At 45.8% G+C, this 72,089-nt stretch overlaps 1 protein-coding gene across 1 annotated transcript; it reads left to right on the top strand.

The window, feature by feature from the left end:
- Positions 1 to 22,170: 22,170 nt before the first annotated feature.
- On the top strand, positions 22,171 to 39,453 carry KIAA2013 (KIAA2013 ortholog). The gene is made up of 4 exons (XM_069241257.1): positions 22,171 to 22,280; positions 22,813 to 23,879; positions 35,984 to 36,834; positions 38,745 to 39,453. Exons 2-4 carry the CDS (start codon positions 22,931 to 22,933, stop codon positions 38,760 to 38,762), a joined length of 1,818 nt encoding a protein of 605 aa, XP_069097358.1. The 5' UTR covers positions 22,171 to 22,280; positions 22,813 to 22,930; the 3' UTR covers positions 38,763 to 39,453.
- The last annotated feature ends 32,636 nt before the right edge of the window (positions 39,454 to 72,089 follow it).

Below are 72,089 nucleotides of genomic sequence, written 5' to 3'. Positions count from 1 at the left end.
ATTCTGACCGCGGCGGTTCGGCCGCGGTCAGAAGTGGAAAACCGGCAGTCTCCCGCCGGTTTTCCACTGCCCAAATGAATCCTCCATGGCGGCGCAGCCATGGAGGATTCTGACACCCCATACCGCCATCCTGTTCCTGGCGGTTCTCCCGCCAGGAACAGGATGGCGGTATGGGGTGTCGTGGGGCCCCTGGGGGCCCCTGCAGTGCCCATGCCAATGTCATGGGCACTGCAGGGGCCCCGTAAGAGGGCCCCAAAAAGAATTTCAGTGTCTGCTTTGCAGACACTGAAATTCGCGACGGGTGCAACTGCACCCGTCGCACCTTCCCACTCCGCCGGCTCAATTCTGAGCCGGCGTCCTCGTGGGAAGGGTGTTTTGCACCGGGCTGGCGGGCGGCCTTTTGGCAGTCGCCCGCCAGCCCAGTGCAAAACCCAAAATACCCTCAGCGGTCTTTCGACCGCGGAGCGGTATTTTGGAGGGGGGAACTCTGCCGCCCGCCAGGGTGAGAATCACCCCCAATATGTCTATGGCGATTTATTTTAACATTTTCGCTCAAAAACATTTCTAATAGGATCTTTGTTAAAAAAGACAGACATTTTTAAATTAAAACTTTATTAAAAATGTGTATTATAATCACAGTTGTTAAATAGTACACTGTGTGAATTACTCCCTGTTTTACTATGTTCTTGGTTGTGCCACTGCAAAAATGGGGTCATGACTAGTCTGTGTGCCCCTATGTGTTTGTCTGTTCCTGCATAAAGGAAGGTGTGTACTATGGGTTAGTCACTGTGAAGAGCTGCTCAGGCTTCCTTGTTTACAGACCAGGGTAAATAGGACAGTTGTGTGAGCTTCTGAAACCTCACCCTGCCCTGGGCAGCAAAGGTCAGTGCAGTCACACTCTTCTGGGGAGCTGCAACAGTAGATCGATGGTCGACTTCAAAGGATGGTCACACCACTGGCAGCTTGAAGACAGGATGAAGGACATTTGCTAGGGTGAGGAAGTGGGGCAGAGGGGCTGTCAGACAAATGTCTAAGCCGTCTCCACTGGGATAACTGGACCTGTACAAGGACAGGCTTAGGACATTAAGTTAAATCACTACAGAGAGGCTTCAACGAATAGCCACAAAGTTCACTCCAAATTCATCCATGATAGTCGAAAGATTCTAGAAAGAAAGCTCCCGATGCAGTAGTTCATATAAACATATTATTTATTTATATATTCAGAAAATAAATTACAGCAAACATGTCTCACTCTTACCAAGAGGAGAGGTTCCCCAGGGCTGTGAATCAGAAGATATTACAAACCATTAGATACTCATCTAAAAACATCTATAATGTTTTACAAAAAAGAAATGTTAAAAACGTGAACACAACTGAAGTGCTCTTAAGCACCACCATCTGGGTACTCAATAATGGGTATCACAGTATAAACATACCACAGGTGTGCCAGCAAAGTTCGTAGTCATAGTTATCAAACCATAACATCAACTTCTGAGTCTAACTGCATAGGCTGTCGCTTAAAAAAGATTCCCAACATTGTTCTTTGGATACATCCCTTCTGGAGACCCCGCACCATTTTAATTCCAGTTAAAGCACTACATGTAGTGAATGTCTCTCTTATTTGACTCCATCGAGTTTGGACAGGCCTCCAGTACCATGTTCATTTCTGTAAACCTCCGCCTTTCTCTTGTCCCCTACCCTCTCCCCGCCTATTTTTTTCAAAACACTCAAAGGGTTGAAAACGACCAAACAAAGGAACATCCTGGCATTTTAAGAGAATTAAACAGACATAAATTGGGTGCATATAAATTCATGGGACACCGCCCATTTGAGACAAACCAATTGGACCCAGATTTATTGGAAGAGTGGAGGACACAGACATCTGAATGCTCCTTTAAACTCATGGGCACTCTTATTTCACAAGCAAAACGACGTATGGAAGAACAAATTAAGATTATAGAGGACTTGATGAAAGAACTGGAAAAAGTATCCAATCAGGAAGAAGTGCAAGAGTTATTAAGTAAGATGGAAGAACGAATTACAAAACAGGAGGAGGAGATTAAAACACGAAAGGCACATAAATTCAATAGAGATATATTGGATTATGAGCATGGTAGAATTTATAAATGTTCACTTAAATATGATACTCAGAGGATCAAAAAAAGAGGAACACCGGTGGAGAGATTGCTGTAAATTTAGCAATACGGATGTGAGCTTGGATCTGGGATCATCAGCAGATGAGGCACCACATGCGTCTCATGCAAACGGCTACGTCACAATCTGGCATAAGCAAAGGACGAGGTCGGGGAAGTACAAGAGGAGGCGGGGGAAGGGGAAGAGACACAAAACACAAAGATTAGATATATGTTCCAACTTACGGACTAATTCATTGAACATCAATAAAATTGTGAATACTTCTCAGAGTACACTGACACTGAATCAAGAAAGAATTTTGAATTTAGGTCTCAGCTTTTGTCCAACTATTGACTGGGAATATGCAAAAACACAAATTGAGATGTATACATTTGTGCAGAAATTATGACTTATCAAATATCATGCAGGAAAAATCCCAGCCTTGAGACCAGTAAAAGAACCACAGAATGTACAATGTTCAACGATCTAGTGGATGAGAACATAGCAGAGAATCCAATCACAGATATCAGTGATTATACAGATGCAACAAAAGTAGAGATGATGGACTTCACAACTGATCTATCCTTATCCAGCTTCCTCAAAATTATCAAGCAAATTTAATCCTTAGCTGCCCATTGGGAACTTAGTTGACACTTTCCATGAATTGGTATTAGGAGACATTGATAAATTACGTATGAAACCACAGATAAAAAATATAAGATCAAGAAATTTCACTCCCAAAGATTGGAAAGATCTGAATCAACTTAACAGTTACACCCCCCAAGCCCCCCGGAAGAATGCAAAGACAAAAGGAAATGATTGTAACCATTGTAATCTATTAAAATCCAGTACTCAAAAATATATATACACTATAAACAAATATATGCACCAATAATACAAGTCCAGGTATTGCACCATTTAAAGTCCGTGGACCACTGGGCCCAAAATGCATGGGCGAGGTCCACACGCGATACCAGATCAAAACAGAGAGAACACTGCAGGGGCATCAGATAGAAATACAACAGGCACCTCAGGGGGAAGGGAAGGGGGGGCACCTCAGCCGGATGAGTGCACGACGCCAGATCCACGAGGGGGCTCAATGCCCATTGTTCAATCCTGGGGAGTGCAAAGCCACAGTCTCTCAAGTCTCTACAGTGGGTGGTTTGCCCACTCTTCAATCCTGGGGAGTGCAAAGCCACAGTCTCTCAAGTCTCTACAGTGGGTGGTTTGCCCACTCTTCAATCCTGGGGAGTGCAAAGCCACAGTCTCTCAAGTGGATAACAGTCTCCACTGGTTCTGGAGGGGGACTGGTGCCCAGAGTGCTTCATCCTGTGAAGGACAGAGGTAGTGGATGGATCTCTCCACTGGTTCTGGAGGGGGACTGGTGCCCAGAGTGCTTCATCCTGTGAAGGACAGAGGTAGTGGATGGATGTCTCCACTGGTTCTGGAGGGGGACTGGTGCCCAGAGTGCTTCATCCTGTGAAGGACAGAGGTAGTGGATGGATGTCTCCACTGGTTCCGGAGGGGGACTGGTGCCCAGAGTGCTTCATCCTGTGAAGGACAGAGGTAGTGGATGGATGTCTCCACTGGTTCCGGAGGGGGACTGGTGCCCAGAGTGCTTCATCCTGTGAAGGACAGAGGTAGTGGAAGGATGTCTCCATTGGTTCTGGAGGGGGACTGGCGCCCAGAGTGCTTCATCCTGTGAAGGACAGAGGTAGTGGATGGCTCTCTCCACTGTTTCTGGAGAGGGACTGGCGCACAGAGTGCTTCATCCTGTGAAGGACAGCAGTAGTGGATGGATCTCTCCACTGGTTCTGGAGGGGGACTGATGCCCAGAGTGCATCACTCACCCAGTGACGGACCCAGTTGCGTCAGTGCCCCTGCCGCTCATGGGCTAGCGGTGCTTGATTTGGCGGTGCCCTGTTCAGCAGTGCTTGAGTTGGTGGTGCCCTGTTCAGCGGTGCTTGAGTTGGCGGTGCCCTGTTCAGCGGTGCTTGATTTGGCGGTGCCCTGTTCAGCGGTGCTTGATTTGGCGGTGCCCTGTTCAGCGGTGCTTGAGTTGGCAGTGCCCTGTTCAGCGGTGCTTGATTTGGCAGTGCCCTGTTCAGCGGTGCTTGAGCTGGCGGTGCCCTGTTCTGCGGTGCTTGTGCTGGCGGTCCTTCATGGCCCAGCGGGGCTTGTGCTGGCGGTCCTTCATGTCCCAGCAGGGCTTGTGCTGGCTGTCCTTCATGGCCCAGCGGGGCTTGTGCTGGCGGTCCTTGGCCCAGCGGGGCTTGTGCTGGCGGTCCATCATGGCCCAGCGGGGCTTGTGCTGGCGGTGGCCTCCTGGGCAGCTGGGCTGGGGCTGGCGGTGTCCTCCTGGGCAGCTGGGCAGGGTCTGGGGGGCCCTCCTGGGCAGCTGGGCTGGGGCTGGCGGTGGCCTCCTGGGCAGCTGGGATGGGGCTGGCGGTGGCCTTCTGGGCAGCTGGGATGGGATGGGCCTGGCGGTATCCTCCTGGGCAGCTGGGCTGGGGCTGGCAGTGGCCTTCTGGGCAGCTGGGATGGGGCTGGCGGTGTCCTCCTGGGCAGCTGGGATGGGGCTGGCGGTGTCCGCCTGGGCAGCGGGGATGATGGTGGTCTTCTCCGCCGTGCTGCTCTTCCCAAACGTGCCGGGTTTCTTGTGGCCCTTCCCAACCTTGGGAGGTGTAACAGCTCACTCTACACTCCCATCGGGACCCCTGGGAGCGGCTTTGGTGGCTGGAGTCTTCCCCCTCTCCCGCCGGGCACTGGCCAACTTCTGATGCTTCATGGGGGGAGCTGGCTGTGCTGTGGCTCCGCGCCACACTGGCTGTCCTGGTGGCCGGTGCACTCCACATACCTGTGACTACAGGCACCACTGGTCCCGGAGATGTTGTGGCTGAGGTCCTACTTCGGGACCTATGAGATGGACAGGGTGGGGGAGGTGTGGGAAAAAGGTCAAGGCTGGACAGGAAAAGTCTTTTGGACATACTGGGACGGGTAGCTGGAGGGGGTTTGGGAGTGGAGGAAGAGGTGGTGGTTGTAGGAGGTGTACGTTTGGTGACTTTGGGTGAAGGTGCATGCGCTGGAGGCTGTTGTGAGGTGGATGGCTGTTGGGTGGGTGTGTGCCTACGTTTGTGTATCTTCGGAGGGGGCGTCACAGACACACTGGGAGAGGACACAGGGGACGTGTGAATAGTAGTGGGTGTGGTGACTGCACGTGAGCGGGGTGTGCTGGTGGGTGTGCTGGTGAGGGACGTAGTGGCTGTAGAGGTAGTGCATGCAGGTGTGTGTGTAGACGAGACTGGGAGGGAGGAGGGAGACGACGAGGAGGGGGACACAGTGGAGGCAGTGGATGTTGGTGTGTCTGCATGTGTGTGATGCTTGCGTGAGTGCCTGTGGGATGTGTGGTGCTTATGTTTGCCTGAGCTTCCCTTGTGTGTTGAGGTGTGTGCAGGCTGGTCTGATGGTGTGCTTGGGATAGGCAGAGGTACAGGGGATTGGGTTAGGGTGGAGGAAGTTGGAGGGGGGAGGCCAGACACAGGGACAATGGCTGCCATCAGTGCTGAGGCCAGAGTTTGAAAAGCTTGGTGAAGGGCCGCCTGACCAGAATGAATGCCCTCCAGGAATGCATTAGTTTGTTGCAACTGCCTTTCTACACCCTGGATGGCATTCAAAATGGTAGACTGCCCAACAGTGAGGGACCTGAGGAGGTCAATGGCCTCCTCACTGAGGGCAGCAGGGGTGACTGGGGCAGGGCCTGAGGTGCCTCGGGCGAGGGTAATGCCCACCCTTCTGGGTGAGCGGGCACGGGGTGAAGGCTGAGGGGCTGCTGGGAGGGCGGTGTTGGTGGGGGGGTGGCGGCTGTACCTGTAGATGCGGGGGGCACAGATGTTGCTGCCACCACAAGGGAGTTCCCATCAGAGGACGAGTCCGTGTCGCTGGTCTCAGCTCCTGTCCCCGCCGTGGAGCTCCCCTCGCCCTCCGTCCCACTGGTGAATTCAGAGTCCGTAGTGTGGCCCTCCAGGGCCATGTGGGATGCAGCTCACTCGTGCTCCGGTGCCACTGCTCCTCCGTCTGATTATGCTAATGCACACAAGAATAGGAAGACCACAAAAAGTGGGGGGAGACAGAATAAAGACATGTTGAGTGTATGGATTACCGCTACCGTTGGCAGACAAGACAGACACAGAAGCCCCCTGCACTACGCCGCGCTCTTGGGCTCTACAGTGCAATTCCTGGGAAATGGCCTACAAGGCTATGGACGACATCTGCACATATAGATGACACAGGGGCATGAATAGCTGTACTTGGCACTCTACAGAGGTGGGGTGGGGCGGCCACAGGGCCATGCCTTATGGAGGGGCATAGCCTACGGAACTCGCCCTGGCCTAGGGAAACCCACAGCCCTCCTACCCCACCCAGACACCTCCACTGCGCGCAAAGTCAGCTGAATGAGAGTGTACTCACCCCCTTGTGTCTGCTGTGATGCCCTCAAGCGCCCATCCAACTCTGGGTAGGCCACCGCCAGGATCCTGAACGTCAGGGGGGTCATGGTTCGACGGGCACCCCTCCCACGTTGGGAGGCCATCCCCAGCTGAGACTCCGCCGTTTTCTTGCTCCAGCGGCGAATGTCCTCCCATCTTTTCCGGCAGTGGGTGCTCCGTCTGTGGTAGACCCCCAGGGTCCGGATGTCCTTGGCGATGGCACAACAAATATTTTTCTTCTGTTGGGCGCTGACCTACATGAAATGTACAGGAGAAGAAGAGAAGTCATTACCAACTGCACTGTCAAAGTGAGTGGCCCCCCACCCACCGTCTTTCATGCACGCAGCACTCTGCCCCCTTCCTTCTTACATCCAGCCCTCTCCACACAGGCATAGCCCATACAACATGCTCCCTGTGTACTTACCTGTTTGTCTGGAGGACCGTAGAGTAGCGTGTACTGGGGGAGGACCCCATCAACGGGCTTCTCCAACTCCTCCGATGTGAAGGCAGGGGCCCTTTCCCCAGACGCACGAGCCATTGTCTCTTCCAGACTGAGGTCACAGCAGCACTTGCAGTGTAGGTCCTCTCCTGTCAAAGATCAGGTATCGAGTGATTGAACAGATAGAAAATGGCGGTCACGTCCGCGGCGGTGCGTACCATCACCGCTGGCGTACATCGTCATTGGCTCCTGGGACCCATAGGGTCCAATGTTAACCAATGCAGCATTGCGCTGTGGTCTCCGACCGCCTACCGCGACGGTGTACAACGCCAGCGCAGTTACCTCACATCCCATTGTCCCACTTTAGAGGTCAGGCAGCCGCCATTTCTAGGGCCCATATGGCCTCATTTTATACTGCATCACACATACCTAGGCCTAGTCTCAACACAAATACAGGCCACCTTTTGTGTATGATTGGTGTTCTGTGTAAACTGTGGGTACGTACCTCTGAGTTGTTTGACTCTGTGGTCGCTGTTGTCCTTCATAGGCACCGTCCTCTGGGACATGTGAGGAGATGGCGGCATCCTCTGGTGTACCGACCGTTGGTGGACCTGTCGACAATGGAGGAGCGACATTTGATAATCACCTACAGGTTTGACCGTGCCACAATCCAGGAACTGTGTACCCAGTTGGAGCCATCCCACAGGAATCCCCCCTCAAGTGCAGGTGCTGTCAATGCTCCATTTCCTTGCAAGTGGGTCTTTTCAAACAACTGTGGCCATGGCATCAGGGATGTCCCATTCTATGTTTTCCAATGTATTGTCCAGAGTGTTGTCTGCCCTTCTGAAACAAATGCGGAGCTACATCATTTTCCCTCAGGTGGAGGATTTGCCTACAGTGAAAGGTGATTTCTATGCCCTGGGACATATCCCCAACATCATAGGTGCCATTGATGGGACACATGTGGCTTTGGTACCCCCCCACAGGAGAGAACAGGTGTACAGAAACCGGAAGAGTTATCATTCGATGAATGTACAGATGGTATGTTTGGCAGACCAGTACATCTCCCATGTGAATTCCATGTTCCCTGGCTCAGTGCATGATGCCTACATCCTGCTGAATAGCAGCATCCCTTATGTGATGGGTCAACTCCAGAGGCACCGTGTGTGGCTATTAGGTGAGCCCCTGGAAGCAAGACAGTGGGAATGGTTGTCTAGAGTTATCCCTACAGGTTAGTGTGTGTCTAACAGTTGTCCATCGCCATTTGCAGGTGACTCTGGTTACCCCAACCTGTCATGGCTACTGACCCCAGTGAGGAATCCCAGGACCAGGGCAGAGGAATGCTACAATGAGGCCCATGGGCGAACTAAGAGGGTGATCGAGCGGACCTTCGGCCTCCTGAAGGCCAGGTGCCTGCATATGACAGGTGGATCCCTATTCTACTCACCAAAGAAGGTGTGCCAGATCATCGTGGCCTGCTGTATGCTTCACAACTTGGCTTTGCGACAACAGGTGCCTTTTCTGCAGGAGGATGGTCCAGATGCGGTGTTGTGGCAGCTGTGGAGCCTGTGGACAGTGATGAGGATGAAGCAGAGGAAGAAGACATGCAGAACAGGGACTCAGTGATCCAGCAATATTTCCAGTGAAACACAGGTGAGAATACATTCCTGCCTACTACATGTACTTTGACACTACTACCTCTATCCTGTCTGTCATTTTAACCCAGTGTATGGTCACTGAGTTGTCACTTTCCCTTACGGTTTCACAGATGTGGGTCCCAACGTGTGTCATCTGCTTACATTCCTCATGGACTAGAGCTGTGTGACATAGGTATGTTGACATTACTATTTTAAGAACATTGTGTCTCTGTAATTGCAAATACACTATTTCGAAATCACAGACAGACTCCAGATAATTTTGTGCTTTAGGTGTGCTTATTTAAATGCAAATTCTTGGAGGGGGAAGTTAAATGTTGAGGGGTGATGGCGGAGGAGTGTGCATGGCAGAGTCCTGTCTATTAGTCTCACAGGTGCATTGCCCATATGGGCATAGGACGTGGAGCTGGGGCAGTTTAATTATGGACAGGGTGACAAAGTGGGACAGTGGGATGACAATCAGGGTGGTCTCATTTCTTGGCGGGGGTCTTGGCATCGTGCTCTGTCTTGTTCCTGGATCTCAGGGACCGTTTGCGGGGTGGTTTTCCCTTTGCAGGGGGTGGGGTGCTGGTGTGGTGGTCCTGTGGCAGGGCGTCCTGTCCACTAGCGCCGGCGGAGGTGGTGGGCAGTTCATCGTCTATGCTAGTGTCAGGGGCCCCTTGGAGTGCCACAGTGTCCCTCCTGGTGTTGAGTACTTCCTTCAGCACCCCTACGATGGTGCCCAGGGTGGAGCTGATGTTCTGAGTTCCTCCCTGAAGCCCATATACTGTTCCTCCTGCATGCGCTGGGTCTCCTGAAACTTGGCCAGTACCGTTGCCATCGTCTCCTGGGAGTGGTGGTATGCTCCCATGATGGAGGAGAGGGCCTCGTGGAGAGTGGGTTCCCTTGGCCTGTCCGCCCCCTGTCGCACGGCAGCCCTCACAGTTCCCCTGTGTTCCTGGGCCTCCGTTCCCTGGACCGTGTGCCCACTGCCACTGCCCCCAGGTCCCTGTTGTTGGGGTTGTGGGTTATCCTGGGTTTCCTGTAGTGGTGGACACACAGCTGATTGACGTGTCCTGGGGACGTAGGTATAGGCCTGCTGGGTGGGTGCTGTGCTGGTGTTTCCAGAGGGGGGAAGGTCTGTTGTGGCCTGTGTGAGGGGGAACCGACTGTCCCAAGGCACCCGATGGGCCGGGCTGGTCATCTAGATCCAGTTGGACAGAGGTGCTGTCATCACTGTGGGCCTCTTCTGTGGGTGGAGTGGACATGTCTGGACCCTCCTGTCTGGTGACGTTGGGTAGGGGTCCTGCAGGGGTGGAAAGGCATGATTATTGCATCTGTGTGTGGCATGGTGTGCAATGGGTGGGTGACCGTGTACCCCAGTGCTGGCATTCCTGTGTGGGACCTTGTGTGATGATGGTTTAGGGGGGTGTATGGCTATGTGCAGTGTGCATGCTTTGGTGATGGGTGTCCATGCTTTATAGTTGCATGCAGGGCTTGGTGTTGGGATGTGTGGTTTGTGATATTGGGACATTTGTGAGGAGTTGGAGTGATAGGGGTGAGGGCGAGGGTGGGGGTATGTGATAGCATGCAGGTAGGGTGGGGGATGTAATAGTTAAGATGTGACTTACTAGAGTCCATTCCTCCAGCTACTCCTGCGAGGCCCTTAGGATGCAGAATCGCCAAGACCTGCTCCTCCCATGTTGTTAGTTATGGGGGAGGAGGTGGGGGTCCGCCGCCAGTCCGCTGAACCGCCAGGTGGTGTCTTGAGACCACGGAACGCACCTTCCCCCGTAGGTCGTTCCACCTTTTCCTGATGTCCTCCCAATTTCTTGGGTGCTGTCCCACTGCGTTGACCCTGTCCACTATTCTTCGCCATAGCTCCATCTTCCTTGCAATTGAGGTGTGCTGCACCTGTGATCCAAATAGCTGTGGCTCTACCCGGACGATTTCCTCCACCATGACCCTGAGCTCCTCCTCCGAGAACCTGGGGTGTCTTTGCCGTGCCATGGGGTGGTGTAGGTGATGTGTGGGGTGGTGTGTGTGGTGATAAGTGTGGTGAAATGTAGTGGTGTGTTGTGTGAGGTGCGTGGAAGTTGTGTGGATGACGGTGTTATGTGCATGTGGATGCTGTTGTACTTGCTGGTGGTGTCTCTCTCTGTGCTTCGTTCTCAATTGTTGTCGTAGGGGTTTGTGGGTGATGTGGGTGTGTGTTTTATATTGTAATGGGTGTGTGGGAGTGGTGTGTGTATGTGTCTCAGGTGTGTGTATTTCGAATTGTCCAATGTGGTTGTGTTTTGTAAATGTGTGTGTATTTTGAGCGCAGCTGTGTGTACCGCCAATGGAATACCGCGGTTGAAAGACCGCCGCGTGGATTCGTGTGTCGTGATAGTGTGGGCGTATTTCTGTTGGCGTGATGGTGGAGGTTTTGTTTTCGCCAGTTTATCACTGACCTTTGGTGTGGCGGACTTGTGTGGGTGTCTGAATTTTGGCGGGTTCCGAGATGTGGGTCATAATAGCTGTGGTGGAATTCCGCAGCCGCGGCGGTGTGTTGGCAGTCTTCTGTACGGCGGTAAGCGGCTTTTACCGCCAATGTTGTAATGGCCCCCTGAGTGTCCAAGAACTCCATGCATTTATTTCTTACCTAAAATCCATAAAAACCAATGCCATCCCCCTGGGAGACCCTCTGTGAGTATGATCAACTCTCTTTTAGAGAACACTTCAAGGTATTTGGATTTATTTCTGTGTCCTTATGTAACAAAGTTCACATCTTATTTACGTGACACTACAGACTTTTTATCTAAAATACATAACATTCCTTTGAATAACAAATATCTTATGGTTACAATGAATGTATCCTCTTTATATACATCAATCAAACATCATTATGGTATAGAAGCATGTAGATATTTCTTACAGACACGGCCTATAGAATTTTTTCAACATACTGAAATGCTAATGGCAATGCTGTCATTTTTTTCTTACACACAATGCTTTTATTTTTAACAATGAACACTATCTTCAGAAACAAGGTACAGCAATGGGGGCATCTTTTGCTCCCACCTATGCTTGGTGGGAAAAAGAAGTAGCATGGTCTGATGCCCTCAGTGCCCACATGGAAAAAGCTTTACTGTGGGTGCGATACATTGACGATCTCTTTCTCATATGGGATGGTCATGAAGACATCCTATGGGATATAACAATATACTCAATACCAACAAATTGAATATCCAACTCGAGACAACATGGATTAGAAACAAAATTGAATTTTTGGATGTTCTGCTAGAGGTTAAGAATGACAGATTACAGACTTCAGTGTATCGAAAACCTACTGCATGCAATTCTATATTACGAATAGTAGGCACCCAAAAGCATTAAAATGGAGCATACTGTACAGTCAATTCCTGCGGGCTTGCAGGATAAACTCGAATGATGCCAGCTTTGAAAAGGAAATTATGGCCATTATACAAAGATGTTTGGAGAGGGGCTATCCATAAACTTTTTTGACTGATACACGGAATAGGGTGAAGTGTAAAACAAGAGAGGAACTGCTTTTTAAGAATCTATTGCTTAATGATAATCCTACACATAAATCCCGTCCAAGACTCTTTCTGGAGTATAGTCATCAACATTTAGCACTTAAAAACATTGTGCAAAGCAATTGGCATGTCCTACAAAAAGATCAACACATAAAAGGGGAAACTGGCCAACATCCACAAATTACTTATCGAAAGACTTTCTCGCTAGGTGATCATCTGACTAAGAGCCTCTTTGTCAAGGATGAGAACAAAAACAGTACATCATAGTTGACCCAAAAGAGTATGGGTTTTTGGAAATGTGGTCACTGTAAAGCCTGCAAATATGCTGTAAATATGCAGAGTTTTAAGACCTTTGAAGGAAGAAATTGTATTATTAGAGATCGAATCACAAGTGAAACTGAATATGTTAGCTATGTTATTGAATGTGGTTGCCAGAAGAAATATGTAGGAAGCACCATTCATAAATTAAAAATCAGGTTCTTGCAACATCTTAGAGCCATTAAAAATCAAGACAGATCTTATCCTCTAGGCAAACATTTCTGGGATATACATCAAGGGGATTGCACTTTAACATTCAATGGGATTAGATCAATCAAATTAGGTCCCAGGCTGGGCAATAGGACACTTGAACTCAGACAAATGGAATCAAATATGATTTTGTTGCTTGGTTCAGAGAACCCTTGCGGACACAACTTGGATGCTGAATTATATGTCCATTTGCATAATTATGTTGGGGGATTTAAAGGTTGATACCTACATCTTTAGGATATTCAAGGTTGAGATGTTGAGAGTAGGAATTAGAATTGCTGAAACTTGTCATTAGGTTTTTTTAAAAATATTTTTATATTTCGATTCACTTCTATTCACTCTAGGCACTTAAGTGGGTATGGTTTAGTTTTTTGGATATAAATATAACTTTATATTAAATTATGAATTAGTTTATTGGTGGAGATTACTGAAATCATGGGGGAAGTTAAACAATGCCAACTTATAATTTCATGAGTAAACAGAGACTATGTTCACCAAACCCTTGGCATAATATTACCTGGTATAATGAGAAACTATAGTTGTAAAGTTTGGGACACATAGAAATTTGGACTGCACTTGTGAAGATATATTGAAATAGATTACTATATACTATCTCTAGCATGAGACTAGCTTCATGTTATGGCAGGTATGATGTCACCTTAAAATGAGATGATATATACCGAGGTTATTTTCAAATTATTTTATATATATTGAAATAGATACTTCATATGAGCATGGTATGTCATAGGTCGCGCAATTGATTAGCGAATAGTGTAATGCCGCGTTCTGACGCGGCGTCTCTTTCTGTCCTCGCGGGTGGAACGCGCTACCGATATTCGGAGCGCCGTTCCCCGCGTTTTTTTACTATGCTTTCTGGGAAGCATATATTTCGCTCCCGGTCACGCTACACTTACTTGTAGCCTTTTTTCTTATTTTGTTGTTGGTGGTGGGTTTTCGTTGGTCCTTTTGCCTGTCTCTATCCATGTTGTGTCCATCTTGTCTTCTTCGTGTTTTTGTCCCAGCATGCTCCGTTTCTCTGTTATACTACTTTATTTTTCCTATACTGGTCTATGGGCTTTTCCCAATCCAAGATGGTGTTACTTCCCTTTCCTGTGATGTCACTTCCCTTTTCTCAGTATATAAGTCAGTCAGTCTTGTTCCTCCTTGCGTTGCAAACACTTCCTTCTGGTTGTGCTGTTCGCTCCTGTTCTTTGTTCCTACTTTTTGCCTTGGAAGATTTTTGCCTGTTCTTTGTTCCTGCTTTTGCCATGGGAGATTTTTGCGTGTTCTTTGTTCCTGCTTTTGCCTTGGGATATTTTTGCCTGTTCCTTTTTTCCTGCCTTTTACCCTGGATATTGCCTATTTTTGTTTCCTGTTGTCAAGTCCTGTTTTTTCTTGTTTTCCTTCAGGAGTTCCTGTTAGAGGTTTTTTCCCCAGTGTCGGGGTTTTTTCCCTCTGGGACTCCTTCTGGAGGGTACGGTCTGCTTTGGCGTAGCCTGTCAAGCGGCACCGTGGCTACTAGAAGGGGTCGCCCTTATCTGGGAGTATCCAGGACCTGTAGAAGACTTGGTGTATTCGCCAAACTGAAATCCAGAGGTGAGAAGTCCAGCTCAGTACGTGACAAATAGTCATTGAACTCATAAAAATACATTATGCACTTGTCACTTTATTACTTTGACCAATATGGTTTTTCATATATAAATTGAGTGTTTGTTCAGTATAAATTCACTTAAGTTAGTAGATTGCAGACTGAAGTGATCGCGAACACAATTTAGCAACTGTATAGTATAAATCTATGTATATATGCAGGTGTTCATGTATTTTACAACTTTATATTATTTTAATACATATATTGAAATATTGAAATAGACATTTCATATGAATATGGTATGTCACAAGTTGCGCAATTGATTAGTGAATAGTCATTGAATTATCAAAAAAACATATCATGCACTTGTTACTTTAGATCAATATGGTATTTTATGTACAAAATGAACATTTGCTTAGTTTATATATGTGCACGTTAACAGGTTGCAGATTGAAGTGACCCCAAACACAATTTAGCAACTGTATAGTATAAATCTATTTATATATGCAGGTGTTCATGTATTTTAGAATTCTGTACTATTTTAACAACAATAATGATTATGACAAGGTTAATGTTTTTATCATATGTATCATTATGTGCTTATGGGTAAAGCTGATATATATGTTATAAGATGGCCACCCCATTGTTCTGCACCTTATGGGAGTGAAAATAGATGAGGGACTAACAAGATATTTGAGGAAGTTGAGATGGTGATTGGAATGTCCGGTAGAAGGCGTTAGCCAAAACGCGCTGACATTTCTTTTGTATTTGGAAGAAGCTCGATTTGTTGCACTTTATTTGAAATAAATGAACAAGCATCAACGCATGGAAGATTGTCTTGTCTATGTGACGGCAGCAGTGAAGTTTGTCTATGATGCAGCCTTATAAAGAATGAAAACTCAACTTTTTGGAAGATATATATATATATATATATATATACTTAGGTATCTATATCTTTGCATGTGCATATTTGCTGTTTATAGACTGAAAATTCTTACATGTTTTCATTTTATTGTTGAGCACATTTTGAACGTGCACTTTCCATTCGCCTGGCCTTCCTTTACGAACCTTGCGAAGTGATTTATTAAATGTCTTCTTAAGATTAAGAGGTATATTCCAGAGATTATTTTTGACTCTTTTCAGTGTGTGTGTATTTTGGCTCAGTCAGCAGTACAGCAAAACATACCCAAAGATTATTTTTAATTATATGCAGTGGGAACACTGTACGACTTCTCCAGTGTGGAGTTCCAAAACGTATACTGAAAAGTTTGCATACTTTTCTGGGCACAATGTTAAAAATGCTGAGTCGTATTATTTTAAATTGCCAGTAATGGAAAGTCTACACACAAATTATATTTTTTTATGAAACTGTTCAACAGACAAGTTGTTTAGGCTTGGCAAAAATTAAGGATTTGAATGCACTCAGTGGTCCTGCCCCTGCAAATTTTTTCATATGGCAAAAGTACATTAATGCAACTGAAGAGCAGCTCGATGAGTGTGTCCGGAATGGTACATTTAACACATCACTTTCACGTCCTGGTGGGTGGTTATTGTGGCCAGTAGTCACCAATGGGTGCCATACATGTTTTGTAAACTCCACTGGGGTTTTAGAACAAATCGGCCAGACCCTTGCTATGTGTCAGCAGAATACTTGGGTAGAGTGACAACAAATAATGTATGGAAATTATGCCAGCAATGGTTGAAAAGTTCCTCACTTGATGCTGTAAAAGAACACCTTAGTCTCCTGGCTAACGATACAGATTTGCAGGGTTTCCTGATAGGCCCCAGAAGACAACGCAGAAAGTGCTTCTTATATGAAGTATATAATGAAATGAGGAAACTTTCCCAACAAGAAGCTGCTGCCCCGGTTAAGACAAATGGATCAGGAAAATTTACAGAAAGCATTAGCCGTTGTAGATGATAGGATTAACACCGTGTCCGACCGGATATACACTTTAAACAACATTCTCTTCTGTAATAGACATAGTACAGAGTGACATGTCACCTTTAACCTATGGACAGAGTCAACTAAGGTCCATTATGCAGTTAGGTTGGACACTACAAACATTGAAAGCAGGTCACGTTCCCTGACAACACGTTAGCGCAAGGGACATATTTTCAACATTTTATTTAACATGGCAACAACAAATGATGGCTAAGAAGGAAGCGACTTATGGAATGCTAATCATTGAGAAATTCGAAAAGTTGCCTTTTACTGTGGCTGAAATACCAACTGCTTAATGGTTAATACACTGGGTTATTAATCTGCCTATTTCAACACTTCAATTCACAACCTGCTTGAGACACATTCAAGTAGGCAGATATGAAAGGTTGGGAGATAGTTATATACACAAGGTGTGGGAGCTTCCCTTTTCATATAAATGTTTCAATGGCATGAAAGAGGCCTTTCTTAGCATCAGTGAATGCAAGACTTCTGTGCGCCATTCAATGGTTTGGAAGCAGCTGTCTTTGCACGGGCGTGTAATGCCTCGCAAGTGAACTTGGCTTGCTATCTGAAGAGAGTTCCAGTGCCTTGGATTAGACCTGTGTTCTGGGTGCTCTCAAATGGAAGCTATGTGCTCCTTAACAGTTAGAGTTGTTGTGGAATGTGCGCCGAAGTAGCTTATGTCATTTCAGTCTCCCAAATTGTCACCTTTTACTGTAATCTCCTTTTTTCTAATACACAACAAAGGGAAGTAGCAGAGATTTGGCCTCATATTGCTACTTCAGATGTGAATTTTGACAAGTGACCAGACCTAAGGCTTTATTGTTTCAGAAACATGTGGCGCTTACATCTGCGCGCGAGACCTATGTGCTTCAAGTTGCGAGATCATCTGCAGAGACGCAGAAGGTCATTCTGACCCCCGACGGCGGCGGAAGCCGCCGGCCTGGCGGGAACCGCCAGAAGACCGTACCGCGGTCAAAAGACTGCGGCGGTCATTCTGACTTTCCCGCTGGGCTGGCGGGCGACCGCCAAAAGGCCGCCCGCCCGCCCAGCGGGAAAGCACCAGCAACGAGGATGCCGGCTCCGAATGGAGCCGGCGGAGTTGCTGGTGTGCGACGGGTGCAGTTGCACCCGTCGCGATTTTCAGTGTCTGCCAAGCAGACACTGAAAATCTCAATGGGGCCCTGTTAGGGGGCCCCACGACACCCGTTCCCGCCATCCTGTTTCTGGCAGTGAAAACCGCCAGAAACAGGATGGCGAGAAGGGGGTCGGAATCCCCATGGCGGCGCTGCTTGCAGCGCCGCCGTGGAGGATTCCCTGGGGCAGCGGGAAGCCAGCGGGAAGCCAGCGGGAAGCCAGCGGGAAGCCGCCGGCTTCCCTTTTCTGACCGCGGCTTTACCGCCGCGGTCAGAATGCCCCCGGAAGCACCGCCAGCCTGTTGGCGGTGCTTCCGCGGTCGTTGGCCCTGGCGGTCCATGACCGCCAGGCTCAGAATGACCCCCTCAGTCCCTTTTAAGTACAAACTTTCTGAGACACTTTGGTGAACTTGTGGTACGAATATTTAATGTGTCCAGTACTACTGGAGTTGTGCATTTCTTTAAGGCTGTTGTTTCTGGTTTCGTTCACACCTTTTCCTCTGTATTTGGCTTTCCTTCAGCCATGCACTCAATATCTTCGAGTGTTTTCGAGGGATTTCCGATTATTTTGGCTATAAGTGGCACTCTGCTGTTGTTATTTTTTCTGCGCAATGGCTGTCCCTTCACAAGGGGGACTGACAGAGCTCCCACCAGTGCAGCTGTGTCGTGATGCAGTATTTCGGAGCACCACTCCTGGAAGAACTGGAGTGTGACTGGTCTCTACCATTTAAACCGGTTTTGAAATTTCGATGCCTTTTCGAATGTGCACTGAAACTTTCTTTTTCTACACGGCCCTTATTTTCATTTGGTGCTGATCTGTTGATGTTCTCGCTGAGGGCTCATGACCAGACTTGCGTGTTGGGGGTGCATTTGCTATGGGAGTCTGTCTGAGTTGCCATTCGTGGATTATGCAGCTCTTAACTCAACATTGGGCACAACATGGAATACTGCTGCCTCAGCTGGAGCTCAGGCTTTGGAACATGAGTGCTCCTTGGTTTTCCTTTGAAACGATCCGGCAGTTTTACCACCTGCCGAAGTGGAACATTTCCTGACTTCAATTGTCCTATATACAATTGGCAATTTTAAAAATGACATTTACTTTTGAATTCTGTTTTATTTGGCACCACTGCTGATGTTTTAAATTGCCCCTTTAACCCCATGCTCAAGTGTCTTTTTAACTTGTCATTATTGACATTCATGTTTATATGCTTTTATGAATAGGTTTTAGTAGCTTTTCTATTTTGTTTAGGCTTTTAACCACCTTTGAACCAGCAAGGGGGGGGTGTTGTATAACTATTTTAGCCATGTTTTAGACATGTTATTTTAGCAAACTAGGCTTGCCGTTGTGCACTTTATACCAGTTACATTTTATTCAGCATTGCTTTGTTTTTCTAGCATTAGCCACATTTATGGTGTTGTTTTATTTTTTTTCTATCTGGTTGTTCTTTTACTTAGGAAAGCATTACGTTCTTAGCACAGCATTCATTTCACTTCGGGCTTTGCTCAAGGCTGCAGTCAGATAGGGTTGCTGGCAAAAGTGGTACGCTGTGTCTCTGACATTCACAAAAACATAATATCCTTACATGGGGACCTTTTCTTAGAACATCAACTGTTTTATTATAAAAACACTTCTCTGTCCCATACATGTTAGAGGGAGATTCCAGACAGATGACCACGACTGCATGCTGACCGCTGAACGTCTTTACTACAGTTTCTTGCTTAGACTGCTGAATCCCTGGCGTATATGGGGACGGTGTCTTCTTAGGCAACGGGCTTCCTTGCTCATGTATGGGGGATGATGTCTTGCCAGGGGGGGGGGGGCGTGAAGGGCAGATTAGGGCTTATCACGCTGTGCTCTAACATAGCTTAGGTAGGAAATGTAGTTATAATATTCCTAATGACAGTATGGTTGGACTGATTTTGTGTTTCACTCTTCTAGTCACAATTTTGCTTCTGGCGTGTTTTATCATCCTAATTATTGCCATATATGCCATTTTATCTAAGATGCAGTTACTTCAATAAACCTTATTGAACCATACTCTGCTACTGTTTATCTTTGCCTGTGTGGGACTAATGTAACTGAGAGAAACGGATGAGATCTGATCGATCACGATTCCCCTGCGGAGTACTCTCTGTCATGAGCCCGGTTGCAACAATCATCCCCGCTCTCGGCTGGAGATGAGGCACTTCTAGTTGATTGGAAAACCCGGATTGGGCCAACAGGTGTCACATGGTGTGGCATTGTACTCAGTACCCCACAATTCAGGTGATTCTGCCGCCCAAATCCAGTAGTCTCATCAGGATAATGAGAACTTATGCGACAATCTCTTTTCACTACTACCTTTCCCCATCTTGCACTCACTGGTTGGGTGGGAAGTCCCACAACTACTACATGCATATCTAAATTTGCAGGCATGTAGTATTTGTGGGAGTTCCCACCCAGTCAGTGAATGTAAGATGGGGAAAGGTAGCAGTGAAAAGATGGCTGACACCAAGAAATAGCGATGAAGCGCACCCACAGGGAGCGGTCTGTTAAGGTAGTGAAGGAAATAGTACCCATCCCCTACAATCAGGCACCTTATAAAGTTGCTGAACTGCTATTACAAACAAGACGATGCACGACTGCTGGCAAAAGATTTTCCTACTACATACGATGAGCCCCAGGTGAGATGCCTCAGCAGGAATCTCAAATCGGTGTCTGATAATATTGTGGTCACAAGGTGTAAAGTGGCCAAGGAACTTACGCTGAGCCATGTGGCAGGACAATTTCAGGTTCCGCCATTGGAAAGCATTGTAGTCTCCACGCTAGTAGTTCCCAAGAAAAAGCCGAGCCAGTTTAAGGTTATTCACCCCCTCCCATACCCCGCTAGGGAGGGTCAGTGAACAATGGGCTGGATGAGGACCAATGTTCAGTACCATATGCCATGATGCATGAAGCAGTGGGTATGTTGAGGGCTGCAGGAAAAGGAGCCTTGATGGCAGAGGCTGACATTGACTCTGCCTTCAGTCTCATTCCACTGCACCCTAATAGTTATCACTTGTTAGGTTTTCAGCTGGACACTCTCTTAATACGATAGATGCTTCCCCACAGGCTCCACAAGTCTGCGCAACCTTCGAGGAATTTAGTACTTTTTTTGGAGTGGACACTAGGATAGAGATATCTAGAAGGAAGAATGTTACACTACCTCAACAATGTCCTATTTATTGGGGACCCAGGTTCACCAAAATGCAAAGCCCTACTGGGCTAATTCATCACCCTTGCAAGTCATTAGCACATGACAAAACGGAAGGCCCATCAACACAGCTGATATTTCTAGGCATAGAATTAGACTTGTCAAAGGTGTGTGTAGATTACCAGCCCCAAAGATTGTGAATCTAAAGCAAAATATTGAAGGACTAATAAACAAAAATAAAGCAACCCTAGGGAAGATACAACAGCTATTGGACAAAGTCCACTTTGTAGAAGGGTCACCCTGCATGGAGAACATTTATTAAGCGAATGGCATGGCTGACAAGGGGCTTCAGCAAAAACAACCAAAGGTCAGGCTGGAAGGAAGGGTCAAACGGGATTTTCAGCATTGGGGAGCTTTCCTCAGCAACTTCAACATGACCCTGGTGTGGCATGAACCTTGGGTGGCAGCAGAACAGTTTGAGTTTTTACTGATGCTGTAAGACGCGAGGGCTTCAGGGCTATTCTGGGCTCTGTTTGGTGCACAGCTCAGAGGTCTTCAGTAAGTGGCACGAGACAGGTTTTTAAAAAAATGGCACTGTTGAAGCTATTAGGAGGCACAAGAGAGGTTTGAAAAATAAATTGGCACTGCTGGAGCTATTCCACGTTGTGGTAGAATTCTTGATGTGGAAAGAGCAGCTAGCTAACAAGCAAGTGCGCTTTGGTAAGACAACCAAGCAGTGAAGCAACTACTGAACCTGGGCACAGCAAAGTGCCCTAAGGTGTTGAGTTTGTTTCTGCACTTAGGTGGCTGCCAGCTGAGCGCAACAATAGCACTAAAGGCCAGGCATGTGTTGAGATGTAGATGCTCTCTCGGTTGGGATGTAGATGCTCTCTCTCGGTTTTCTGTGGCTGAGTGTGTTTAACATTTTTTTTGCAGTTTGTAAATAGAGTGAACTCGACCTGAAGGGATTGGACCGCTTTAAGTGACCACCAGTTGCTTAACACAAGGACACCTTCACTTTTGGCAGACACGCGAAGATTGAATGATTCGCCCAGAATAACGGGATGTTGAGCCAACGCCGTGACTCGAAGTTGGGTTTCTAGCTCCCAGGTCGGCAGCTCTGGTCATTACGGCACATCATCTCCTCTTGGATAGAGCACGTCCACCTGGACACAGGTAGCACAACAACCCACACTACCTTAGAGGCATGGCTTTGCTTGGGTTCGATCATGTTTCACTATCACCAGGCGGGATAATTCCCTTTTCTCCGACGAATCCAGAACAGGGTGTTCGCTGCAGGCTTACCGCCTACCTCAAGCGGCTTAGAAAAGATAATTACCGCCGGCAGGAGACTGACTCGTTTTTCGACTTCAGTCAGACATAGCCACCTCGAAACGCACCACCCATTGCCTCAAAACTTCACGGTTAAATATTTATACAAGGTAGGGACACGTGCAGACTTCACAGCAAATGATCCCTGCGGACTTTTGTGCGGTGAGATAGGACTGGCCGGCAATGTTCCAATCGTAGGTCCTCTTACACATTACAAGTCCCGCCCACTCTCTGACGACTCCCAGTCTGTTGTTCAGCTGTCATGCGACCCGGAAGTACTGGAGTTATCACACATTCGTCCATCAAGAGATCAATAACGGATATTAGGCTAAATTTGCGAACGGTCTATGTAAGTCGCGGACAAGTTGGTAGGGTTAGGGACCGGTAGGTAAAGGGCTTTAGGTGCGCAAATAGTAACATGGGGGCGGAGTGGCTAGGAACAAGGACGGAACATAGAGGTAAAGGGTAGTAACGACACGTCGCGGAAAGGACACACTGCTGTAGCTGAGGCAGGGAAGGCGATATGCGAGGGTGGGGAAGCAAAACCAGGAGTAATAATGTGGATAATAAAGAGGGAGAGAAGCGAGCAGTAAGGTTAGAATTTGGAGTGCAAGTGGGTAGAGTAATAGAAACAATGAACAAAATAGGTCGAAGTGTGGCAATATAAGACCTCGCTTTTTAGAGGCTGTGGTTTGAAGAGTGATGATTAGAAGGGTGGGGGTTAAGCAGGAGAGTACGGAGGGCAAGGAATTGATATACATTATGTGATTGTGGGGTAATAATACGAGGGAGTTGTACTGAACGGGTAGTTGGAGTTCAGTGGGAGTGTTGGGTCTGAGCGGTGTACTGATCTGGGATGGTCGTTTATATTCTCTTTACAGGACAATTGCCAGGAAAATGTGGACTTCGTGGCAAAGAGAGAAATGCCCCTGATGCAGTGAAAAATACGTGGGAGTAGGTGAATACATTCATTCCTTCTTGGAGGTCCTCGGAGGAGGCATGTGGCTGCAGCAGAGGCTGAAGAGTTTTCCTGGGCTACTGTCCAGCAGTTGGGCCCGGCGGCTCTTAGCCTTGCTGGGCTTCCTGCTGATCCTTTACTGGTATTTAAGCTCGGGCGCCATTGTCCGTTTCCTGTGGCATCCTGGGCAACCCCGTGGTGTAACTGGGACTTGTCTGCAGACTGAGTCTAAACAATGGAAAGTGCTGTCAGACAGAGGGGATGCTGTGGTTCAACCAATAGAAGACGGCAAAAGGCAGAAGCCCATGGTTGTGGGCAATGGAAATATTCTCATAGATGTTGCATCAAATCGGCTCTGGCTGTTCTCTTCATCCCTGTCTGCTCGTGTTTCAGAATATCCTCCCCTGGTCCTCCTTCAACCGTCTGTCTTTGTCTCTGAAGCCCAGTCCACAGCAATCCTTTTTCGAGATGGTCTAGTTAGGAAAATTCGCTGCATTCAGGGGGCAGCATCGCATTCTCCTCGTGAATGTGTGACTGTCCGTGAAGACATTTGTGCCCATCGCAGCCGGCCGCACCTGTACTTGCAGAGAATTCGCATCTTCAACCCAAGTGATAGAGTCACCACGTTTGAAATCAGCCCTCAAACACCTCCATTAGGAGCCAAATTCTCCACCAGTACGGAAAAGGCAGAGGACAGGCAGTTTCTGCTATCCACAGGACGATTTCAGGTGGAAGGCGGAAAAGTTGTGCTTGTGGTAATTGCCACTAAGAAGTTGGTGAACAGAATTCAAGTGAGCCCCAAGTCAGAGTTTGTTGAAACAGCGCTGTCTGTAGTTTATACCTCACAACCAATGGAGTCTACTAAGTTGGAGGATGTGCTAAATAAACTTAAAGACTCTGCAAAGAAGGAAATGGCTGAAGTGATGCGGATGGGGGTTGAAGATCTGTTACACGAACATGAGCAAACATGGTCAGACCTGTTCATCTCAGGTATTAATGATACTTTACTCTTTCCACCTTTTCCTGAATCCCTTTTTAACGTTTGGAAATCTTCAAACCATATGTGGATTATAAATGCCTCCTGTATAAACACTTATTTGCCATAGCTTTAAACTGTTTTTGTGTAGTGCCTGGGGCAAGGAAGAAGTGACTTGGTAAGCAGGTAACATAAAAAATGTCCCGAGGAAATAGTCAAGGAGCCACCTCATCCGATAGCAATAATAAAATGACAGCCAAAGTGCATTATTCCTTTTAATGACAGACCTCCTTCAGGGCAACATAACGTTCATATTCTTCACATTTTTCACTGCTGTTTCTATGTGACTGACATCATGTTTGATGTGCTGTACATGCGGATTCATTATCATGTGATCGCATTGATAAACTGATACGAAGGTTGAATTACAGTACTAGTAGTTGATTCTGCCATGAAGAAAATGAATGTTCTCTTGTCCTGAAGAAATTCTGTAATGAAAAGGAACGTAACGCTTGGGCTGTCGTGTTGCTTTTCTAATCAAGAATAAAGACATACCGTTTCGATGCTATTAGATTACATTTGAAGGTGTGCTCTTGCCCATTTTATGATTTTATGATTATTACAGTGATACTCGTGGCAGCTGGGTACCAGGAGAATGAGAACCCGAAATTCAGACTGATATAAGGGATTTAACCGGGGTGTGCTCGACTTTCCCTTCATTTTCTTTATTTATTTTTTCTCATAAATCTGTTTATTGGTATTTTATCATTACATTGCTTCATGTTTTGACACTTGTTTCATTTTGACATAGTATGGTGTGCATTGTTTACACCGTTAAGTATTGGTTGATATATAAGTAACACATTGCTACAGCATATTGTACAGCATATACTCGTAGTTATTCAACTATTCATCTTGTTCACTGTGTTACCTGCGGTTGTCTTACAGTGTTGTTTTTATTTGGTATGTTTTACCATTGTCAGCCCGTTGCGTGGTTACAGTTTGAGAAGTCAGTAGTGTATCTAGCGTCCATCAGCCAGCGCGTCGCTTGACAGCGTTCGCCGGTGTAAAGTTGTTTCCATCACAAACGTTCAACTGGGGCGATTTTGTTAAGAAGGCGGAGATTATGAACGTTGTATATACTAACCTTTAAATAAAAGAAAAAAGAAGAACAACAGTAACATTTGCCGGTAATGGACACTTGTACAAGTTTTTCGCTTGTAAATATTTCCCTGTCAGGGTGGGGATCACATCACTACGAGTCGGTTTTCTGATGGAGGGGGGGAGCCAGGTGTCAAGTCAAGTGAATGCTATCCCTCCGCTTCCCAGTGTAAAGTGTATCTCGCCAACTTTCACATTCAGCCCCCCCCTGCAGTGCATTTTCCCGTCAGCAGATACTCGCCTGTGCTAGTCCAATCCCTCCTCTACCGGGCACACTCCCATGTTACGCAGTCGCAGTGGCAGCAACAATCCCTCCCAGTTGGCGGACAGCAGAAACTGTTGCAACCCCAAGACCTCTTCCTGCGCCAGCGCCGTGCCCTATGCCCCGCCCATACCTCGAGAGAGCGCCTCCAGGCCTGTACCAGTGGTGGATCTGGTGATTTCCACCTGCGGGTCACTAATCGCTTTGCCCACAATGAGTCCTAAGTCCGTAAAGCGTACCTCCACTCTGAGCTGCTTGCTTCCGGGGCATAGTCCTAGAATGCATGCCTCCCATGTGAAGGGTATTGGTTGTGATATACAGTCAGGCAAATGTGTCAGTTACCACCCTCCAGTAGGAGCCCAAGCTAGGACAGGACCACAGCATGTGTAACAAGTCTGCTCCGATCTTGCAGCATTGGGGACAGGCCGCATCTCCGCGAGCGAAGTATCTGTTCACGCGGGCTGGCATAAGGTAGGCTCTGTGCACTATGTAGTATTGGATTAAGCGAAATCGAGAATTGCGAGGCACGTTAAGGTGGCCTGAAAGAGCAGACCTCCATCGCGCTATCGCAATCGAATCGCCAGTGTCTGTTTCCCATGCCGCACGTAATGTTTTCGTTCTCAAGGGTGGTTTGGACTCTTAGGGCATCTGCCAGCCAGCTAATCAAATGGTGCCCCGACCCACCATTTGTAAATACTGAATTAGTAAGTGAGTAGTAGGGGCCACTGAGATGTCTCCCCACCGGATCCCAGTACCCTCACCAAGTAGCAGTATAATAGAAACTGGCCAGGTGTTCATTTTCTTTATTTAACCACAGCTGTCTATATTGTTCTTTCAAACAGAGGTTCACTGAAAACTGGTAGATCAATATCTCATATTGTGTTGGTGTAAAATAGGTGATGAATGCTGGACCAAAGAATTTATATTCCACACTTAGGTGCAATCCCAGCAGCAAAGGTCCCTTTTTGCTAATATTCTATGAATCGTTTGTGTGGTAGATACAGTCAGTTCTTTTATGTAGATTACAATTTAATCACTGTTCTAGTAATTGTGTGTTGTGCACTATTTAACGTGGAAATCGCATGAAGATAGCTATTACAAGGTTTGAAAAAACAGTCAATTACCACTAGACATAGGAAAGGTCACTTAATATAGTTACTAGACCCCCAAGGGCATCACTCAACCTTGTTTTTTTAAGTAGCAGTAAGATATATATCTGTAGTTTCAGACTTTTTTTAATTCTCCGTTAAATAAGGCAGGGGTTGATGACTTACTGTCCCAAAGACATCCATGGCAGGATCTGTTTTTGACCCCCATTGTGCACGGTATGAACAAAGTTGGATACATTCAGTCTTCTAAAGCTCATAAGGTGAGAACCATTCAATTGGGTTACAGTTATCAGTCAGTAGCACCAATACCTCCACCGGGTGAACATGCACTTTACAAATACTTTTGTTCTGTTTTTTTTTAATGTTAAATGACAATTTGTAGAGCATACTACCACCTACAGGTCTTTTTGGCGCTAGTGGCAGACTGATAGCCAGAGCCAGCCCTTGCTCAGACAGCTCCCTGGGCGGATAGATATGTGGTGCCCTCACAGCTGAATACAATTAGTCAGCAGTGAGTCCCTTTTATGTGCTAAAACAGTTGTGACTGGCCTCTGAACACAAACACCTTCACTCATCCGCACCCAATTCGCCTGAATCACCCACAGATTAGCTCCATCAAGCTGATGCCACATTGTCTGTCAGGGGTGGTGGGTGGAGGGGGTCAGATGGGAGGCGGTTGGTGTGGTAGCAGGTGAGAGGGCAACAAAGGGGGGCAGAGAGTGTTAAAGCAACGCATACACCATGTTGAAAATGATTGAAAGTACTGTACACTGAATAACTGGAGCAATGCGAGAGGGGTAATGCTGTTTGCAAGACCCTAATGCAGACAGTTCTGTTTGCCCCTCTTAAAGATCAGCTCTCTAGGCCCAGCTCGACCATACTAAAAGCCGGCCCTGCTGATAGCGAGCAAAGCTAGTGTTAAAAGGGGTTAAATAGGCGGAATTCAGATTACTGCGGACAAGAACATGGGAAGAGGTGTTGCTGACCTCCAGTAGCAACATATGCCACAGTTTAGTACCAATACTAAGAAAGAGCAGTTTCCTGTTGTAGCATGATTCCATGGGGGAAGAGTATGTTTGCTTAGGCGGTTTGCCAAGAAAGAGGAGTTTTGACAAAAAATTATTTGTGAGTAAGGCAGAGAACCTTGAATGACACTGTGGTCTTAATGGGAAGTCAGTGCAGAAAGTCAGGCTGCATGGTTATGCCTTATTTACAGCTAAAGAAGAAGCCAAAGGAGACCTAGGTAGATGGTGTTACAGTAATTTTACCTTCTTACTGATCAGAGCTGAGAAGACTGTCCGACTACGTTTAAAAGACTGACAGTAAAGTATACACCTGACCCAGTGGAGTTGGACAATACATGCTAACACTACAGCCTAGACTAGCATAGATAGTTTAAGGTTGACACCAGTAATTACTGTGGGTCTAGAGGCCAGATGTGCAAAAGGTAGCCTTTGCACTGACCAAATAGCAAATATTAGCAATTTGCTATTTGTCAATCGCAAAAACATATGTACAGAAGTGTGTTTCACACTTTTTACGATTCTAGGTGGGTCGCAAATAGACCAAACTCATTAATATTCATGTGGTAGGTCTCCGTTTGCGACCCATTGGGAATGGCAAAAATAACAGGGATGTCTGCCTGCTGGAGTCAGCAGACCACCATGTCTGTGATTGGCTTTCAATAAAGCAATTTTGTTTTTTGAAATGCAGCCTGTTTTCCCTAAAGGCAAATGGAAATACGTTAAATAAAAAATAGAAGAATGAAAAGTTTTCTTTTCATTTTTTAAGAGCAGCATTTTCCCATCTATTCTCGAAGAAGAAGGCATCTCTTAGGGACCCATTCCCATTTGGGAATGGGTTACCACGTTCTTGAAGTAGGCAGTAAAATGTGAATGGTTTACAACCGCATTTCAGTACATACCAGTGGGATTCGGTATTAGGGAGGGCCATCCTAAATGTGCCCCTTCCTAATACTGAATCGCAAACCGTATTTATGATTCGGTAATAGGTTAGCTTATCGCAAATAGGGCCCTTGTACATTCCAAAATGCTTTTTTTGGTTGCAAATGGCCAAATTCTGCGAATCGGACAGCTTGCAACCAAAAAGAAAGTTTTACACATCCGGCCCCAAATGCTCTGGGAAGGCAGAGGGCTGGAGCCAAATTGAAAGACCAAAGGCCTGATGTACTATTCCCATTCTGATGCCAGGAATGTGCAATTTGCACACTAACTGGTTTGCGAATGGTGTTAGCGATGCAACCTATGTAATAATAGGTTCCACTGCAAATTGAATATTTGCAGTGGTTTGCTAAACGACCTGCCTAATAAATATGTATTAAGCAGGTTGTAGTTTGCGATCCCCTGTGATTCGCTGTGAACGGAGGGATCAAGGCCTGCAAGGGACAGCAGACTTCCATCTCTGAATTTGAATTTCCAAGCAGGAACATTAAAAAAAAAAAAAAAAAATCCTATAGCCTTTAACAGTCCGGTGTTGCTTTAAAAAAAAAAAATCATATTTTGGCAAGGCATCTGGCTCCTATGGGAATATCTTTCCCTTTGGGAGTCAGATGCTACCTGTTTTGACGTGTTGGCATCAGATCAATAGTTTGCGAGCACAATTGAGGTGGCCAACCACTGATACATTCCACTCCGAATTGCAGAAAGGAAGGACCTCTCTTTTAACGTCACATGTTACTTGTGATTTAGGAGGGTCACACTGCTTTTTCAAGGCAGAATGGCTTTTCCGCCTCGTAAAAAGGCTTTTGTAAATAGAGAAAAAATGTATTTTGCTGTTGCAAGCCCTGTGATGTTTGTGAATTGCAGACATTGTGACCGCATAATGCTTTTGTACATCAAGCCCCAGATCATAGCTTTCTAACGTGAAGTGCAGCTATTGGTGATCAGGACCAGTATCTGATCCGGGCTCAATTTGAGCCAGTGCCTATCGATCCTTTAACATCTTGCATCAGTTGCTGAGAACAAGGGTGTTAACAGAGTGATCATTCAAGCAGAATAAAATTTGCGTCTTATCTTCATAAGTGGAAAGTCAAAACTATGAGAACTAAGAAAAAAGAGAGAAGCCATACATAAAGTTTAAAAACATAGTGTGATATGATGGTGTCCGAGGAACCTGACAACTGCAAGGTGTAATATCATAGGAAAAGATTACAAGCATGACCCTCAGAAGTGAAGACCTAAGCAAGACCTAAATTATCTGAAACCAGTATCAGTAGTGCCACAGATTTTAAGAAAAGGTCTCTTAAAAGTTGTGTGATCCACAGTGGCACACGTTGTGGAGAGCTGAAAGTGTCAGGACAGTGCCATATTTGGAATCAGATGCTAAAAGAAGATCATTAATAGTGGCCCCACCTCCACCAGTTCAGTGGCCATGATGCAATCTGGACTTAGCATGTCTAGAGTAGAGATTTTTTTTATTGTTCTCTTCATTTTTAGATCTCACCTAAGACACTAAATACTCTTTCACTTGGGATATATTTTTATATTTTGTTACTTTACAGGAGGCTTACAGGCTTGCTTCTTGTTTCCTTGTATCTTATTTAGTAGCTTCCTTAAGCTTTCTTCCTCTTTGTGTGTTTGTCTTTCCCCTGGAAGATGAATGCGTTTCTTGTATTCCTTCACTGCTCCTTTTTTTTCGGTTGCAACTTTCTTCAGGTCGAGTGCGCAATCGCTTTGACCTGTTGTAATCTATCTGTGGGCTTTTAACCACGCCCACCGCATGCCTATCACTATCACTCGTTCATGGGCTTGCCTTTCAAAAATCCTTTGTTATTATAATTGGCATATGCTTTATGTTTCTCCCTCCTTGGGGCAGTTTTGTTACCGTCTTGGACACGATCCTCTTACATGGATAATTGAATGGTTGCCGATACGTTTGATTGTGAGCGAACTTCTTTTTCCTTTTGTGTCTCCATGTGCTTATTCCCAGCTGTGTCCCTTGTGTACTTCTCCCCCTCAGTGTTCTTCCTCAGTCCCATTCGTTGTCCATGAGGTTCCCCAGCTCCACCGTTCAACTCTCTGTTATCCATGTGCTTATTCCCAGGCCTTTCTGACCACCCACCGTTGGCTGTCTGCTTGTTCCCAGCCCTTTCTGCCCACTCTTCATTGTCCATTTCCTTGCCCCAAGCCCCTCACACTGACCCTCTGATGTCTGTGTGGTTGGCCAGAGCTCCTTCAGCCCACCTTTTGTTGTCAATGTGTTTGACCCTAGATCTTCCAGCCCTCACTCTGTTGTGTGTCTGCTTGCTCCAGCCCCTCCCTCTACTCTCCATTGACCGTCTGCTTGCCCCAGCCCCTCCAGTTCACTTTCTGTTGTACGTCTGCTTGCCCCCAGCCTCTCCCACCCACGATTTGTTGTCTGTCTGGTTTCCCCCGCCCCTCCAACCCACTCTGTTGTTGGTATGGTGCCCTCTGCATTCTCACCCACACTCTCTTGTTCGTGTGGTTGCCCCACCCTTCCCACCTACTCTTCATTGTCCCTGATGTTGCCCCCAGCCCGTCTTATCGACCCGCCGCTATATGTCTGCTTGCCCCGAGCCCTGCTCGCCCACCCCGTTATACACTTGCCTACCTCTTCTTCCTCTTGCCCACCTTCCATTGTCCAATTGCTTACTTCAGTCCCTCCCGTTGACCCTCTGTTGTCTGTCAGCATGACCGCTGCCCTTCTCACCTGCCCATCCCCTCCAACTGCTTTCTTCTTAACTTTTTTCCCACCCTTCCTACATCCCTCCATGTTGCCTGGTGGAGCACATGGCTAAAGTACAAACAAAAGAAAGCGCTATGACATGGCCAGCGCTAATGCGCTTAAAAAACAGCTGTTCTGCTGTACAGCTTGGCTTCAAAGCATTACCAAAGTCAATAGCTGTTGTAGGCAAAGACCCATTGGCTTTGCCGAGGCTGCATGTATGATGCTGTAGTGCTTATGAAGAGTTTGTCAGATGCTTGGCAGTGTGTCTGCCTCTTCCCTAACACTATTGCTTTTTCAGATGCAGGACTAACATGTCTTTTTTTTTTTTTTTTCCTGAGCCGCTTGCTTTTCAGTTGTGTTTATAACATTTGACTGACTATGCCAAATCTTTCAGCAGCTGGGCTGGATTGACTGAATCGGAGCCAGCCACACCAGCCCTTCAGAGGCAAATCTAACATGTGGCTGACCTTTTACCAGTCCTACTGGCCTTTTAAAGGTGATCATAGAATGTGGCAATCTATTACCGTTGCTTGCCAGCCTGCTAGCGCTAACGCTAAAATGCTGCATACATTTTGTCTGTCTTTTGGTATGATCCTAACTAATGACTGCAGGGCTGCCACTGTGGCCCATGTGATGTGTGACACCTGCAGCCAGTCTGTGATTTTAGACAGCAGCCTTCTGGGAGTTTGTTTTTCTTTTCTACATTTTAAGGGAGGGCTCCAGGCACCCAGGGTCTTAAAAAACATTGACTAATATCCCTGATCATGCTGTGGGTATTGCACTTGATTTGTGGCCTAATGCATGGAAAACAATAAATGCTTTTTATCTTTTGAATCTTCATGGTCCGGTTTAGCCTACATGGATTACCATGTGGGAACAGTTGTGGGGTGTACGTTTATGACTTTTGCCAACATTGCAGAATTTTGTTTTAGGCCCCAATTACATAATTTTATTGTTTAGGCATTTTGTAGCAAACTGTTGACCATGAATATTGTACCGACTGCTTTTCTGCTCTACAACCACTCGGAGACAAATTAGGGAGAGATAATCATTAGTGTAATAAAATACAAAGTATATTATTAGGTAGACGAGTATTGCCTAAATAAAGGTGTAGATCACTACAATTATACTCAGATGAAAATCATGAGTGTTAATTTAGGACTGTCCTATCCAATTGGCAATTTGATCTCAATACATGGAAAATAAACACACAAAAGAAGTCAGAACTAGACCACTACTGCTGGTTAATAAAGATTCCAGTCTTACTTGATTACAAAAACTCCAAAGGGACACTGTTACTGCCAGTTTAGGTTCTTTGGCACTTGATTCAAATAAATATGTAAACCCACTCAACATCAATAAATCTTACTTGCCATTGTGAGTGGGGTAAGGATGCCTTTTTAGATCCAAACCTACCTAGTTTGCTAAATACATGTTGGGGACATTCAGAAAGCTTCTCTGGGACGGTATTCCACCCTTTGCTTACCATTGGCTCTGTGGTTTGTAAACCACATTGTCTGGCTTTCTGTTTGCTGGCTTTATTTGTTTTCAGTTGTCCAGGATGAGTTTGTCCCTTCCAAGGAGGAAAGCCTTTTCACACAATTTCCTGTTGTATTCGTCTTCTATGAGTACTCTTTTCTGTAAACAGGCTTATAAATCTTTTTCTTATCTTGTCACATTTGCTGTGCATTCAGAGACGCCGTCAGATGTCAAGCTCTGACTTAAGAGTGAGCTTTGAGGTTTACTTTTCTTTCTCTGACTTCAAAGTGGGAGGATTTATGTGACAATCTTGCTGGATACTGGGGACAGGAAAAGGTTTCTTTCAACCACTCAACAACATTTAAATGAACTGTGCAAGTATTTCAAAATATCAGAATTCGAAATGTACAAATGAAACAAATGTTTTGTTAATTCTGAAGTGTATTGGAAACAAATAATTTAATATGATCAAAACAAATCAATACATTAGGTGATATCATTTTCACAAATGATTATACATTATTATTTGTGTGCTGTATAGTTTTATTAGTAAAACTGTATGTCTGTGCAAATGTAACTCCGCAACACTCCACTTTACACCACTCTGCGCCACTGCATTCTATGCTACTGCACTCTACTCTGCACCACTCTGCTCTATGCAGTGCACTCTGCGCCACTCTAAGCCACTACACTTTTCTCTACTGCACTCTGCACCACTCCAGAGTAGGCCACTCCAAGTTACTCTGCCCAATTCCACTATATGCCACTCCACTATATACCACTGCACTATATCTCAATACACTCTACGCCAGTGCACTTTACTCTGTAACTCTCAGCTCTGCGCCCCTGCACTCTACACCAGCCCACTGTAAGCCACTCAAATTTGCTCTGCACCACTATGCGCTCTACACCACCGTATGCCATTACCTATGTCACTGCACTCTACAACACTGCACTCTACCCTGCACCACTCTACTCTATGCTACTTCACTCTACTCTAAAACAGTCTACTCAATGCCACTGCACTCTATGCTTCTCTACTCCGCTCTACTCCAAACCACTGCCCTCTATGCCACTGCCCTCTATGCCACTGCCCTCTATGCCACTGCACTCTACACAACTGCACTCTACAACACTGTATTCTGCTTTCACACTACTCTATGCCACTCTGCAGCACTGCACTCTATGCCACTGTACTCTGCAGCACTGCACTCTAGGCCACTGAACCTTATGTCACCTTACTCTGCACTACTGCACTCTATGGAAATGCATTCTACACCAGTCTACTCTGCATCACTGCACTCTTCGCCACTCTACACTACTGCACTCTACACTATTCCACTCTTCACCACTCCACGCCACTGCATTCTCTGCCACTGCACTCTATGTAACTACATTCTATGCCACTGCACTCTACACTAATCTACTCTGCACCATTCCATTTTCCTGGCAGGCATCCTTGTTGGTATCTGGCCTGTGATTTTCATTTTTGAAGTGTACAACTAAAACTCTGGTCTTTGTGTCATCCTGGACTGCTGAGCAATCAGCACTCCAGGCCTCCGTTTTTCTGTTTATGTAGGTCAATTTTATGTAAGCCAGGACTTGTTTTGTCTAATGTTTTACAACTGGCCTTCCTTTCGGGAGCGGTGCTCTGTTGGCATCTGCAGTTCCTGGTCAACTCCTCCAGTTAACAGACTCTGTCCTTTTCTTGCTCGGCTCTTCTTGGCCCCACCCATGCAGTGCTGGCACTGAATAAATCTGTACTCAGACTCAGGTGTACCTCAACACATCTGTGTCCTTGGCTCTTATTGGAACAAATTACCCAACCACGGGTATATTTGCTCTTCCTGGGACAAACTGCAGATCTATTCTCTGGAAAGGGGCAGAAATATATTTTTCTGTACCCAAGAAGAAATTCAAGACCCATTTTATATGTCAGTCTTGTCTATTGATAGGCATAATGTGAAAAATCCGTATCTGGTTCTGGCCTAGTGGCACCGTTCTGTAGCCATCAAAGTGATTAGGTATATCTTACACAGCAAATATTCCTTTTTGAGGTGGACATTGTAGTGTGGTGCCCTTTGTTTATGAGCAGTACATCATGCTGCACACATGCATTCCCAAGCAAAATAAGTCATTTCAAAGTGCGACCATGCTTCTCATTCGGAAGTCTACAAGTGAAAAGACTTGAAATTAATAAATATGGGGGGAAACATTTTGACAGGGAATCTACATTTGCAGTTAACTATAGCTATAAGGTCAATATGTAGTAAATTGATATAAAAAAGAAACGTGATGTAAGGAATGCTTGAATTAATTTCAACTGCTGCTGATCGCTTGGGCCCCATTCCAGACCTCTGTTTTCACTCACTGTGCCTTTCTAAACAGAGATCTGCCTTATGCAAACCAGCCTTGGTCCTGCTCCAGTAGGAACAGTCCCGCCCAGACTGCCTGGCCAGGTCCTTTTCAGAAGGGAATGCAAGAAACGCCAAACAGGTTTCGACCTACTTAGGTCTTGTCAGTGAGGTATAGTTTTTGTCTTATGGACCCTTATCTGGGCATACCTGTTGCAGTTAGGTGATAGAAGGAATGCTTAAATTAATCAGTCACTGGCAGCCGCTTTTCGCTGCATTCCAGACCATTGTTTTTCATCTACTGTGCCATTATAAAGAAAAACTCACTATGTTCAGTATTCCTCTTGAACAGTGAGTGTTCTCTTCATTACCGAGCTTCATCTTACACTGACCCCACTTCTGCTTTGCAATATGAGGAGCTTTTTGGCCTTTGTAACACGCCTAGATGTTTGGATTTGTTCTGTTGTCTGGGTGATGACTCGCTGGTTGGTCTAAACAGGTCAAAATTTCAACATCCTATAAGTGGTTTACTGAGTTACTACTGGGCTCTTTTACCATGTTTTGTTAGGTTCTTTTTCCAACAATTTTGTCAACTATTTATCAATGCCTAATGCATTTTGTCTAAATGATTATCTATAAATGTATCGCACAATGTTGTTTGGGAGTTGCTTTTCACCAGAACTGAACAGTGCATCATCTTATGTTTTTAGCACTCTTTCTACAATACTGGCAGTAATTCATGAAGTAACTATCTTGCACTATATATATGGTTTCCAGTGTGTCCTTTTTCAAACTGAACTTTATTTGTCTATTTAAGGAGGAACGACTTGTTGATTCTGTGATCAGCATAGCATCACACTTTGCTCCCTTTGACACCTATTTTCTGTCAGTGTCATGTAGATATTGTGTAACTGCATTGCTATACAATGGGCCTCATTTAAAACGATGTTTACCCTGCAGTTTCCATACTGACATACTTATCTCAGTGGATTGGTCGCACATCCTGGCTCGACTTTCAGTTAATATACTGTTCTTTTTCGTTCCAGGTGTAGAGATGAAGAAGAGCACAGACTCCCACACACCATCTGGGGAGACTGTGAACATCACTCTGTACTACATTCTTTCCAGCACACCTGCTCCTCTTTTGGATCCTCTCATAAGCAGCGAGGAGCGGGACAAAATGGAGGCCAGCCTAAACTATGCTGACCACTGCTTCAGCGGCCATGCCACCATGAATGCAGAGAACTTGTGGCCTGAGAATATTAGCAGTGTCCCACAGATCATACAACTACTAGATTTATGGAAGCTAACCCTACAGAAGCGTGGATGTAAAGTCCTTGTAACAGCAGGGGCACATGGACTCATTCAGGGTATTGTGCTAAGCTTTGGGGGGCTGCAGTTTACAGAAAATCACCTCCAATTTCAGGCTGATCCGCACCTCCACAACAGCTTCTCCTTACGTGGTATCCGCTACAATAAAGATCTCATCAATCTGGCAGTTCTAATGGACCAGGAAGAGAAGCCCTTTCTGCATGTTTCTGTGAAGTTACAGGATAAACCTGTACGGCTCTACGCTTGTGAGGCCGGCTGTATGAATGAGCCAGTGGAGCTGACCTCTCAGGTCTCTGGACACACCTTTCCTGTGATGGTAACGCAGCCTCTCACTCCTCTCCTGTATATTTCCACAGACCTGACACACCTCCAAGACCTGAGACACACGCTGCACCTCAAAGCCATCCTGGCCCATGAAGAACACATGGCAAAGCAGGACCCAGGCTTACCCTTCATCTTCTGGTTCAGTGTTGCCTCCCTCATCACGTTATTTCACCTCTTCCTATTCAAACTAATCTACAATGAATACTGTGGCCCTGGAGCAAGGCCACTCTTCAGGAGTAAGGTATAGGAAATGCTACACAGTCACCTACTGCCGCTCTTTTGCGTTTTCATCTATCGCCAGGAGGGGCTTCCCTTTGTGGCTTTGCGTGGTTAAAGGGACCCTCTATCTAGGAGGTGATGTGGTCTTTTATGGAAATGATCATATGCGTGCATGAGGTGATTGGTGAAGGGTTTCTTTCTCTTCTTCCCACAAACCAACTTGATTGGTTTGACACAGTATTGTATTTGCATACTAGGGTCTTTATGGCAGTTAAATAAAACTCCATGCTGTTGAGACTGCCTCAGTTTCTCAGTGCCCCAGTTTAATTGAATATCACCTGGATTAATCATGTGATTAACATTTATTGTTTTGATCTCGATTTTTTTAAAATTTCAGTGTCCGTGCAGTGAATGCTTTGATCAATTATTACTGTAATCAAAAGCTTTATCAAACTTATCAAGGTCGATAACCTTAATGAGAGAAAACACAACTGCACTACTACCAAAATATGATCATCAAAATTTGTTAGCATTGATTGTAAGATATGAACATGTTTCTTGTATTTCTACCATAACGACTTAAGATCCGATGTATGAAACTATGTTTACTATTTTCCAGTCAAGCAGGGGTGTACTTCCGATTCCTTTGGTGAAAAGTGTGGTGTATAAGCCCGATGTACCCAAAGTATAGAAACAAATGCATCAGTAACATTTGAGAAGGAACCAAGAGGAGACCTGAAAATAAGGGTTATTAACAGTGATTTAGTCCAGAAACAATTGTGGTGGCATTTTAACTTAATATTTGTAGGATTTGCATCCCACACAGGACCAAGGATTTTTATAGTGCCAAATATGAGATTTAACTATATCATTTTTGTAAGCTAGTACTAACTAGAATATACCATGTCTATTTGACTGTAAGTGCAATTCACCAGTCTCTACTGCACCGCTTGTTCCATGGTGTAAATTGGCCTCAATCTTTCAGTACATTCTCCCAAATTACACATAAATAAATAAGAGGTTTCTAGTGACACTACAATTTAAATGTGATCCCCTCCGAGTTCCCACAGTTAGGATGAATCCAATAAATTATTTCTATAATTCACAATGTACCTTGCGCTGTTTCTCCCTTTGCTTTGTGGTTGGATAAAAGACCATACAGCTAAACATTGAACGTTCTACCCCAGTGCTGATCAGGTCAGATGCACGCACAGCACTTCTGTTCTTGTTAAACATTACAAAATGTGTATGTGCGACACATGTTCTCAAACATGTCAAATACACCTTAAATGCCTTTTGGGTTTCAAAAATAGTAACCGTTCTACTCCAGAGATACCTTAACAAGTGTTTACTCATATGCTGGTAATCTGTTTCTTAGGCATTGAGTAAAGAAATTATTTGTGGACATGATCGCTCTATCCTAATGCTTAGAAATGGCATAACCAAACCAGTGATACAGACATATCCACAGTAAGTTTTTGTAGGCAAATAGCAGGCACCATTTGCACAGTCTCTTTTTGTTTCCAACAACAAAAACCACAAGACCTTTTAAGCAACCGCCTTTTGTATTCTAGGTACCTCAGATCAAGGTAACCCGACAACAGTGTCTGGGTGAGGCAGTGTTTGAGATGGAGTATTGGTGATCCATGCTTGTAGTGTGCTTCTAAGCCTTAGTAATGGGAACACATAATACATCTGTGTTTTATTTTTAGCAGAACAATATATGGTTTGATTTTAAAGCTGTATGATATAATAGCCAGATTTAAACACATGGCTTGTGGTAGAGGTTCCCGCAGAGCACCCATAGTTCTCTGCAGCAGATGGCTCAGAGAATGGAGTATGTAGATAATGCCATAGATATTTATAGTGCTTCTGCAGTTCTTATATGAGATGCAGACTTTTGAATAATGACTTGTTTTATTAATTGAACAGGAAGATGAAAGTGTGTGACACAACGATATCCAAGCCCTGCTCTCAGCCTTCTCATGCGGAGGGTCCGTGTGCAGGTGCCTGTCGCAGAGAGGAGAACAAGAATGCTCTGAACACAGCTGCAGGATTCCTGCCATCTCGTGCCTTCTTGGGTGAATCAGTGACTTAAAAATGTCTTTTGGAGCTAGTAGAGAATTTGGAAGGGGACCATTTTGTAAGGAATGGTTCGATTATCATTAGCTTGCTTAACAGCTGTTATCCAAACAAACGTCTAGAAAGGCACAGACTTTGAAAAATGTACTATCACGTTTAAGCAAGTGGATACAACTTTAAGAGACTGTAGAATGCTGTAGCTCCTTTTCTTGTGGGTTAATTTATTTTGATTGCAGTTTTAATTTTCAGTTTATGGTTGTACAAATGTAAATGGTAATATAATTATAATAGAATTCAGGTCAGTCTTTCTCTGCTGTTCTGTTGAAGATTTTATTACAACTTTAACTCTGGCAGTCTCCAGCACTGGGGCTTGTGAAATGCACTGTTTACTTTATTAAGAGTTTAATGAGGAAGTAGCTGATCATTTTGTGGTTTTTATTTTTATATTGAGATTCGTGTGGTATGTTCCACTTATTCGAAAATGTGCTTACTTTCTGGCAACCGATGATTGTCAGAAAACCTGATTTACTTTAAATAAACAATTACTTAAATCCCAGAACTCTTGTACAGTCTTGTATCAACCTTTAAAGCCGTGGTAAAATAATGTCCCACTATCCTTGATGTGTAGATCTCCCTCTGAGAAAATAAGAAAACTTAATCTCAATAAACAGCTAGACCCGTCTTCTCTTGTGCCTAAAGGTCCTTCAGCTGTTCCTGTGAAAGCTGTTCATATTCATCATTATTAATCCGTTTTCATCTACCAACTTCGGTTACATTACATGGTTTGTTGATCGTAAATCTCTCTCAGTCCAAAGTTGCACCTAGGACAGATGTGGTACGGTAGCATCTTTGTAGTCCCAATGCGTCCGTTAAGTGTTTAAGTTCAATTGCTTGTATGTCTTGATCATCAACATGTTATTGTTTACTTCAGGCAAAAAACCTATAAAACACATAGCGCAGGACAAACATTGGTCACAACAATAATAACAGATTTTACTAATTTACATTACACTGTTTATAATCTGTATAAAGTGCCACATTCCATAAATTCAGTGACAGTGTGCGGCGCAGGGGGAATGGTGCTTGGAGCAGGGGGATTGGGGCTTGGAGCCTTCAGCCTCCTTCAGCCTGTGAGACGGTACAGCGAGGCAGTGCCAGAGTTTTGGCACTCCAGTCTTTGCCAGCGGTGTGAGGTCTCGCCCTTTAAGGTGTGCCTAACGAGTGCGGCACCCCTAGTTTGCTACTGCTAAGTGCGTGCCTGGGGGTTTTCACAGAAGTGGCCAAGCTAGGCCTGGGTGAGGTTTGTGAAACCCCCGATGAGACTCGCTTGCTGCCACCTTGGCTCACCCTGTCTTGCCTTGGACTATCCTGGATTGCCTGAACTTGCTGTTTCGTTACTGGGTTCTCAGTGCTTGGGCTCCTCAGGGCCTGCGGCAGCTTCACCAAAATAGTAAATGATAATCCATTTCCATATATTCAACACGCCAATGTAGTTAACCAACAGCAAATTAACAAATAAATGAACAAGTCTCAATCTACTACCCATCATCAAGGAAGTAGACAAAGGTTGAAAACATTTACAAGAAACCTACAACCCAGGGTTTGTGTGGAAACACAAGTCAAGGCTTATCCAGCAATCACAAGGTTTGTTGAAGAGGATCTTTCAGCCACCAAGCGCCAGTCTAAAATTGATGCCAAGTTCTTTTTTCTTAAGGATCCAGTATCGGTCATTTATGCAGCAAACTCAAGCGTTGTAGATTTACCATCTCCACTGGAAAGCGCCATTATTAACCAAGTAGTCGCCTTCTGTCTAGTCCAAAATGCAGTGTACAGCCTCAAGGCCAATGGCATCACATTGAGCGCACACGCAGTCCCAGGCCCAGGGGCATTAGTCTCCTCAGCTGCTGACAACATGCACTTCAGTATGTTCATGGATGACGAGTATGTCCCTCAGGTGCTACAGCAGCAGAACCCTGCGAAGGTCAGGACTTGCTTTTCTATATACTCAACAGAGCATTCTCCTCTGCGATCAAATAGTCGTTATGGACGTAACTGCTCATTTTCAACCGCTTCATCCACTATGGCAGAAGTTCATTCAAATGCCTCTGCGGCAGCAGACCCATGTGAGAGTGGAGTTGGCGTTCCTGCTGATAAGTTTGTTGTAGCAATCGAATCCACTCACATTTCACCCCTACTTCCGGCTCTTACGCAGTTGATTCAATTGACTGAGCTGACAAGCCCATATTCAGTCTATCTTTTGACATTTGAACCGAGCCAAGGCTATTCATCAGAAACCAGACCCACTGGGGACTATTCCTGTCTAAGTCAAACAGGCCTAATGTCTGGCCATATGTCATTGAAGGTTCCTGTAACTCAGCCCTGTGAAGACGAGCTTCTTTCCGGCAGCCCATCACCCCGGGGCATCCCTGAGATTAATGCACAGCAGAACCCTTCATCTCTCACCTCCTTGGAATGGGAAGCAATGATAGCACCTTACGGGGTTGAGAGTGGTGGGCAGAACCACACTACCCCCACACCTCACTCAACTGAAGTATCTTGCATGGACTCTAGGGACTGCGTTGGCATTGGTACACACCATGATACTACAACAGAGCCACATGCAGGGGTAGTCCTGAGTGCCGTACAGAATGCCCTTCAGCTGATTGTTGAAGCTGTCAACCCTCAGTCCGTAAAAATGGATACTCAAATTCAATTATTAAACACACTGGCAGTTTTTACATTGGTTAAACATCCGAAAATTGCAGATCTTAACAACTTGATAATCAGAGCCCAAAAATCAGCTGACACTTGGACATCGATATACACCTGCTCCTGTTCTTCTATTCTGGATAAGCTATTGACTCTTCCAGGAATATTAAGTAGTGGTTTTGAGGACTTGAAAAGTGCTCTCACACAGCAGGCTGTGGACAATCTCAGGTTTACTAATGATGCCATGAGTGGTCAGCTCTTGTTGTCTCGAGCTGAACACTCCTCCCCTTGCACTTCTACCTCTGGATATCTCTGAGCTGCACGCACCGGCATCCCGTTATGGCAGAGCAAGGGGTGCATTCGATCTGCTTAATAGGGGTAACATTCTTTGGCTGTTGAGCCAGATACCCGAGACAGTGAACCTAACGTCTGCTGACATGGTGTTGGCGGAATTTTTACCTTCCCCTGCATCCCAAAAATATGAACCAATCAAAGTGACCTGGACCTCTACTGAGGTAGCCAACTGGGTTCCTTTAATTGCAGGCTTTTTTTAGAAACGGGCGCAACCAAGTTTTTCCTGCATCTGAACCGGCGTATCCTTATTTTCTTATGTTACAGTTGGGTCACGGTGGAACTCTGCCTCCAAATTTAGGCCCTCATTATGTACATGGTGGTCGAGACTGCCACGCTAGCGGTGGCAGAAATTACCGCCACCGGCATATAAATAACAAGGGAAGACCACCACAGGCGGTCCTCAGCCAGACTGCCGCCGAAAGGCAGCCTGACGATGGCGGATTACATTATCCGACAGGGCAGCGTGGCAAGCAGCGCTGCCCTCCGGATAATGTACCCTGTTTCCCCCAGCCTTTCCCTGGTGGGTTCCCTTGCCAGTGAAAGGCTGGCAGAAGGGGTGCTCCGGGGCCCCCCTGGGGACCCTTGCACTGCCATGCACTTGGCATGGGCAGTGCAGGGGCCCCCGTGCAGTGTCCCGTTCCGTAGGTCACTGCCTGATTTATGGGCAGTGATCTGTGCGACAGGTGCTGCTGCACCCGCCACACACCAACATCGGCGGCTCCATTTAGAGCTGCCGTCCATGTTAAGGCCCTTTTCCCTTCTGGGCCGGCAGGTGGAAACACTAGCAGGGAAAACATTATACGGCCGGCGGGGGGCCGTTGCGCTGGCGGTCTTCTGTTGACCGCCAGCGCTGACCAGATCATAATGAGGGCCTTAGTCTCTGGCAGTACTTCAAGGGGTGCACAAAGCAAGTCGCCATTGTATTTAGCTCTGCAAGACACCCAATTGTCATTCAATTCCCCGAAGACCCCCTCCTATGGTGATGAGTGGAGCTGGCTTCTTGGGTCTTTGAATTCAGCAGCAACGCAATCATGAAGAAGCAGGTCGACTGTTGATTGTTCAGAGCATAAAGTCCAACTTACCACATGTTCTTGGAACGTTAATGGGTTGCTAGACAAGCTAGAAGGCAAACATTTGTTGAATTACTTAACATCTTTTCAAATGATAATGTGCAAGTGACCTGGACCAAAATAGCACCAGTGATTCCAGGATATGGGAATTATCATGGTCCGGGACATGAAGAGCCCGTTTTGAGCACTTGAGTGGAGGATTAATCATTTACATTCATTCTGCCATGAAGGGGAACCACTGTATGCCTCCATTCACGCATAAAACTTTACAAACTGTTCTGCTTTCTACGCCTTAAGGATCCTCAAAATGCACCTGGCCCTCATGAATCTATATTCCCCCAGAAAAAGCTTGTAAATCGGAGGCCGCAGCTCATCTGAAAAAAGAGATAGCGAGGCTGCAAGATAATATTCCATGCTGTCCAGGGATTTCAATATGAATTTATTGGGCACGGTGTGTTCCGAGGCCATTCTGGCTCAGAAAATCTTCTGGCAGGTCCCTGATCAATTTACATGTTTAGGCTTTAAGAGAGGCAAACTAGGGAAATTGCTCATAAAAGATCTAGCAGCAATGGATCTTTGAACCATCAATGGCTGCTTCAGCACCTCTTTTACTTTCTACCTAATTTACTATCTATAACCAGAAGGCACGAACGCTAATTCACTTTACGTATCTTTAGTCTTCCTTGTTCCATCGAGTTTCAAATAGCAAATAGAGGCGAAAGTGAACATCTGCTACAAGAGCTGTTCTTTGCTTGCACAATTGACCACCAAGACTCAACAGATGCTTTACAGTCTGTCACGTACACAAACAATGGTAAGAAGCTCAAATGGTCTCTACATAGCATTTCTGACTGGTCGTAAAAAGCTATGCGAATGTGGCCTACAATCCTGGGCCATACTGCCTCCGCACAAGCAGCGCAAATTGTCTGGGGTGAGTTTGCAAGACAATTTCTTTGCCTCCATAACAATCAAAAGGCCCAAGGCATAGCAAACTGAAAGAGCCACCACCAAACCAGGGAACCAAGACACTCAAATGCAACTTAATCAGAGATTTACACCTACTTCAAAGGGGACCTCGAAATGCAGTCTTGGTGTCTGCCTCCAGGTCTGCCTACAGGATCCATCTGTGGGAATGCCAAAGAGAAGTGGCATCCGGTCTAGCGACTGGGCTCTTGTAGGTGCTCAAGACTAACCGGCATGCAGAATTCTAGAAGCATGGGAACGGCCTAAACACTGTAATGCATCCACATTCTACAATTAATATTTCTGAGTCCACCTGGCATCAACATCTTTTTTGAGGTATCAGCCCTTTGAACCAGGAACCAACTCTGGGTCAGTCGCCTCCAGTGTGGCACTCAGGGCTGTTCAATGTCCCATACAAACCCTCATCAGTTTTCATATCTCACCAGAAGTAGTCTAGAGGGGAATAACCAGGAACCAGAGGGAAGGAGCCCCGAGCCTCAAATGCATCCCGCTGCACTTTTTAAAGAAGATCAGAATTTTTGGCAAGAACATCTGTCAGCACTCTACAACAGCACAAACGCCTTTAACGTTATTCCACATTCATGGAGAGGTTCAATAATCTTCCCAATTTTTAAAGGGGGCTCAGTCAGTGATCCAGTAAATTACCAGCTAATAGTACTTTTAGATGTCAAGTCCAAGTTTTTTGCAGGGAGCCTTTTGGAAGAGCTAGAAGCCTGGGCAGCAGATAATGATTTAATACCATTTAATAAAACAGGTTTCTCTAAAGGGGTAGGCACAACTACTAACCTTATGGCGGTATCTTTATTATTCTAACAAAGTCAGTGTTCCAAAAAAAGAAAAACCCACTTTCTCTCATTCATAGGCTATAAGTCCACATTTGACTGTTAATAGAGGGAAATTGTGGGCCAAGCTCGCAAAGTGGGACATTCTGACCCATTTGTTAAGAGCGATAATTCTTCTCCGCACAAACACCTGGGAAAGAGTTAAACTGGGTGACGGCGCGCGCCTCTCCCGAGAAATACCAACCTCTCAGGGGCTGCGGCAGGGGTGCGTACTATCTCCTCTTGTCTTTAACCTTTTTTTTGGCTGATCTACCATCAAGTTTGGATAAAAGTAACTACCATTCCCCAAGATTGAGGAAAACGGCTATAGTATGTTTGATGTATGCTGATGAGCTCATCCTTTTTAATCGTTCCACAATAGAGCTAAAGAGGCTATTAAACGCCACTGCTGCATATTCTAAAGAAAATGCTCTTGTCATCAATCTGGGTAAATCTAAAACCATGTCCTTCGGAGCAACTACACAGCACTGGTACCAGTGACACCTAGTGACAGCAAAAGGCAGGCTGTGCGGAAAGACAAATATTTGGGTGTTCTCCTAGATTATATTGGTTCTTTTAAACGTCATTTGTAAGGGCTCAGCCGGAAATCCCTTTCTCTCACTACTGCATTTAAACATGCCAAAAATGCTATAGGTAGTTTGACTTATCTACGTCTGTTAAAAGTTATCCAGGCCAAATTAATTCCAACTATAACATATGGAAGAGAAGCTTTGAGAGAAAGAGATGCGGTGTAACTGGACAAAATGGTTATTAAGCTCTTTAAGGCACTATTTTGTTCACCAAATTATACATCGCCCACCCAGGTGAGACTCAAGTTTGGCCTGGTCAAACAATCACTTGGGAGAAGAGGGGCATTTATTAAACTGTGTTACAAACTTAAGGCACCAAGTCAGGATACACTAGGTTCCCTCCTCTGGCTGGAAAACAACAAGCAGCATAGCTCTCCTGTCTAGCTTTATTTGTCGTCCTCTCTGTTGACATTGGGTCTATCATATCACTGGGATCATTTCAGTTCATATCATCAAGTCAAGCGTTACTAATGAAAGCGTCAAAACGTATTCACAGCTAATGAAAGAGATCTTAACAAAAAGGAAACCTGCTTGGCTTGTTTTGTCATCATAAGATAGACTTGCCCCACAGCCATACCTGGATATAACGTTTAGACCGTGAATTAAAGCAGCCTTTTTGATTACCGGATGGGATGCCTACGACATACGCCCATCCTCCTCCATGGAAGCAAGGCGACATGTTGTAGACTGGTGACATTTTTAGACAAGCTTGGAGGCAGGCTCTCAGCACTCATTGACGCATGATTAATTGTGTATGTATAGTTACACACTTTTAACACTGTTTTTATGCACACTTCTGTAACAATATTTATGATTATGTGTTTTCTAGTGTTACCAATCCTTTATGGGCCCTTGAAGAATGAGTGGGGGATGACAGGCAGGAATTAGTTTTAATTGTGGTAGATAAGATTATCTGCATGTTATAAAGTCACTCCCCCTTCCCTTGATTATTCATTTTAGGTTTACAGCCTGCTGCAAGGAATATCGTGATAGGGCAATCGGGCTGTTGAAGTATCATGTGCTGAGGATAACAAGATGGCTTGGTAATGCTTGTTCGTAATAGAAGACATTTTTGCTTGAAGAGTATTTTTGCACTTTTGCGCATTCATTAAATTGAGGTGCCTTTTTATTCTTGAATTTCAGCACTTTAGTTTGCTAAACCCACATTGCCCGTACATTTTAAATCTGGATTTTATTGTTAATGGAGTGGTTCTTTAGAAACACCAGCACTTTAGTCTTTGGAATCTTACACCATAAGTTACTGAGAATTGTATGTTTTAACTATTGGTTTTATTGTTAGTGTAATGGTTTTAACTAACTGTACACATCTAAATAAACTTGAAACTTGACTGGTATGATCGAAACCCAGATCTGTCAGCACTGGTAGAGTTGGTGCATTTCTTTACAATCTAAAGATTTATAAAAAAAAAAAAAATCTTATTTAGATCCATAGTTCCTCATAACTCTGCACCATTAAGCGCTGCTTTCTGAGCCTTTGCACACTCTGTTTACCTCCTCACGTGGGGAAAACATCTGAGATCCTTTGCGTCTTACATGGCTAACTTGTATTTGGCTTTATTGTATAAAGTAATGGTATTTTTTATCAATGTGATTCGTCCATTTATCATTATCAGCCATCCTGGCACCTAAGTAATCAAATTCATGGGCACACTCAATTATCTTATTTTCTAAATAAATAACTTTCTTGTACCATCTAGGTGGATTAACAATCATTAGTTTTTGTTTTTGCTGCATTTAACATTAAACATTTTCTCTCTCTGAAGGCTTAAAAACGTATAATTTTGTAAACTACTCACCATCTTCAAGATGAGTAATGTATCATAAGTAAACAAGGTAAAGAATTTTCCCCCAGCAAGAACATGGTATTGTGTGAAGATGAGAATAGTTTTCCCAATAGCGCATTCAAAAAGAGGGTCAACAGAATAGAGCTGTTTGCTACAGCAAAAATGCTGTTTGTAATTTACAAACTCCAGATTGCCAACTTGTTACCAAATCTCAGTTTGAGTTTGCAAACACTCACATTATCTCGATCGCGACCCTTCCAAACGTCTAAATGGTATGTACCAATATTTTGCTACTGAAATGTAGTCCCTACACATAGGTAACTCATTTCCAAATGGGGACCCCTTCTCCTTAAAGAATGTTTCAAAAATATTTTTTAAGAGCAGGCAGTGGCTCCACGGACAGCTGCCTACTCTTAAAAAATAAAAATTTGCATTTTTATTTTTAAACGCTTCCCATTTTTTAAAAAGGAAAATGGGCTGCGTTTGAAAAAAAACAGATTGCTTTTTCAAAAAGCAATCCGAGCGTGGTGGTCTGCTGATCCCAGCAGGCCCCCATCCCTGTGATTGCAGCGAATCCTAGTAGGTCACAAATTGTGACCTACCTCATTAATATTCATGAGGTAGGTCTATTTGCAACCCACTACGAATCACTTTTTATGGAATAATGGCTAGATAACACCTTTATACATTGGTAATAGCGTTTACCCAATAGTGATTCACAAAAAAAATATACCTTTTTGGTAATATCTATTACTACTGCTCATACATCTAGCTCTTAGTTTTTTATGACAATTCCCTCCATTGTTAATTGTTTCTCTTGGTAAATTGTTCTTGAGATCAGAATATCCAACCTAATTTCTCTCAGCACTTCTGCAGGTGTCTCCCTACTCTTCTCTGACCCACCTCTCTCAGCCAGTATTAACAATGATTCACTTTTCTCCAGAAACAAAGACATTGGCCCTCATTATGACTTTGGCAGTCTCTGAGAGAGACCGCCAAAGCCACGGGTGCCAGAAGACTGCCAGTGCTGGCAGTCTTCTGCCTGCCATATAATGGTACTGCCAGATGTCCGCCACACTTTGGGCAGATATCCTGCAGTAGCTATGCTGGCAGGCATTGGCACACTGGCATTGCTAACACCTGCACCACCCTGCCAGAAGGATGCCGCCGGCCGTATTAAGACCATTAATACGGCCTGGCGGGGTGTCCTGCTGGTGGGGCGCTGCCAGCTGTGGCAGCACCCCTTACTGTTCACTGCCAGAAGACCTCTTTGCCGGACAAGGTAAGTCGGGAGTCCGACAGGGGACGAGGCTGGGGGGTGTTGTGTGTGCGTGTCTGAGTGTGTGGTGCCTGCATGTGTGAGCATGTGTAAATGCGACTGTGATTGTTGTGGTTTATGCGTGGTTGTATGCGTGAGTGAATGCGTGTATGAATATTGAAGTGAGTGCGTGTCTGCATGTCACTGTGTATGCGTGTGAGGATGCGTGTTTGGACGTTTGTGTTTGCGTGCATGAATGCGTTTGAGTATGTGTAAGTGACTGCGTGGATGGATGCGTGTGAGTGAATGCATGTCTGGAAGTGTTGGTGAGTGGGTGTATGCGTGGTGCGTGTCTGTGTGCATGTATGCGGGGAGGGAGTAGGGGTGTGAGCGTGTAAGGTAAGTGGGGGCACTATGTGAGTAGGGGGGTGAGGGGCTCTATGTGAGTGGGGGGATCAGGTGCTTGGTGGGGGATCCGTGTACTGTCACCGGTAGCCCTACTGCCATAGATTTTGTGGTGATGCTAACACAGTGGAAACCATAAAAGAGACGCCTTAGGCAAAGCACAATAGGGTAGTAAGGGTGAAAGGCGCCGCACATCTAGGCAGTAAAACAATAATTTTACACAAGTAACAAAGTAACAGCAAGATCAGGTGCAAACTGGCCCAGTGCCTTACTACCCGGTAGGCACCAAAAAGGGTATTGGGATACCCGAAGACAAAATTGGACAAGAATGGCCACAGCACACCGATAGTATAGTCCAATAGTGTGGCAGGGATGAGTGACCCTTATCTTATGTTACTATGAAGCAAAGTTGAAAGGAGTCTCAAGTCCTGTTTGTAGAGGGTGTCTTTTATTTGTAGATACTGGAAATCATTGTGTCATCAGCGTGATACAGCCAACACGTGTTTCGTCACACCAGTGACTTTATCAAGGCTTCTTAGAGTGGAACTAATGAGAATATGGTTGAGTGAGAGAACATGAATGCAGACCCTGGTAAGCCTGTGGTCGGAACCTGAAGTGGCGAAGTGGCGAAGGGACGTGTGTCAACGAGCTATTTTGGACGAGTACTGATCGTACTCGTCCAAAATAGCTCACTCAACCATATTCTCATTAGTTCCACTGTTCCAACAGTGGAAACCATGGCGGTGGGCTGGCTCCTAATACCGCCAGCGGTCCTCTGTGTGCTGCCGGGTCACAGATGAACATCTCCGGCTCGACGGTTCATACCGCCATGGGTGGCTATTTGGTGGGTTGGCAGTGGCCAACCCGCCATACTCATAATATGGTGGTGATACCGCCACATTACCCTGGCGGTCAGAAGACTGCCAGGATCATAATGACCACCATTGTATCTAATGACCACCATTGTACTACTGAGAAGAGCTTTCTTTTTCCTGTTCCCTTTGAGCATCTACCTCCTCCTTCCCCATTATTGCACTATAAAATGTTGAATTCTCGACTTTGTTACCCAATAGGCTTTCTTAACAGTAATGATGTTAATGCTACCAAATTAATACCCTGTGTTTTAGCACTTTGTGTAAATTAAGCTTCTCCAGTATTGGATCTTTAATAAATGTACATGCTTGAATCATTCCCCTTCATTAAAGTAAGAGTCCCATGCTATCATAATAAAGTAGTGTGTGTCATTATCGTAGGCTATAATGGCAATGAGCAATCACTTAAATAGTCTATGACCTTTTAAAAAAGGAACCAAAGTCCACCCAATCAGGCAATAGCACCCTATAGAATACTCCCATTTTCTACCACACGTCTTGTGAAGGGAGTCTCCGTGAGCTCTGCTCAGTTTTGTTTCAATGTTTCAAAACCACTTTTTGAAAGCTACTCCACTGCTTCTGCCATGTCTGAGACATCTAAGAAAGGACTCTTCAGGCCCTGCAAAACATGTGGGAAGGAAAGACTTTATGTGGATGAACCCCACAAGGACTGTCTGCACTGCCTCTACCCTCAGCACAAGGTAAAAGACTATGCAAAGTCTATCATACTTTTTCCACCAGCACCTTGAATGGCAGGGAGGGGAGTCTTCTTCTATGGCTTCAGAAAAACAAATAGACCTCCTACTTCTGAAGAACATAGTGACACCTCTTCCACATCTCAAAAAAGATCTCGTAAGAGGGAAAAATCCCATGACCAAGGAGATGTCAGAGAAAGGCAGAAAGGCCCTTAAAAAATCTCATCATCGTTCTGCCAAGGGCAGCTCAAAAAAGGAGAAAAAAGAAAAAAAATCTCCCCAGAGTCAACCAGATCTGAGCCCAGTAATCTATCTAGGAAAAGGTGGTGTTCATCCTCCAAAATCCTTATCAGCACCATTGACGACGAAGCCTAAAACCGATTTGAAACTCTTGTCGGCGGTCACCTCACCGTCGAGATCAATGTCTTCGACAATGGTGTTGACAGTTACCACAGTCACCTCAATGACGTTTGCTTAGACGATGGCAACATCAATGATGGCTTCCATCTGCACAGCAGCGTCAATCCTGTTGATGAATATATAATCGGCGAAGGCTCTGTTGATGGCTACACCATCTTTACTGTCGACAACAGTGCCATCGATGATGGCCTTGCCAACGTGAATTACACTGTTGACGCTGAAAGTCACTCTGCAACCCCAGGCGTTGCTGCTTGCTTTCACAACGTTGTCAACGAACCTGAAAGTTTTAAAAACCTTCCTCTTGCCTGAGGAATGCACTGAACAAGGGGTCTCCTCTCCCCAAGCCATCTTCTGGATTTGGAGGAGATAGGATAATTAAGGGTCTTTTTGAGACAGCCCATAGCCCATTCAAACTCCACATAAAATACCAAGAGGAGGAGGATGATGAAGAGTATGAACACAACTATGGAGAATACTACAACCCACAGCAAAAAAAATATGTGGACAGACCTAGACATTATGCGAGACATCACCAGCATAGTGGCGAATCACCTTCTCGTGACAGTAAGGTTCTTTATTTCAAGCCCTCCGAACAGTGTAGAAAGATTACCAAAGAATGTTCCTGGATCCTCCAAGAGAACAGCCAACTTCTCCACCTCCATCTCCCAGAACACCGGGTCCCATCCCTCTACCCGTAAAGCCCAGGATGATGCCTGCATTTGAACATAGCAGTGTCTCCTAGAGAGGATCCATCGTCATCAGATGATGACAGAGAGAAGGGTGAAATCCCTGAGAATCAACACACTCATAATGAATGGGATGATTAAGTGATTCTCACCCAATCACCTCCTGCACTGCAGCCTGTGAGCTCACCTCCAGAGGCCATAGGGGGATTTCACAATTTGATTGAGAGGGCTGCAAGAAGGTTTCAACTGCCGATATCAATTAAACAGTCCGACTGCTTTCTCTCTGATTTTCAACTACATATGGGAAGAGTGCACAAAATTATGAAAACCCCAGCTATTGTAGTGGTGGTGTTGCTGCGTATAGCTAAAAAATGCATGGCACCAGATGACTCACCTTCATGCTTAATCGGACATCCTGAACCGGACTCCAAAATCTCTGCGGCTCAGTGTTGTTCAATGAACCCCTCACACCTGTCTCTTCTCCACTACACAAGAAGGGCAGGTGCTTAGACAATGTAAGGAGAGATTTTCAACCATGTCTGCCATCTCAGTTCATGCAGCCAACTCTCTGGCCATATTGGGTCAATGCAACAAATGTGGTCTGACTTAAGTGCCTCATAGACCTGATATTGGAGGACAGAAGGCCAGAGGCGAGTACGATCTTTCAGGAAGGAGAACGCACGTCATGGGAGATCATTGACTGTGCAATGGACATAACCTGGACTGGATTTGGGCAGTTAACGGGAGCTGCAGTTTTAAGACAACAAGGTTGGCTCAAAGCAATCTCTTTCCTGCTGAGGTGTAGTCATAAATAATTGATGTATCCTCTGACAGAGAAACCCTTTTTGGCAAACACGTAGATGATGCCTTACTGATCATCAAGTAGGCCACCAACACTTCTAAATTGCCGGGCACCTTGCAGTTTCAGAATGTGCCCTTTCAGGGAGCAGATGGAAGAGGTTTCTTATCATACAGATAGGAATATCGGCGTTTTCAGGAGTACCAGCTCTTTCAATAACAATATAGGTCTCCTACCAACAGTAGCCCTATCACCAGCCACTCGCAGCGGCAAACAATAAACAAGGGCCTAGAAGGAATCAGACCCCCATGGTCGAGACACCAGCCACAAACCGTGACCTCACCCAGATGGCAGTTATCCGCAACACTTCAGAGACTTTGGGTGTGAAGAGTTTCAACTACCCCCAGCAATGGCAGCAAATACCATCAGACAGATGGGTATTAGATCTTGTCACCTACTGTCATACTCTGAAATTTATCAAGAGGCCGCCAACCACTCCACCAAAGGGAGCACACCCACCTCGTCTTCACTTACTCTGAAAAAAGCACTCAACATGCTAACCAAAGGAGCAATAGAATAAAAATCCCCCATTCCCAGAATGGTATGGGTTTCTATTCTCCTTTTTCCTAATCAAGAAGAAAACAAGGGAATAGCGACCCATTCTGGATCTCCGCAAATTAAACAAGTATCTGCGGAAGCAATCCTTTCGCATAGTATCCATTTCAGACATCCTGCATCTCCTAAACTACAGAGTCTACATGACAACTGTGGATTTACAGAATGCATTCCACATCCACGTACACCCAAATATTGCAAATTCCTCTGTTTCACTGTAGCTGCAACCACTACCAATTCAAAGTCCTCCCATTTGGCCTCATTCAGCTCCCTGCGTTTTTACAAAATGCCAGGCCTCTCTGGAAACTTCTCTCAGGTAGGACGGTCATCAGGTATTCCTCTACCTCAACCACTGGTTGATAAAAACACCAACTGCTTCTTGAGCAACGAATGACACAGAAGCTTGCCTAGTCTTCCACAAATTATGTCTCACTGTAAATTATTAAAATTTGTCAACTCTTCCATCCACGAGGATAATATTTCTGGGTGCAGCCTTGTCTTGAATAGTATATTCAAGACAAGGCTTTTCTATTCCAGGACAGACAACGAAGGCTCAAGGAACTAGCTCCCAAAACAAAAAGTCTGTTCAAATCGCTCCTGTCCAGGATGTCCTCAGCGACTAATCTGGTCCCTCTCACACGCCTAGAGATGAAACCCTTGTGAGAAGAGCTGCAAAAACAATGGCTTCAAACAGAAAGATCGTTTGAGAACCTAGTGAAGATCACACGAGGTATGATGGAAGCACTAACCATGTGGTCCTAAACCACTTGCCTGTCAGAGGGGCTCACGTTCCTCCCTCAAATACCTGACTTTGTAATAACTACAGATGCCTTCTTAGATGGCTTGGGCGGTCATCTGCAAGACCTGCAAGTTCGAGGAAAGTGGTCTCCACTCCAGAAGAGCAAACATATCAATCACCTGGAGCTCAAAGCCATCTATCTCTGTCTCCAAGCCTTCCTGCAGAAGATAGCAGGGTCTTCAGTGCTAATTCGCACAGACAGTACCACCAGCATGCACCATGTGAACAAACAAGAGGGCACAAGATCACTAACACTCTTCAAGGAAGCTCAGGAAATCTGGAGCTGACTGACAATACATAGGATTATTCTTTGGGGCGAGCATGTTCCTGGGACAAGCAGCCTCTTAGACATGTTAAGCAGAACCAAGAACGAACAACTGCCACAAGTGTGAGCTGGATCTTCTTTCTCTGGGGCAAACCAGCATTAGATCTCTTCACAACAAGTGAGAATTGCAAATGCCAGTTCTATGCAAATCGGCATCCATATCCGGGGCCATCGGGGAATGCCTTTTCGATCAGATGCCCCAGGATCTATGCATACACTTTTCCCCCAGTACCTCTTGTAGCAAAGGTTCTCAGCAAAAATGAAAGCGGAGCGATGTCGCATCATCCTGATAGTCCCCAGGTGGCCCAGGCAACATTGGTTCACTGAGCTTCTCCTACTATCTGAATCCAATCACATTCACCAGCAACCATTCTGAACACACTTAACCATGAGCCAAGGCCAGGTCCTTCATCCAGACCCAACTTCTCTCCCGTTATGTGCATGGCTCCTGAATTCCATGAATTTGAACATCTGAATAGTCCTCAAGACTGCAGGGATATTCTCTCAAAGGCAAGACCGGATGCCACGATAAAAACATATATGCTCAAATGAAAACGTTTTTGCCTATGGTGCCAGAAATCAAACGTAGATCCTCTACAAGTATCACCTGAGCAGATACTATTCTATCTCCCCTCGCCAAGCTCAGACAGGATTGGTGCATACTTCTATTACAGTGCATCTCGCTGCAATATCTATATATATAAATATATACATATATATCTATGTATATATACGCTTATCACATTCTCTCTCTTTGTGCTCAAGTAAAATCATCAAAACATTTATGAAAGGATTGTTCAGAGTATTTCCTCCAGTAAGACCTCCTACCCAGGACTGATTCCTAAACATATTTCTATCTCATTTGAACCAATACACAGAGCAGACTTCAAATTTCACTCATAGAAGGTCGCACTGCTACTAGCACTGTATTCCACCACGAAGGTAAGTGATAAATGGGCTTTTACAACTCAAGAACCTTTTTTGCGCTTTATGAATGATTCTGTAATTCTCAGAACCAATTCAAAATGTATTCCTAAGGTCCCTTCGGATTTTCATCTCCATGAACCTATAATATTACAAACTTTCTTCCCAAATCCAACATCACCAACAGAGAGGTCTCTGCATACACTAAATATCAAGAAATGTCTAAAATTCTACTTGCATTGCAAGAAACAAGTCAGGAAATCTGACCAACTGTTGGTCTCATATGGACACACTCGTAAGGGGGCCACAGCCATGAAAACAACCTTCATTTGATGGATCTCCGCCACAATCCAGTTCTTCCACTCAAAGGGAGAGAAGCCACTGACAGCTAAAAACAAGGCGCACTGAACTAGAGCAGTTTCCGCATCAACTGCTTTGTTTGCGGGAGTGCCTCTGGAGAAAATATGTTGTGCTACTTGAAGAATGTGCATACATTTATGCAGCATTATTGCCTTGAATCAGCGCAGCGCGGTGATGCAGCTATTGGACCAGCCATACTACACCTCTTATTTCAATAAGGTGAACCTCTTTTGGTTGCATATGTTTGCTTGTATATTTATACAAGCTATAGTTTATGATCTGTCTATTTAATTGCATATGAACATTTTCTGTCTATATTTTTCTTACCACCATCTGCTATTTGTGATCATGCTATAGAAAGTATACAGATACAGCAACTGATTGCTATTCTGATTCAAGCATGTGAATCTATGAAAGATCCAATATTGGAGAAGAAAATGAGTTGCTTACTTGTAACTGTGGTTCTCCAGTGTTGGCATTTTTCATAGATTCACGTGTGACCCACCCACCTCCCCGGAGAGGCTCCACTTATAACTCTGGATTATTATTCCCACTTGTGTTTAGAAAATCTGAGGGACTCAGTCTCTCTTCAGAGTATTCTAGAGTGTGCTATTGCCTGATTGGCTGGAGTTTGGTTCCTTTTTAAAAAGGACATAGCTATGATAGGCTACTTAAGTGAATGCTCATTGCCATAACAGCCTGTGCTCATTGTCATTACAGCCTAGGATAATAAAATTGTGTAGCCATTTTAGCTATAGTTTTAGACATGTTATTTTAGCAAACTAGGCCCGCCGCTGTGCACTTTAACCTAGATATGTTTTATTCTAGCTTCGTTATATTATTTTAACAATAGCCACATTTGTGGTCTTGTTTTATTTTCTCTATCTAGTTGTTCGCCGCCTAGGTCAGCACTGCGTTCTTAAACAAGACATTTCTCTCACTCTGTGCTTTCTCTAGACTGCAGCAAGATAGGTTGCCAGAAAAAGTGGTACGCTCTGTGTCCAATGTTCACAGCAACATATATACTCTTACGTGGGGATCCTTTCTTGGAACATCAGCTGTTTTCTTATAAAAACACTACTTTGGCCCATGTACGTTAGAGGGAAATTCCAGCCAGGTGAGTACGACTGTATGCTGATTGCTGAGTGCTTCGCTGCAGCTGCTGGTGTAGACTACAGGCCTCTTGCTCAGGTATGAACCTGGGGGAACCTGAAGGGCAGAATTAGAGCTTAACATGCTGTACTCTAACATAGCCTAGGTAGGAACTATTCTTAAAAAACGTAGTGACATTATAGCGTTATTTTTGTGTTTTACTCTCCTTGTCACAATTTTAATCCTGTTGTGCTTCATCGTCCTAGTTATTGCAATACATGCTTTATTTTCTAAGATGCAGTTACTTCAATAAAACTTTATTGAACTATACTCTGCCTCTGATTGTCCTTGCATACATGAGACTAATGTAACTGAGAGAAACAGAGGAGATCTGAGTGACCACGATTTCCCTGAGGAGTCCTTTATGTCATGCGCCCGGTTGCCCAATCATACCTGCTCTTGGGTGGAGATGAGGCACTGCTAGTTAGCCAAAACAAACCCGGATTAGGCCGAAACGCGTCACATGGTGCGGGATAAGACTCAGTCCACTGCACTACAAGTGATTCTGCCACCCAAAGCCTGTAGTCTTATTAGGATAATGAGAATCTACGCGACACTGTCATAGTTGGACTCTCGCTCCTAAGCAAGACTGCTGGTTTAGGGATGACAGCACTTTTGTTTGTATGCGACTGAGTCACTCCTGCAACAAGTCGCAACTGTCTGCCCAACCCTTCCAGCTCACAAGTAGTACCTCACCAAAAATCCAAACAGTAAAAGGTGATCTTTGGCTGCCTTGGGCATGGACTCTAGATTCCAACATCTTATGGAAGTCATGGTGAAACAGAAGTAATCCTTTTCTCACGTTAGTAACAAGTCTCAGTCACGCACAGGCAATGAAGGAGATGGAGGAGAGTTTTCAATATATTTATTAAAAAGACTGCAATCTACTGTAAAATGCGTGAGATGCAATAACTAGGATAACGAATAATAAAAAAAAGCATAATTGTGAAGATGAGAGTCGTGAATACAAAGACCCCCACCATCTTGCAATGAGCATGACATGTAGAATCCCTAGCATAGAGAACCTAATCTCTAATGTAATGAGAGCTGGTATGATAAACCTAATCTGCCAGTACCATGTCCCTGAGAAGCACCCCCCAACCCTTTTTACCTTGGAATGAGGTCTCTAGGTCAGACTCCATGGGGACATAAAGGCTTAGTTCTGCAGCAAGGTGACGTGCAGCATACATAGCATAGATGGCATCTGGTAGGAATCCCTGTGATAACCTTGTCTTCGTGAGATGTATTTACACAGATCTTGTAGGACCCATGATGCAGGTATGTTGTCAAACAATTGATAAGGAAGCAGACTTGTGGCGGCAATTATATAAACATTCCCCAACAAGTGCACATTATGTTCCTGTCACATGGAAGTGAGGAAGGGACATTATGTGAATACCTACTTGCATCACTTGATTATGACACTGATGCGTGTGTGTGTGGGTGTGTACATGGGCGGGGGGCAGGAGAGAGCGAGGGAGGGTGGGGGAGGACTCTGGAAAGTGGGAGGGGGGTGGGGAAGACCCCTATCAATGCCAGGAAAGGGATTCCTTGGCACTGATAGTGTCTACCGCCATGGTTTTCGTGGCTTTAAGAAGGCACGAAAATCATGGCGGTAGGCCGGGTCGTAATGCCGAGGGTGGGATTGTGATGGTCGCCGGGCTGGAGACCGAAGTCTCCAACCCAGCGGCCATTACCACCCTGGCTGTCTGTGTGTTAAAGTGGCTGCCTGTGTTGGCGGTTACCGCCAGGGTCAAAATCCATTTTTTTTACCACTGGACTGTTGGCGGTATTACTGCCGCTTTAACACCGACTGCCAGGGTCATAATGAGGGCCTTTGATCCCAATGATATGCAAAAAATACAGTAGGTTAAAATTGTAATAAAAATAAGCATAAAAAAGAATATTTCCATTTATGTGATGTACTATAATACACATATCATTAAGTCCATATCAAAGAAAGGGAAAATAGTATTTTTCCTTGGGGACAAAACACAATCTACACACCTTCCTCTTGTCATCACTATATTAACTGGAGCTTATCACCATGGTAGCTGTGGCACAGAGCAGGTTAGCCTAACTTAGAGGCAATGTATAAAGTATGTATGCGGTACTCAAGTAGTAATAAAGTTAAAATGCAACACAAGTACAATCCCAAACCAATTTACAAAAAGAGTAAATTTTAATAAATAAAATGACACCAATGCAACAAATATCCAAAAAGTAGAATCAGACTTACGAGATTTTAAATTTGAAGGTTAAAATAGCATAAAAAAGCAGAAAGCCCCGATTGCGATCATTTCAATTTTAACTTTATTACTACTTAAGTACTGCCTACATACTTTATACATTGCCTCTAATTGTGATCATTTGGCTGTGTTTAACCAAGAGAAGGGTAAGCGTTAAGGCAGACCGCAATAGAGCACAGGTTGGATGCATGACCAGGTTAATCCTGGTGAAAAGGTTTACCTTTGGATTTAGTTTCTGAGATGGAAGTCAAACATCCTCAGTGGGACTGGGCAGCAGACTAAGACTGAAGAAAGCTCCACGTCATCTGATAGTCGCTGGACTTGTTAATATCTAAAAGGAGGGTTCGGGTCTGTCCAGAATGGGTATTTTGACTGGGCAAATTTACAGTTGAAACCTGCACAACTAGGCTACCAGTGGCAGACCTGCAGTAATGTTTACATATAATAGGTGGCTCAATAAGTGTTGCAGGCCACTTGTGACTTTTAACTTACAGGCTCTGGGTTCCCTGTGGAACTGTATATTAGGGACTCATAGGAAATTAAATATGCCAATCAGGTGTATGCCAATTTTGTCAAGTTGAAGAGGGGAACACATGCACTTTACAACTGGTTAGCAGGGGTAAAGTGCACACAGTTCTAATGCAAAAACAGTTGAGTCAAAAGCCTGAGTAGTACCAGGCAAAGGTGGTAATTTTCACAGTATCAAATTGCTTGCATTCTTCAAAAAGATTTTAACATGGCCACAGTGCCTGTTTTATAGAGCCAAGAGGGGTCACTCAGTCTTGCCACTTGTGGGCTAGGCTGGGCATGCCCTTTTCCTGGGTGCTCCCCACACAGGGTGATGACATGGTAAACTTTCCGAAGTGAATGGTCTTGCCTCCTCCAGCCCCTCTGATGCACATTGGAGGATGTAGTCACTTCCCAGATCCTTAAACATCAAAAAGATGTCCAGTGCAGCGGGATAACAAGGCACACTTAATAGCGCCGAGAGAATGAAAGTGTCCTACCTTCTCCAGCCCCTCTGATGCATGTTGGAGGATGTAATCCCTGTCCAGATACCCAAACGGCAATATGATGTCTCAGACAGTGAGATGACAATGTGTATTTTTCATATCGCTGAGCGAAGGGCAGGGTTCCTTCTTTGCCAGCACTCACCATGCATGCTGGGAGATGTAGTCCCTGTTCAGATCCCTTAACCGCAATTTGACATTCCCATCATGATCATCTCTATCCATCCCTGTCTTAAAAAACAGGCTATCTACCCTTGAATTTATGAAATAGGTATCCACTCAATTTTCAACTTATTTCAACTCGCAGTCTTCTAATTGGTTGTCTGAAGGAAGTTGAGGGTAACATGTGTAATTAAAAGGATATTACACGTACTCTGCATAATCTTTTACAGTCATCACTGAAATGGTATTCTTGTTGCCTGTTGATGTTCATGTGATAAGGGTTTGTTGAGCTAACATCTAACTATTCTAGAACAGCCTCTGTATTGCAACCTTATGTGTTTTGGCTAATTGTGAGGTTTTTCCCAGATCCTGAGGTTGTAGAGACCATCTAGAATAATCAAAGACAAGCCTGCATCTGTTCCTACTTTGTACTATGTTGGAGATGAAAAGTTGGGACTGCTCAGCCACCCTGACTTTCCTGGTTAACTTGGCCATGCCGTACCAGCCTTGCTCATTGGAGGTAATCTAAAACCTGAATCTGATACAACCTATTACATTATTTGTATGCTATATAAATATCATTTGGCCAGATGTATCAAGCTCCCAGTTTGCATTTCTTAAATAGTGAATTTTAGCAGGTTGGATGGGTTCTGCAGATCTGTCAATCGGCTCACTACCACAACTGCTTTGGTATCACGACATGCTGTGGCCATGCAAATGGAGATGGCACATTGCAGTCGGGATGTTGCACAAGGATTGGTGCAAATCACCAATGTTTTGGCGATAATGCAGACAGCACGGAGTGCTACAAACAGCGAACTGGGTGGTGGGGATAGTGAGGAGCTCTCTAGCCTCAGCAGTCTCACAGCCCCTGTGATGGATCCTAGGCATCGCAGTACCAGACACAGTACTGTCTTGGAACCCGCAACAAGAGGTGCCACTGTGACCACTGAGCACAAGTGGAGTGCGTGGACGTAGGAAATAATGTTGAAAGGTACAGGGGACTTGCATAACATGTAGCAATGCAGTGATACTATGATGCTAATAGTGTGACACTGTAACTAGCACCTGTTTGTGTATAGTGCTTACCTATGTCATAATCACACATATCTTACCTGAAGTCAAGGCAATAAAGATGCTACCTACAGCAATACATAAGTGTTGACGTGGTGTTGTCATTACTTACATCAAACATAGTTGCGCGTGATCGCAGCACGTCTTTGTCTGCCCTCTGCTGCACTGCTTCTGTCTGTTGGGTGAAGGGGTGGCAAGGGATCATCATCCTCATCTGAGTCAGGCTCTGTGGGTTCTACTGGTATGCCCCTCATTGTTGCGATGCTGTGCAACATAGTACATGTAGCCACGATTCTGCAGGTGTTCTCATGGCTGTATTGCAGTGTACCACCACTCTTGTGCAGGCATCTGAAATGGCTCTTCAGCATGCCAAAGGTCCTCTCTACAACGCTGCGTGTCGTCCTGTGTGCTGCATTATACCTCCTTTCGCCTGGCATGGCATGATTCAGATAAGGTGTAAGTATGAACAAGTGCACTGCATAGACACTGTCTCCTAGAATGACAGGAGAGTAAAATGAGTATTTGTTATTCATGACATCACATGTACATCAAGGCAACATTGTCAACTATTACATTACCAAGTAGGTATCTGTCGCCAAACTCCCCAGCAAGTAGTCTTGTGTGTATTCCACTGTGCCCGAAGATATAGGAGTTATGTGTGCTACCTGAGTATTTGGCCACAAGATCTGTTATAACGTTGTAGGAATTGCCTATGACTTGTATGTTCATGGAATGTGTACTCTTTCTGTTCGGATAGACATCCTCTGTGGCCGATGGTGAACAGATAGTTGCATGTGTCCCATCGATGCAGCCAATGACATGTGGGAATTGGGCAATCTGGTAGAAATTGTATTTGGTTTGTAGCAATTCCTGTGGGGTGTTGGGGAATCTTAAGTGCTGATGGATTTTGCTAAGCATGGCATTGAGGAATGCATTGAAGAAGCGTGAAAGCGCACTCTGTGAGACACCTCCAGCTGCTGCTATGACTCCTTGATAGCTCCCTGAGGCTAAGAGGTGCAGGGAGCATAATACCTGCACATGAGTGGGTATGCTATTGGTCCTATGTGTATTTCGCTGCCGTAGGGGTTGTAGATCAGCTAACAGATCAAGTATCATGGCTGAGCTTAACCTTATTCTCCTCTGTCTGGTCAAAAAGGGTAATGCGCACTCTGAAAATGTGCTCCTGTCTCCTCCTCCCTCTCCTCAAACCTGCCAGGATCCTCATCCTCCTCGCCATGACGTAGAGTGCAGCCATTGTGGAAAAGAGGCTGAGTCATTCTGGGGCTCTTTATATAGGGTGCACCTGTTTACCACCTGATTTAAATTTGTGGTAAATTGCACGTGCAAAAAGTCACTCTGCGAATATTCGCAATTTGCGATTTGTTGGTACATTGCATTGCGATGCGGGATTTGTGAATCGCATATTGCAATTTGCAAATTCACGTCGCTCTTTGCGAATTGAAAGGAATTGCTATTTTAGCGATTCCTTAATTTGAACTGCGAATACCTTTCATACATCGTAAAAGGCGATTTTGCATTTGCAAATGGTGGAATTTACCGATTCACACTGTTTGCGAATGCAAAATTCTTTGATACGTCTGGCCCATTGTCCAGTTAGGTTAATTATATTTCAAAATAAATAACATTTTTATATTGAAGAAGAATAGTGTAATTTTGATCTTTCTCACACTATACAATACTATACTGAAAAAATCTTAAACTTGATTATACCTTTCACCTTTATACCAAATTTCATAAAATGATCATGCCTTGTATACAGCACACGCTCCAAACTTTTCAAAGACAAAAGTCGGATCCATCACGCCTATCCACCCTGACCATTTGAAAAGTATATTTACTCATGCAGTTATAGTGTCCTAGAGCACAAACCTTGTATCCGCACATGGCCAGTCATATACTAGTGATTACCAACAGCAAATCAATAATGTCAGATGCTCTACTTAACACTGAGGGCCCTCATTTAGGGTATGGAGCATTGGTTGCTCAGTGACAAACGTGATGGATATCCCGTCTGCCGCATTACAAGTGCCACTCGATGTAATGCACATGCAATACGGCAAATGTGATAACCTTCACATTTGTGACAGAGCAACCCACCTGCCAAACTCTAAATCAGGTCCTGAGTCCGATAAGACTTGTACCAAAGGACAAGTAGTGGTTATGTGGCTCTATATGTCCTTATTTCTGAATCTAGGACATTTACCACTTTACTGTTTGGAGTCTTTTGTCATGTAAGGGAGACCATTAATGATGAAATATTGGGCATATTGCCCTTAGCAATAAGCATTTCAAGAGCAGCTTTACATATTGCTAGCCATGTTGTTTATTTTCACTTAATGCTATCTCCTCTGCTCACTTCACCCTTAGAGTATTAGTCCTTGAAAAATTAAATTCAATGAACCAATTATGAAAATTAGAGAGATGCATTTTATGGATCAAATCTGTTTATTGACATTTTAACATGAAGAACAATACAAAGCACTGTAATAATCCTCCAATCATTTCAGGAGCGACATGCCCCATAGACCCTGAACATGCGTTGACCGTTATACACCCGTATCCATTCTTCCACTGAGGGAGAACATCTCCCTTATCTACTACGACTCATATTGAACTCAGAACCGGAAGGGCAGCCCAAACCGGATCTCACAGTGCTCACACCCAAACGAACATAAAAAGGAAAAAACATTTGTGCTTCTTCGCCTACATGCTTCGCCACCCTCTTGTCCTAACCCTTCACCACTCCATTTATATTATCACCCCTGCCATCCTCAGAGCCCTAGCTCATTTCATCCTACTAAACCTCTCGGGTCAGTCCCAAAACTCTTACGTATGTTTTCTACACGTCAGCTCAGTGAATTCTGTAGATAAGATCTGAAAGAAAGGTCTCCACAACGTACAAATGTCGCCCACTCTCTGCTTGGAAGCCAAAGTAAGCTTTTCCATTGCCAGAATGAACCACAACTTCTGGAGCCAAGACCCATAGGTCGGCAACATATCCGAGCCCCATAGGGCAAGAATTGTCTGCACAGCAGCATTAATAGCCAGTGCCATCTGTCGTCCCTTCAACGAGCGAAGGGGAAACGTAAGAGGATTGGGTAGACCCAGCAAGACACGAGGGGCATCTAGGAATCTCTATATGAAACACCTTGTTGATGTCATCTAATATACTCGTCCAATATCGCTGTAGTTTGGGACAATGCCAAAGCAGATGTACCAGCGTGCCCGTGTTACCTCACCCCCTCCAGCAAAGGCCTGACTTAGCCGGGTCCCATGCATTTATCCTTGCTGGAGTAAAGTACCAGTAGGAAGTTATCTTATATGCCGTCTCTGTCCCCGCAGCACTATGGGCCGTATGATGAGTTCTATAATAAATATTGTCCCACTCCTCCTCTGTGAGCTCAATCTCCAGTTCTTTCTCCCATCTCCTCTGACCCCTAGTCTTAGGCGGTCGCTCCCCACCTTGCAGGAACCGATAGAGCTCCGATATCACCCGTTTATCATCCTTCTTTGTGAATATCCACCTCTCAAACGGGGTTAGTGGCCTATCTACCAAGGCCCTATTCGCAGGCATGAGGGCCCAGTGTCGTACTTGATAATACAATAGTCTATCCGCTCCGGTCAATCGATACGTCTCCCGCAGCTGATCAAAAGGGATCACTCCATTCTCATCAAAAAGACTCCCCACCCTCTTACAGCCCCCATCATACCAACGACGGAAGCTCTACCTGTAGGCCGGGTGGAAAGTCAGGGTTCTCACCTATTGGTGACATAGGGGATGGAAAAGTTGTGAGCCCCTGCCGTCGCGGCACTGCATCCCATACACGCATTGTCGCTCCAGTGATCGGGAGGAATATAGTCCACGTGCCCTGTGTCGACGTCGGAACCAGGGCTCCTTCCAAATATGAGACCCCCCCACCGCCTGATCCATAAAACACCAATGTTTCTCAGAAAGCAGCCTACTCCACTCTAGAAGAAAGCGCAGCTGGACTGCCTGGAAATACTGCAGCAGACAGGGAACAGCCAGTCCCCCTTACCCCCTAGGGCGGTATAAAACATTCCACAGGATCTGCGCCGGCCGACCATCCGAGATGAATTTCAAAATCGCGGCCTGTAGGGTCGCTATCGTGCAAGACGGAGGAGTCAGGGGGAGTGCCTGAAAGACATAGATTATGCGCTGCAGCACAGTCATTTTTACCATTGCCACCCTGCCCAGCCAAGAAAGGTTATGTTTCCCCCAGCTCCCAAGATCTCGCAGAACCTCCCGAGTTAAAGTGGCATAATTCAAGCTCGCCGTCTTCACCGCTGACGTCCCCAGTTCAATACCCAAATAGGGTACCTGCGATGTCGACCATATAAAGGGGTATCGGGCCCTCAGGTCCTCCGCATGGTCGGGAGAGATGGACAAGCCAAGGACCTGCGACTTCTGCATATTCACACGGAATCCAGAGACCAGCCCAAACTCCTCCAAGGCTACCATCAGAGCCGGAAGCAATACCATGGGGTCCGCGAGGGTAAGGATCACATCATCCGCATAGAGACTAAGGAGGTGATGTTCGCCCCCAAATTTGATGCCAGTAACCAGGGGGTTATCACGGGACGCTGAGCAAAGGGTTCCATGTACAACGCAAATAGCAGCGGGAAGAGCGGACATCCCTGTTGTGTTCCACGACCAACCGAGAACGGCAAGGACAGGGTTCCATTAACTTGTACCGCAGCCTTGGGCGAGCGATAAATGCATTGAATCCAGGTCCTGAACCCCGATCCCAACCCATAGCGCTCCAACACTTGAAAGAGATAAGGCCAATGGACTCTATCAAATGCCTTCTCTGCTTCGATAGAAAGAAGGAGCGCTTCCTTGCGCGATCTGCCAGTTTTGTCTATTAAATGCAGAAGGCTCCACACTGCCGGTGGGGTATAAAGCCTGCCTGATCCGGATCTATAAGGCCCAGCATATAGGGATTGAGGCGGTGAGCTAATATACCAATAAACAACTTGGCGTCTATATTCAGAAGCGAGATAGGTCTATATGAGGCACAATCTTCCGGATCCTTCCCGGGTTTGTGAATAACCGTAATGGTAGCCTCCAGCATGCTAGACGCAAGAGCCCCGGACACCCGAAAGTAGTTGAAGAGCCTCGCCAAAACCGGGGCCAACTCTGGACAGAACGTTTTATAAAAGAGTGCCATAAAGCCGTCAGGGCCAGGCGACTTCCCGTTCTTCAGACGGGATATCGCCGAAATAACCTCACCTACTCTTATAGGCTGATCCAACGAGGACGCCTCATGCTCTCCAAGCGGGGTAATTGTACTATCTGCAAGAAAGGCAGCAGGATCCGCATCACACCTCACATCCGCGGCATATAGCCCCCTGTAGTACTCAGCAAACACCTCAGCTATTTGGTCGTCCGCACCTCCCCTTTAGAGGGGGAGCGTATCACCTTTATGGCCGCCGCGGAGCGCTGCGCCCTCAGCCGGTGCGCAAGAAGCTTCCCACATCTGTTACTCCCGATGTAGTATTTTTGGTTAAGCCTCACTATTGCATATTCTGCCCTATCCCAATCCAGCCGTTTCAGCTGCTGACGCGCCCTCTCCAGCTCCCTCCACACTCTAGGTGCACCAGTATACTTATGAGAACGCTTTAGGACCGCCACTTTTTGCTCAAGCACTGCTCTCTGTTCCTTCCATGCTTTATTATCTTCAGCCGCTAGCGACATCACTTACCCTCGTACAACCTCCTTTAGGGCCTCCAATAAGGTCTCTATGCTAACTCCTCCATCATCATTAATGCTAAGGTAGTCCACTATTGCGCGTCTCAGCGTCTCCTCCGCTACTCTACTCTGAAGTATAGTGTCTCTAAAGCGCCAGCTCGGACTTCCCACTCGCCCCATGTCAAGACTCGCCTCCAGGATAATAAGTGCGTGATCTGTCAAGGCCCGGGGCTCAATTGAGGTCTCTCCGATCCGAGAGATGAACGCCGCCGAGGCCAGGAAAAAATCAATACGTGTATACGTTTTTGAGGCCGCAGAATAGAAGGAATAGTCCTGAAGCGTTGGATGCTCCCTCCTCCAAACATCCTCCAAACCACATTCAGCCAGCCACTGCTTCCTGGCTGCCGTCAGCACACCAGTCTGCCCATAACGATGCCCAGACCTATCCATCTCATTGTCCATTACCAGGTTAAAGTCTTCCCCTATGAGAATAGCTCAATCAGGGGTGTTGAGCACCGGGGAAATGGCCTGCCTCATAAAGGTTTCCTGTTGCATGTTAGGTGCATATATTGTCGCAATAGTGAAGAGGAAAGTCCCCACCCGCACTCTGAGCGCCAGGAACCTACCCTGCACCTCATGAAGCTTGGCAATCACCTCTCCAGGGAAGGACTTTGACAAAAGTATCGCCACCCCCGCATGTTTCGTTGGGGCTGAGGACCAGAATTGCCTAGGAAACCACTTTGAACGCATTCTATACGTATCTTTGGCCGCCAAGTGTGTTTCCTGTGGAAGACACACATGACTCCCGAATTGCTCAAGACCAGATAATATTGCTAATCTCTTTCCTGGGCTATTAAGTCCCCGAACATTCAAGCTTAGACACTTAAAGGACATATAGTAGTAGACCAGTTATGCTCTACAGCAGGCACAACAAACAAGGGACACATACCAAAGTCAACATTGGAGCGGTCCTCCACACAGGGATAGCAAGCAAGGTCAGAAGCTATAGAAGTTCCAGTAGAAGCACTTCTACACACAACCATAACGCACAACAGGTGCTTAGAACATATAAGTCCCCTGACACACAACTCTAGAGAGGTAAAGTCTCGTCGGGCCAGTAGATCCATCCGGATTCGTCACATGGGATCCAGCGGCTGCTCCACCCGGGCCTCTCCAGTATGGTCAAAGACCCCAGCAAAAACTTACACGACCCCAAATCACAGCGGCAGTTCTCAGCGGCACATCGGCTAGGCGTTAGTCCCAGCAGCCAAGCTACTCATTACTGATTGTCTTTCCAGCGCCTTCTCCGGCGTGGTCGGCCGCCGTTGCCTTCTCTTCCTCTCCTTCCGCCGCCACCGTGGGCGACCCCCACCATCCTCCTCCACAGTTACCCCGGGCTCTCGGTCATTCTCCTCCAGCTGCAGGATCCTTCTCGCTTCCGACACCGATTTCACCTGATGCCACTGGTCCTCCTATCGGAACATAAGACAGAAGGGGTGACCCCAGGAATAGGACTCCGAGTGGGCCCGCAACTGTTCTGTTATAGGTTGAAAGTCTCTCCGCCTTTGCAAAGTCTGCAGCGAGAGGTCCTGAAACAGCTGCAACCAGGGCTCACGGAATTGTACATGTGACAAGTTTTGGGTTCTCTGTAGAATGTTTTCTTTTAGCCCATAGCTGCGGACGTACGCCAATATATCAGGTGGATGGCCGCCAGGCACCTTAGGGCGGCCCACCAGATGAACGCGGTCCAACGTAATCTCTCTTGATTCATCAGGACCCAGGACTGAGCGGAACAATGCCGTGACAATCTCCCCAATGTCCTCCTTCTCCACTCCTATTGGGGCCCCCCTGATGTGTATGTTATGCCGTCGTGACCGGTTCTCCAAGTCTTCCACCGTAATCTGAAGAAGGTCCTGCTGCTTGCGAAGACGTAGTATCTCCTGTTGCATGCGTTCAACCTCCTCCCCTCGAGAGATCTCACCATCCTCTACGTTCCCCACTCTATCCCCTATGGAAGTGACCTCTGTACGCAGCTCCTTCATCTCCTGGGAAATATCCCTCCGGAGCTCCTGCAGATCGCTCCTGAGTGAATCAAACAGGGAGGAGAGAAAGCCTTTGGTGACTGGGGCCTCACCGTCGTCGTCCACCTCCCCTCGATCATCACAGCTCCTTATCGCCGCGGACCCTTCAGCAGAACCGCTTTTCACCGGCTGGGATCTAGTCAGCATGTCCCTCACCGACTGATCCCGCTTGGATTTAGAGGATGCCATGATACTGCCACTCCTGCACCGGACGTTAGCCTCGGGCCTCGACTGCCCCGTCGTGAGCCCGCCCAGGCGCCCGGCTCGTCTCATGCGCCAGTGACCTCCTCGGACTATTCGCTGCTAACTAGGCCAGGTAAGCGAAGCTTCGTGTTCCACACGCCACGCTAGGCCGCAGACTCACATTGCTGCCATCTTGCCCGAACACCGGGCCAACCAAGTTCCTTCCTCCTCCTCCGTCTCTGAGGACTTCGCTGCAGGCCGATTGTGCCGCCGACCGGTGGCCCCACTCCAACCAAACCAGGTCCCTCCGCTGGGAGCCCTGGGGCAAGCCATCCCCTCTTCTCCGCCGCCACCTCCTCACATCCGGGCTCCACCACCAGGCCCAGGCCCAGTAAAGGCCACCCGGGCCCCAGAGGCAGAGCCTGCCAAGGCCTCCCGATCCATGGCCCGCAGGCCTCAGCGCCGCTCCGCTGCCTTACCGGGTCCGCCGGGTCTCTCCAGGTGTCTCCAATGGTCTTGCGGGGCAGCACCGGTCCCCCGGGTCTGCTAGGCCTCACCGCGAGGCCAGCCGTACCTCTCTCCTCGCCGCACGCAGCGTGCGTGAACCCGGCCGAGATCCTTACCGCTGGCTCCGCGCGCCCGCAAGCGATCTCCGGGACTCCTCTCCGGCACGCCCGCCGTCTCCACTCACCCCCCAGCGAGCAGGGGTGCCCGGGAGGCAATGCACAGGGGTCGCGATGCTTTAAATGAGGCCCAGGCGGCGGAGCTCGCGGAAACACGTCCGCTCATGCCGCCATCTTGGCCACGCCCTGAGAGATGCATTTTATCAGTGTTTATGTAGTTGTTCAAATGAGCTGGGGCAAACAGCATCACTCAGTAAATATTTATGGATGAACCTGGATCAGCCTCCAATTGCCAAATACTCCAGCTGCAGAAGACCACCTCTTTGCCTTAACTCTCTGCAACAAACTAGTTCCCACTGCTTAACATATCTCCTACTTCTTGCACATTTGCAAATGCCCCTATGCCTCGGTCTGCAGTTTTCTGGGTTGGTGGAAATAATGGAGTATCTTAATTGGGATACAATCTTCTGATTGAGGGCTTTTAAATTATCTAGGCAGGTCAAACCTCGTTTGACAATCTATCAGGAGAGTCTTTAAGCAGATCTGGTTAAATAATTTAGATTTCCTGAATCTAAAGATTGACTTACAAACTTCCTCCTCATGAAGGCCTCCCTATAGTAACCTCAAACTGGGTAGAGCCATCCACTCCTGATCTTTGGCAGGAGAGCACCTTTCATAAGAGGGAGGGTGAGGAGAGTGAAATTGTTCTAAATTCCTTCAATCTATTTTTTACTTTATCATCATATGTGTTAGAAATGGGGTTTCTCGTTGGCTAGGGTATGCACCTAAGCCAGGCAGAACCCACCCACTCTAGTCAGGGTAAGCGAGGTACACGTCCAAGATAACCCCTGCTCACCCCCTTAGTAGCTTGGCACGAGCAGTCAGGCCTAACCCAGAAGCAGTGTGTAATGCGTTTGCACAACACACACAACACATGTGACACAAGAAATACACCACAACGGGAACACAACACCAAGTTATATTAAAATAAACTGTATTGTACACAACATCATTAGACCAAACATAACATGTCGGTAATACCCTGCTACTCATAAGTAGTTATCAGAACATTACACACTACTATTATTCGCGAAAATCAGCAGTCACATATAACACACAGGTTGCTCATTATTTTGCAACATAAGCAGTAGTCAGGAAAACATTACTAAAGAAATGCACCTGTCAAAAAGTATCATAAATGCCCATCCCAGGAACATTGGAAAACATATGGCCAGTCATGAAAACATATTAGCATAGAATGCCCCTAAAAGGAACATTGGCAAATATATGACACATCATAAAAGAAACAGTTTAGCATACAATGCCCACAATGCCCATAAAAGGAACATTAGAAAAGTATATGGCACATCATATGGCAAGTTAGCCCAAACACAGTTTAGCAAAATGTCTATTCAAAATACCTGTTTTCTATAAATGGGAGGTACCTCCAGTGCCACAAGGAAAGACAAGGTGGCCCTAGGTGCTCCTCCGTGCCAAACGGGGCCACTCTGGTGATTGGGGGGTGGCACACACACCCTCAGTTTCTTATATCAGGGACCCTCCTGGGGCCCACGCACTAGCTGGCTGCCCACAATCTCTGTGCCCCCCCAGTCTATGACTGGCCCATCCACGGGGGGGCAAAGCCAAAGCCCCGACAGAGGGCAAAAGGAAGGGGCCCAGCGGTGTAGGGTGCCTCCGATGAGGCTTTCGACCCACCCGCAGATCCTGTACCCCTGCGAGGGCCTTTGTGAAGCAAGGTGGCCTCCGGTAAGACCTCCTCTTCGCTCTGACGGCACCCGACTGGATTTGAGAGCTACAGAGCAGCCTCCCTGGGCCGCAGCGGTGAGCAGGCCAAAGTTGGGGCCTGTAGGTACCCCGTGGGTGCTCCTCAGAGCATGCTTCACTCAGGGGCACTGCTAGGAGCACGCTCCCTCCCAGTTCCTTTTCTTCATGCCCTGGGGCCACTTCAAAGACCACGTTTCCGATGCACTCATGAATTTCAGGATGCCCAGGTTGCATCGGTGATTTTGGCACGTCAGCAAGTGCTTTCAAAACGCAGAGGACAAGCGAATGAAGCGCTTACCAAGTGCTTTATTTCCCCAGAGGAAGCGCTCTTCAGGCACTTCAGAATAAGTCCTTCAGTCCTACTGTCCTTCAGTATCAAGGAAAAGGGCTCACGAGGAGCTATGCAGGCACTTGCAGGGGTCAGGGACCACAGTACCCAGCCCCTGGGGAACATAAAAGATGGAGCACAGGGCGACAGGGCCCATCAGCAGGCCAGCACTAAGGGGATGCAGACAGTGGCAGTTCCTCTAAGTGACCAAGCAGGTCACAGGTCAGCACAGCAACAGCAGCAGTCCAAGGCGGTTCCTGGTGAGTCCCTTCAGCAGCATTCTGTGTCCAGTTATAAGCATGTTTAAAGTCCAGAGTGTCTCCAAA

This window comes from Pleurodeles waltl, chromosome 6 (genome assembly GCF_031143425.1).
Source record: "Pleurodeles waltl isolate 20211129_DDA chromosome 6, aPleWal1.hap1.20221129, whole genome shotgun sequence".
Classification (NCBI taxonomy): domain Eukaryota; kingdom Metazoa; phylum Chordata; class Amphibia; order Caudata; family Salamandridae; genus Pleurodeles; species Pleurodeles waltl.
This window is presented reverse-complemented; position numbering and strand designations above follow the sequence as displayed.

Coding starts and splice junctions, on each gene's coding strand:
- KIAA2013 (XM_069241257.1), top strand. CDS start 22,931: ATGTGGCTGCAGCAGAGGCTGAAGAGTTTTCCTGGGCTACTGTCCAGC. Junction 23,880..35,983: donor GTCAGACCTGTTCATCTCAG/GTATTAATGATA, acceptor TTTTCGTTCCAG/GTGTAGAGATGAAGAAGAGC.